Genomic DNA, 72089 nt, shown 5'->3' on the forward strand with positions numbered 1-72089 from the left:
CTAACATCTGTTGACCTGACAGTTGATCTTGTCGCACCTGTGTCTACCAAAAAAGTAACACTCTCCTCATTTATTTTCCCATCCACAAATGGTCCTGCCTGGTCTATTTCTAGAGTTGCACCAAGTATGCACTCTTCTTCCTCTCCTCGGCACCGTCAATAATCACCCTCAGACTCACTCCCTTCACTCTTTAACAAGTACTGCTGTACTTTGTTAGAACGTCTTGGTTTGTTTACCTGCTCATCATTGTAGAATCCTGAATCCTGATTATACTTTTGTAACCCTCTATTCTGCGGCAAGGGCGGTTTTGGCTCTTGTCTCTGCTGTCTCACAACTTTCTGTTGTTGCTGCTGTTGATTATTTCCTTCGTTCTGGTTCTGCACCTGTTGATTTAAAGGTTTACTCTCATTACTCACTAATGGTGGATTAGGACACTCCGATCTCCAATGCCCCAATTGGCCACAGTTGTGACAAGGGAACTTTTTCTTCGCTTCCTCAAGACTTCCTTTTCCTTTTCCTGCATATCTGGGTCTATTTCCTGCATTATTTCCTGGATTATTCGCCTGTTCCACTAACTGTGCTTCCTGTCTCTCCGCAACTTTCACTTGTGCCCACATTGCTTTCTCTTTCAGCTTTCTTTGTTTTGCTTCAATTTCATCACTGAAGTATTTTGCATGTCTCAGGATCTCATCTACTTTCTTACTCTGCCAATCCACTGTGTGCTCACGAATTCTCTCACCAATTTCAGGTCTTAGGCCATATACAAATCTGTATACAAAGTGACTCAAATCTTTGTCACCCAGGTGTTCATCTCCACTGAATTGTTTAAATGCCAGTATCAACCTCTCGTAAAAAGCATGAACTGATTCTTTTGCTTCCTGTTGTGTTCGATCTATCTTTACCCAGTCTGTCTCTTTTGCAGGTACTTTACTCTTCAGGTATACCATCACCTGATCATACTTCCTCATTACTTCTGGATCTGGTGCCCCTGTTCTTGGGTCTCTTGGATATTCCTCAGTAGGCCAACTCACAACTATTTTACACTCAGTCCACAAGTCTGCTGGAACAATTATATCAAACAGACTATTCAGGTCAACCCACAGCACTTTTGACAATTTCACAAACCTATCTACCTGCCTATACCACTCGACGGGCTTTTCTCTCAATCGAGGGAAATCATTCGTAAATGATAAAATATCCTGTCTGGTCCATGGAACATGTACATATCCTCCTCCAGGTATTTCTCTCATGGGATAATTATCCACTGGTTTCTCCCACTGGAAATGCTGAATAAGTTGTTCTATCTTCAGTCTCATCTCTTTTCTTGTACCACCTATCCTTCCACTTTTCAACATCACCCCATCTTCGCAATAATGCTACCATTTCCTTAATCTGTCCTGTTCTACCAGTAGCATTCAAATTTTCAATGTCCTTCTCTGTAAAATCCATCCTGTAAGTTCTCTGTAAAGCTTTCACTTTATCAATGTCAACTCCCTGTTCATTTGCTATTGCTCTTAGCCTGTCATATGTATTCCTTGCTCTCCAGGTAACACTCTTACACATAAACATTAGTTCACCATCATGATGACTTTTCAGAATCTCTGTTGGAACTGTTCCTGTGACAAGCTCTTCTAGTTCTACACGTAACTTAGCTACATCAATTACTTGTGAATCTTTATCCTTTTTCTGTAGAACCTTCATCCAATCATTCAAATCATCAACTGTTATTTCAGCAGTTTTTCTCACTGGAACCACTCTCTTTTGTGGTTCTAAAATCGGCATCCCTGAACAACTAGCTTCACTAGCATCCAATATTTCACTACATGTGTCATGTCTTGATTGTCTCAGGTCATTTCTTTCTGCTCTTTTGCCTGAATCTCCTGAAGGACCAACTGAATTTGTCAGATTATTCCCAACATATGGAATCACCAGTCCATTCTTACCTGCTCTCTGTTTGTCAAACACAGGCATAACTGGACCTATTGTTACAGGTACCGTAACAGCTTCTAGATTTTTCGTTAACTCCCTAATCTTCTCAGTCAACTCTGTTGTAGTTCTGGCTAATTGTCTGGCATTCTTATCAAGGTAATGATCACTTCTCACTTCAGGTGTGTCATTTTCCGTCTCACTAACACAAACTGTATCTCTTATCGGAGAAACAACTGGTGTACTTTTGTCCGGTTCTGGTCTATATGGAGGTGGTCTTTTGTAAATCATGTCATTTAAGACCTCATCCTCATATTCATTAACTCCATATTTTCTTATTTCTGACTCAGGAACCCTTTCTGCTCCTCCTTCAACTGTTCTCATCGGATATAATCCCTCTGACATACTAACATCTCGCCACCTTTTCATTCGATCATGATGAGTCTCACGATCATGTCTCCTCCCAAACATGTACCTATAGTACCCCCCAGTTCTTTGTTTCTCTCTCTCATGTACTTCCTCTTCCCATTCCACTAAAGCCTCGAACTTTGTAGGTCTCGGTTTCGGGTCAAGACATAGCATCTTTTCCCGTAAATTTCTCAACACGGCCAGATTAAATGAACCATGTTCTGGAAATGCTAGAACACCATCTTCTTTAGTATACCTAACCCAATTCTCCAACCATATACAGGTATGAAACCCATGTCTTGCAGCCATGAAGGATGCAGGTGTTTTCGGTGGAGGTAACAACTCGCCCTCTCTTGTTTTAACATCTTTATCCTTGCTAAACCACTTTTTAACTTTACCAAAAAATGTTTTCTTCTTTTTCTCTTCTTGGTAATACATTTTAGCGTTTACAAAGAACTCTCTACTCTTTCCGTATTATAAATATACAATACGAATTTTCAACCAATTACAGCGCGACTCACACTAACGCACCAATCCTGGAACGTCTACGTCACTAAATAGCCCTTCCAATCCTTGCGCGGCTCACACTAACGCACCAATCCTAGCGCGAGCACTATTCTGATCTACCATCCAATCAGAGCGCGGTCTTTCTGACGTCAACAGTCGCTGCAGTTTGTCTCTTGTCTTCTGTCACTCGTCTACCCCTCCTTTACAAAATCTTTTCAGTAGACTTCGTGTCAAAATTTCTACAAAATCTATTAGTTACAACATAAAAACATCTCCATTGTCTGCTTCGCTAACCACAGAATAGTAAAGAGAGTCTATTTCATAAGAAACCTTTCATTGACACAGTAGCACTTCTTCTACTCTGCCCTACTAACAACATTCATTAACTGTTTCCTCTAGGACTTGTCCAAAGAGTCTTACAATCAACTAAATGTACAAACATTCACGCACATTCATACAAAGGAAATATATAGTACATACGCACAGAATCCTGCTTCCCGAGAACAGACAATCTGCTCCACTACAGAATTATAACATACATTAACTAAGCAAGCTTTCTTTGCCCAGTTCTTCAAATAAGCTCAGAGAATATCTATTACTCCTCCCGCGATAAGCTTTAACGGAAATCCTTACGGATCCCTGGGACTTAAGACCAGAGTTTCACAAATAACCTTCACTATCATACACACTCCTTATATACCAGAAATATCTAATAGTAACATACGACGATGTCACTGATTCCGAACCCAGACAATGTGACGCGCAACTTCAATTGTCACACGTTATTCCTTACAATTCCGTCTTTCCCGAGAGCAGCATTTACTTCCCTCTGCCCTACTACGGAACTGCTACAGCTTCCAAGTTCCAGAAGCACTACATATAACTCAACATTACGACTCCAACATATAGTATTAGTACATATACCAACATGAACCAATAATCAATAATCAATAAAAACAATCTTATCTAATCAAGACAATCATCAAAAACCATCAATCTCTGCTACCAGGAAATTGATGGAGATCAGGGTGTGTACAATATTCCCACTACCACGGATAGAGTAATCTCACAGTTACACGCACATGCATACATCATACGCTAGGGCCCATTTCACTAACATACGCTCAAATACTCTACCAGCAATAAACCTGTGGAAGGAAAACACTCCTAAACACCCTGCATCTATACCGAGGTCGATAAGACCTGGTTTTTGTGACTGTCCCTAAGCATAATCTATACAATATGTACAACAATAATCAATAATGCAAACCCAATAATTGACAAGAAAGAATATCCAACACCATGTTTAAAATTATATTGCTTTATCTAAAATTAGTCAAGGAAATCAACCAGAGTAAATCATTTCTCATAATTACCTATTCTAGCTAAATGTCAGAACGGGTCAGGACAAGTCTCTCGGTAAATGTCTCTCAAGACGAAGTCCCTTCAGCATCAATCCTCAGCAACGCAGATTCGGTACGCGGCAAAGGCAAAATGGCAAGTGGCAAAGACCCTCTCTAGGCTAACATCTCTTATAGTCTCTAAACAATAGAAAGATACATTGGGAACATAGAAAAAACTATAATGTCCGCCGGACTTGCTGAGCAGAGCGAGAAGGAAAGGATGTACATCGCTACATTTGAGAATCTCCGCTCAGGAAAAGTACACATAACGAAAACTACGGAACAGGAACCAAGAAAATAAAACATGTATCACAATTATCCTGCTTCTCCTCGGCCAACGAGCCACAGTTCAGAGCTTCTCTCTAAGGCTCCTTTGTTTCCCAAGGCTGCCAAGGACACTTTCACTTCTCTTGGAGACTTCCCAAAAACTGCTGCTGTCCTCATGGAAAGTTTTTCAACAAGGACCATGGTCAGTTAGCTTCAGGACCATTTCCAGCAGGGGTCTCCCTCGTCACAGTTTTCATATTATAATCACAGCCAGGCTCACTATTCGGCCATCTTTTCTTAGGCCAACATAGGCCTTAATAGACCATCTTAATTAAAAGAGACAAAAACAACGTTACTACAGTATAGTGATTAAACAGTGTTAACCCCACTAATACCCGTGGAAAAAAGGGACTGACATTAGCATGCAGGGTTAGCGCTTATGTGTGGCTCCGGCGTCAGTTCGAGGGCGGGACTAACTCGGCGCAGCCACACTCCACCTGCAGGTGTGCAGTAGCAATGCTGAGAAAAATTTCCTGATCCAGATTGGTGCCTGTGGGTATTCACAAGGTGAGGAATATGCTTTTAGAAGTAACAATCAGAAGTCAATGGGAGAGCTACTGATGCCAAAAGCAGACCTGGCACCCAAGAGACTCCCATAAAGATGTCTCTTGACAGTGGACTCATCCACAGAGGCAAGAGCATCCTGTGCTTCCAACAAGACGAAATGCGTTACTTACCTGTAACTGCAGGTATCCAGTATTGGTATCTTTCATAGATTCACGTCGTCGGGATGGGAGTCCCCGGTACATAAATAAAGTAATGTCTCATAAGACATAGAGAGTAATAGGCCTAAGGCCTCACATTAGTAACATATCCAGGTCCTTTTGTAATGAGGACCAAACTCTAGAGAACAAACAATCAGCTGTCACCACCCTCTGGAACTTTCCTGGCAGGAGCTCTAGTCCCTTAGATTTTCGTAAGCACAGTGCTATATAGATGTACAACTAAGAGTACTAGGTGAGCCCTTCCTAGGGAGGCGGGTGGGTTGCATGTGAATCTATGAAAGATACCAATACTGGATAACTGCAGTTACAGCTAAGTAACGCATTTCTTATCCAGTATTAGGGTATCTTTCATAAATTCACATGCCTGAATCAGAATAAAAAGCAATGATAAGCACATTTCCTTTTGTAAAGAATGCAAAAGTTATAGAAATAACAGAGAAATGTGCATATAGAGAGAGATAGAGGTTGGTGGGAAGGAAGGAAGGCGCACCTTTATTTAAATAGATGACGCAGCACCACCTGTCCCACCGCAGCATCCTTCATTAGCTCCGAATCCAAGCAGTAAAGCTTGGTAAATGTATGCGGCGTCTTCCATGTTGCCGCTCTGCAAATGTCAGTTATAGGCACGCCCGCAAACAATGCCATAGAAGTAGAAACTGCCCTAGTGGAATGGGCACGAATTCTTGATTGTAAAGGTTGACCAGCTTGTTGGTGACAGAAGACAATAGACCCAGAAATCCATCTAGAAATACTCTGTTTTGTAAGGGGAAAACCTTTCCTAGGTAGACTGTAAGCCATGAAAAGTTGGTTGGACTTGCGGAAAGCTTGTGTCCTGTCAAGTTAGAATTTAAGGCAGCATTTCAAATCCAGTGAATGTAGAGCTCTTTCCGCTGCTGTTTGGGGATTTGGAAAGAAAGTCTTTAGAACAATAGGTTCGTTAAGGTGGACGTCCAACGGGACTTTGGGTATAAATTTTGGATTAGTCCCTATCGTTCTTGAATTGAAGGAATGGGTCTTGTATTGTGAATGCGTGAAGCTCACTGACTCGTCTTGCGGATGCAAGGGCGGAAGAAGTGCAGTCTTCCAGGAGAGAAACTTGAGGTTAGCTCTGTGTATCGGCTCAAAAGGATGTCTCATAAGTTGAGCAAGGACTGTGTTGAGCTGCCATGTTGGAGGTGGAGACTTTTCAGGAGGGAAAGTCCAAAATAGACCCTTGCGAAATTGTTTGATCAGACTATTTGACCAAAGAGAAGGTCCTATAGAAGACCTCCTGAAACGGCAAATTGCCGCCAGGTGAACTTTGATGGAAGCGCGGGCGAGGCCTGAAGTTGCTAGATGGAGAAGGTATGGTAACATTTCTTCAGGAGAGGATGTGAGGGGATGCACCTTAGCCGATCTACACCAGATACAGCATCTTTTCCATTTGGAAGAATAAGTTCTATTTGTAATATCTGCTTGAGCGCGAGATAGAACTGGCCTGCAGTCTGGAGGAATGTTTAGGGCCTGAAATTCGTGGAACTCAGGAGCCAGGCGGATAATTTGAGAGATGCTGGATCCGGGTGTTGGACTTGTCCTTGGTCCATTGTGAGGAGAGATGGAAACAGTGTCAACGGAGTCGGAGGCTGCAAGGAGAGGAGATGGAGTTCCGTGAACCAATGTTGGTGAGGCCATGCTGGCGCTATTAGAATCAGTGTGCAGGGCTCTGCCTTCATCTTCCTGAGGACCCTTGGAATCAGGGCAATCGGTGGAAAGGCGTAGGCAAATACACCGAACCATGCTATTGAAAATGCATTCCCCAGAGACCCCTGTTGGGGATGCCAGCTTGTGAAGTGTTGGCATTTGGCGTTGCGTTGTGTGGCAAACAGATCCAACAGTGGTTCGCCCCACTGAGATAAGATGCTGTTGAGAGTATCTTGGTTCAACTCCCACTCGTGGCAGGTTGTCTGCAGTCTGCTTAGTGAATCTGCCAATGTATTGTCTTTTCCTAGAACATACTCCGCTTTCAGGGAAATTTTGTGTTGAAGTGACCAGTTCCAAATTTTTTGAGATTCGAGAGAGTGTGAGCGAACGAGTTCCTCCCTCTTTGTTCAGGTAGTGCATCATCGTTGCGTTGTCCGTTCTGACGAGCACCAGTGAAGCTTTTATCCTGGGAAGGAAAGCCAGGAGGGCAAAATATACAGCTCTCAGCTCTAGGAGGTTTATCTGCAATTTTCACTCGGAAGATGACCACTTCCCGCTGATCTGAAGCTCCTGAAGGAAAGCTCCCCAACCTTCTAGAGACGCATCCGTGGTTATCACTTGAGGAGAGGCTTGAGTTAGAAAAGGTATTTTGTGGATGAGACCACCAGTTTAGAGAGGCGACCATCTGAGGAGTCACCTGTATGATGTCGTTGAAGGATCCGCTGATTTGAATCCACTGAGTGGAGAGAACCTCTTGGAGAGGACGCATGCGGAGGCGACAGTAGGGTACCAGGAGAATGCAGGAGGACATCATTTAGAGGAGGGATTTGAATAGGCGCACTGAAAGAGACTTTCTTTTCTTTATGCGCTCTGCTAATTGCTGGAGTTTTTGTTGCTGTTTCTGTGATGGGTAAGCTTTTTTCAGACTGTATCCAGGACAGCGCCCAGAAATGTTATTCTTTGTGAAGGTTGCAGGACCGACTTGTCTTGGTTGAGAGTGAGACCCAATTTTCTGTAAAGCCGTAGACAGGCTCTGGAAGACTTCCTTGCGCCGGCGAGCGAGGGTGCCTTGACGAGCCAGTCGTCGAGATAAGGAAAGACTTGGTGATGCTGCTGCCTGAGGTATGCAGCCACTGGTGAAAGACACTTTGTGAATATGCACGGAGCTGACTTGAGTCCGAAGGGCAGAACTCGAAACTGGTAGTGCCTGCCGGCCAAGGAGAACCTCAGAAACTTTGTGTCTTTTGTGGATAGGAATATGAAAATAGGCATCTTGGAGATCCAAGGATACCATGTAGTCTTTCACATTGAGAAGCTGCAAGACTTCTTGAATGGTGACCATGCAAAACAACTGTTTCTTCAAGAATTTGTTTAGACTTCTCAAATCAGGATTGGCCTCCATTTCTTTCCCTTTTTGCGCACCGAGAAGAATCGGGAGTAAAAACCTTACCCTCTTTGATGAACAGGAACCCTTTCTATGGCTCCCTTCTGGATCATTGATGATATTTCCAGGAGTAAGAGGTGCAAATGTTTGTGAGCCATAGTTTGAGGAGGCGTCGGTGGAGGAGTCTGCACAAATTCTAGAGAATGTCCAAACTGTACCAGTTGGAGAACCAACGATCTGTTGTGATTTGTTTCCAATTTTGAAGATAGTGGGATATCTTTCCTCCTACATTGGAGATGTAACTGGGATCGGCGGTAGAGAGAGGTCATTGGCGTCGGGCGAAATCCTTCTGTCGTCCGGCCCTTCCGCGAAAGGAAGACTTGTTGTATGAAGTCTGTGTCTGTTGCCTTTGCTGAAATTGTGGTCTGTATTGTTGGTTAGAAGAGGAATAGGTAGGATACCTATACTGATGGTAGCCTCCTCTGTAAGAAGATTGTCCTCTACCCCTTGAGCCTCAAAAAGGGGGTGTTTTATATTGAAGGGTACCCAGAGCTCTGGCTGAATCTGTATCCTTCTTGATCCCTTGGAGGGCTTCATCTATATGAGCTCAAAAAAGGAGTTGTCCATCATAGGGCATGTCAAGAATTTTGGTCTGGATTTCAGGCCTGAATATTGTTGCCTAAAGCCATCCTCGGCGCCTTAGGACCGCCGCCTCAGCCAGCTGGCGGAAACCAGTGGATGCGATGTCCATCGCATAGTCTATAATTTCAGAAGCCGATCTTTTGCCCTTTAGCAACACCTTTTTTGCTTCCTCTTTAGACTCCTGCGGCAGGGTCTCAAGGTAGGGTGCAATGTCTGACCACATCTGCCTGTTATAGCGTCCCAATAATGCCAACGAGTTAGACGCCCTTACAGTTCACGCCGACAGGGATGAAAAACGTTTCCCAATATTGTCTAAGCGCCTGCCCTCTTTATCCGGATGTGCTGACAGTGGGGCAGATGGTTTTTTGATCTGCGTTGAGCTGCCTGAGTAATCACCGAATCAGGGTTGCCCATAAGGCAGGCTGGAGCGTTGTCAGGAGCTCTATATAAGCTTTGATCCCAGATATAATCTATGATAGGCATAGATCTAACAGATTTCTTGAAAGGTTCCTTGAAATCGTAAAGGAAACAGTCCTGTTGGTGAGAAGGCATTAGCAGTTGAAAACGTTGTGCCGCCCTTTCCAGGAGGTTTTGGAATCCTCCGACATCTTCTGGAGGCGAGTCTGCCTGAGGAGGTAAAGGCGACTCTGGAAGAGGGATAACATAGCCATCCCATTCGTCATAATGAGACTGGGTATCTCGAATTTCCCCTTCTTCTTGTGGCTCATCCTCCTCGTCGTCCGTAGAGGGAGGCGGCGGCACAGGCAGTTCAATGGCAGGAGGCTGCGGAGGTGGAACTTGCGCCATCTGAGGTGGAGAGAGAACTGGAGCAGGAGACGGAGCAGAGGTAGGGAACCTCTTTTTGTAGTCTGAAATCATGAACTGCAGGTCAGAGACCAGGGCTGAAGGAAGACAAACCATCTGAGGCTGCTGAGGATGGGTTTGTTCTTGATAGTACGCCTGTTCATCTCTGGGCCTTTTCTGAGGTGTTGTAGAAGAGGATTTCGATGAGGTCTCACTCTCCTCAGAGGTCTTCTTTGTCCTTAAGCCTCTGCAGCAAAGTCAAACGCCTTCCCTCATGGTCTTTTATCGTTTTTGTAGAAAAGGTACAACATACCTTGCAGTCTTTAGGTGAGTGGTCCGGATAAAGACAGTAGAGGCAGTCTTTATGTTGGTCATCGACGTGTAACCTCTTCTTTTTGCAGGTACCACAGGGCCTAAAAAGGCCTTTTTTAGGAGTGTCTGACATGAAGAACTTCACATAGCCTCAAAGCTTTTCTGTCCGACCTTAATCTGGCCCAAATATGTGATGGCCCCACCCACGATAAGGGTTCCATCCTCGACCTAGTAATTGCCAAAACAGACTCTACCCAGCTAGATTCGATCCTCCCCTGCGATTGGTCTGACCATCACATAATTACTTTCCACATCAACAAGGAAGTCAAGCCACTCTCTATCCAACCAATGAGAACGAAAATTTGGAAGAGGAACCTAGAAAACATCACCCCTGCCTCTCTCACAACCGCTAGTCACACCCTCACACCCCCACTGGAGGGTCTAAAGGATGTACATGTTCTAACCAACCACTACTTCAACTCGATGAGTCAGGTACTAGATAACCTAGCCCCACTACAACTGAAAAGAACCACCGCAAAAGGATCAAACCCCTGGTATGATGGTAGGCTAAATGAAGACAGAAGATCTCTAAGAACAGTTCAAAGACAATGGAGAGCTGCTCCATCTGCTGCCCACCTCAAATTGCTAAGAAGTAAAAGAAACTCCTACTATAGAAAGATTAGACGATCGAAAGCTGTCTTCATTCGTCAACAATTGGACCAAGCCAAGAATCGTCCCAAAAGACTATTCGAAATAATCAAAGCCCAATCCAAGGGCGTCTCCCACTCCCCCCAAGCTGATCCTGAAACACTGCCCAATTGTGAGGATCTTGCATCATTTTTCTCAACTAAGACTGAAAACTTAAAGACAGTCCTACTTAATGATCTATTATCACATACTGGCCCACAAAGGAGTGGTGCTCCGTCCACACCTAGCATCTCGATAGTATCCCCTCCAAAGCCCGCACTCAAGAACAATGCCTCCTGGACCGACTTCAGCTGCTACAATGAAGAAACTATTTTAAAAATGATCACAGCACTGAATCCTTCCAATCACTTCACAGACCCTCTCCCAGCAACCCATTTAAAAACCTTCACGCCATTGCTATTACCCCTATGGACCAGGATTATAAACACTTCTCTTTCACAAGGAACCATCCCAGACATCCTCAAGGTGGGTCAGATATCCCCCATCCTAAAGAAACCTTCGGCGGACCCAGCTGACCTGAATAACTATCGCCCAATTTCCAACATCTCGACCCTCGCCAAACTGCTAGAAAAATGTGTTCACGTGCAGCTTAGTAATCACATAGACCACTTCAACTTGCTAGATCAATTTCAATTGGGCTTTCGATCTGGGCACAGCACGGAATCAGCCATGACTCACATAATTGATGACGCGCTGCAAATCTTGGATCAAAACAAAGGATGCCTGCTAATCCTGCTTGACTTATCCTCAGCCTTCGACACAGTCAAACATGACAATCTTCTAGACCTGCTGAAACACAGGATGGGACTATCTGGTACTGTGTTAAACTGGTTCACGTCCTTCCTCCAAAACAGAACACAAAGATTCAAGATTAACCAATCGCTCTCCAACCCCTCTCCGGTCACTCTGGGAGTACCCCAGGGTTCATCCCTCTCCCCGACACTCTTCAATATGTTTATGGAACCTCTCACTGAGCTACTCAATTCATCTAACATCCAATATCACATGTATGCCGACGACACTCAACTCTACATTAAGGTCCACTCACTTGATGACATCAAGTCCCTTAATTCAACACTCCTTAAAACACAGATCTGGCTGGCAGAAAATCATCTAAAACTAAACAGTCTAAAAACTGAATTTCTACTAATCGCCCCTCCCAACCAAACGGCCACCATCCTTGAATGGATGAAGCACATTACAGCATTCGATGGTCAACCTATCATCATTGACTCAGCTAAATCACTGGGAATAACCTTGGACAATAAATTAAATATGCAGAAGCACATCAGCGCTGCAACCAAAGGAGCTAATTTCCAGATTAACACCTTGAGAAAACTGAAACCCTTCATACCGGCCAGCGACTTTAAACAGGCAGTTCAATCTCTAGTAATTCCCAAAGTGGATTACGGAAGCATTGCTCTCTGCGGCCTACCCAGATCAACGACTGCTCCTTTAAGAGCCACACTCAATACAGCTGCTAGGCTCATCACAGGCTCCAAAAGAAACAGCCACATCTCCCCTGACCTTCGTGCCCTCAACTGGCTTCCTTTTGAGGCCAGAATTCAAATGAAAATCGGATGTATGACGTTACAACGCACACTTTTACAACGCATGCACTTACAACGCATTTTTTACAACGCATAATCCATTACAACGCATGACATTACAACGCATGACACTACAACGCATTTTTAAAAACTACCTTTACAACGCATTTCCATTACAACGCATACTACCTTTACAACGCATACCATTACAACGCATAATATTAAATTGCATTTAAGGTAAGTATTAGATAGTATAGGGGTAAAAGTTACTTTTCTAACTCCAGGGGGTGCAACAGTAGGGTAAGTGTTGGATAGTATAGGGGTAAAAATTACTATTCTAACTCCAGGGGGTGCAACAGTAGGGTAAGTGTTGGATAGTATAGGGGTAAAAATTACTATTCTAATTCCAGGGGGTGCAACAGTGGGGTAAGTGTTGGATAGTATAGGGGTAAAAATTACTATTCTAACTCCAGGGGGTGCATCAGTAGGGTAAGTGTTGGATAGTATAGGGGTAAAAATTACTATTCTAACTCCAGGGGGTGCAACAGTAGGGTAAGTGTTGGATAGTATAGGGGTAAAAATTACTATTCTAACTCCAGGGGGTGCAACAGTAGGGTAAGTGTTGGATAGTATAGGGGTAAAAATTACTATTCTAACTCCAGGGGGTGCAACAGTAGGGTAAGTGTTGGATAGTATAGGGGTAAAAATTACTATTCTAACTCCAGGGGGTGCAACAGTAGGGTAAGTGTTGGATAGTATAGGGGTAAAAATTACTATTCTAACTCCAGGGGGTGCAACAGTAGGGTAAGTGTTGGATAGAATAGGGGTAAAAATTACTATTCTAACTCCAGGGGGTGCAACAGTAGGGTAAGTGTTGGATAGTATAGGGGTAAAAATTACTATTCTAACTCCAGGGGGTGCAACAGTAGGGTAAGTGTTGGATAGTGTAGTGTAATATTATGCGTTGTAATGGTATGCGTTGTAATGGTAGTATGCGTTGTAATGGAATGCGTTGTAAAGGTAGTTTTTAAAAATGCGTTGTAGTGTCATGCGTTGTAATGTCATGCGTTGTAATGGATTATGCGTTGTAAAAAATGCGTTGTAAAGGTAGTGCGTTGTAAAAGTTGCATTGTAAAGGTTGTTCCCCATGAAAATCGCTTGTATGACGCATAAGGCCTTGCATCACAAAACACCGAGATACCTAGCGGAGAAATTGGTACTTTCGGGTGGTAACAGATCCACTAGGAGCTCCAGCAATCTTCTACTTAAACCACAACGGTTCTCCAAGAAGAAAACTTACTACCGCTCCTTCTCGGGAATGGCTCCCAGGATTTGGAATGCCTTGCCACATGAAACGAGACTTAATCCATCCGCAGCGTTTTTCAAAAAAGAAGTGAAATCGATTCTTCTATCCAAATTCACTTGACTCTCTGATATTCCCATGTTAATACATGCTATTCGCTATGCTCATCTTTATTGTATTAACCTACTATACGTCACCTATATGTTTTTGTTTTTTGTTGTTGATTCTCTGTACTGTAAAGCGCTCTGATACCTGCAAGGTTCTTGTTCGCGCTATACAAAACTGCTAAAATAAATAAATAAATAAACATACACTATCCCTGAATATTACATGGAAGCACATTTAGAATTTGGACCAGTGTGCCTCTGCAGTGTGGGTGACCTGGCCAAAAAGGACATGAAAAAGCTGAAATTGAATCATAAATCCAAAGCTGTTCTAATCAGGGGCCCCGGAAATAAGTTTGGCCCTGGCACTCAAAATCCTTAAGATGTCCCTGTGCATTTGGTAAAGTTTTCATGTTAATCGCAGCACCCATCATGAGCTGCAATTAACACGAAAACCTTAACAAATGCACACAATCCCCCCGCAGCCCAACCGTATTAAGAAAAGAAATACAGCAACATAGCTGCCAAGGTTTGAAATTGCAATGTGGGATGTTTTAATAATTTCACTGTCATTATTAGTGCCATTTGAACAGGGCCGGCTTTAGTGCTTGTGGCGCCTGGTGTGACAATGTTCGTTGGCGCCCCAATGGCCACCTCCGCCACGGATACTCTCATTACCAACCTTTAACAGTGAACCTCAAGTCTCCATAACCCCTCTCTCCTTCATATTTATTTTGTTTAGTAGCGCCACTCATACCAGTGTAAGGTGTTAAGCACTTTACATAGAGTACACATTGCACAGAGACACTGAATCATAGTGTGTAAATCAATGTATAGGAAATGTTACATCAGACAGAGGAATAAAATGTCTCTTAACAGAGCTGGGCTGCTAGGGTTTTAAGCAAACGTTTGTAGTGATATTTGGCTCTGCACACACGTGCGGTGTGGTTTGTGGCGCACATAGCCATGACTGCAGCGCACACAGACCCTACACTGCCGCACACAGAGGAAAATAATTAGAGGGAACATTGGACAAGACCCACTTGTTGTTCCTACAACATAAGGACCAAACGTGAAATAAAGATACCTCCTACCTGTATGACTCATATATGAAGACCCAACCCTCCGACTACAAAATAGATCTTGAATCTCAAGTGAGGGGAGTGGAAACAGGGCTCCTTTAGTTAGTCGTGGAACCCTTTTAGTTAGTAAGAAGCTGCTCATTAGTCTTCCAGAGCACTTCCATTTGGTGGATGGTAGGAGTGAGGGGTGGGACTGCAGACTCTTGTGAAAGGTGAGAAACCCCTTCGGTGATACCTGCCTATTGGTATTTTCCAGATTATGCCTTTGATGAACTGATGTCAGTCAGGTGCAGTAGCCCCACCTATTTGTGGGTTCTCCAGAAAGCAGACCATTCTGCTGTGAGGAGCATCACTCTATGCAACACCTGAATCAACTCAGGGCCTGGAGGCTGGATCTTAGAGTCCACCTTCCACCAGGGTTGTGTGAGATCTGGGCCACCCTTTTCAGTAACCACCATGCCGTCAGAAGATATCAGTCTCACTGGTCAACTGGTGCCTTTCAGAATCAGTGCCCAAGAAGGAAAAAGTCACAAGAACAAAAAAAAACTTCAGTAGTAACTGGAGCTGAATCCAGAGGAATAAGGAATCCCAGGAGAAAGGAATTGGATGATCAACAGGAGAAGCACTGAGCTGATGAACCAGGATTTGGAGCTACGCAGCTGTCTAATCACCCCAGGGCTAGTTAATTCTCATCTACAGTTGTGACGCAGAGGGTTTTGGCGATTACGGCCCATCTTTTCCCCCAGTTTAGCCAGCCTATCCCATGCACAGCAGGTACATCTTACCGTTTGGACTTTCGCCACATGGGTGCATGACCTTCAGCCCCAGACCAGTACTAAGTGAAACCGGGGCTGCAAGTTCTGCTCAATGTCACAGCATGGTGGTTGCTAGTGTTGAGGAAGCAGTAATGGACAAACTGCGCCTGGGCCTTAAGGTAATATACTTCAAAGTTGGGAGTTCAAATCCCCAATGATTGTATGGCAATTGCATCTTGCTCCACACTATTCAGGGATGTCCCCCTCCCCCACAGATTTGTATCAGCTGAGAATACCCAGATCCAGCTTTATTTAGTGGGACCTGGATATTATGAAATAGCTAGAACAGTTAAGGGAGAAGCAACATGTTCATAAGGTAAGTCCCTGTCACTGATATCAGCACTTTGATCCATCTATCCATTTATTAATTTAGTCATGCACTTCCCATAGTTATCACTAATTAATATAAACGGATCCAAATGACACTCATCTCACGGGCATCTTACAGGTTCCAATTGCCACCTTAGTGGTACCTGCAACTCCGAGTTAGTCGTCCACCTGGTTAGGGACATCATTGCAGACTTGGATCTATTGATTTTTAATCTAGACCATTCTCCTAATAGTTATTTCAGTAGTTATGGGATGGAGATTAAAAGCAAGGTCCTTAAGCACCGCAGAATGTAATCTGCATACATCAAGAGAACAACCCTACGCACACCTAATTTTAGGTCTCTGTGGTGAAAAAAGGCTAGCAAATGGCTTTACAGCTAGGGCAAAAAGGATAGAAGAGAGGGCAGCCTTGCCTGGTGTTCCTCTATATCGAAATTTGAGAACACAATAAATCGTTGACCTTTATTCTTGCCTTAAGGTGGTGTATAGTAGAGTGATCCATTTGAGCACAGCATTAACCACTCCCATCGTTTCTATTGGTGAGAGTAAGACGGACCATTCTACGGAATCAAAAGCTTTGGCAGTGTCTAAAAACACCGCGACTGCCTCAATATCTGGATTTATTTGGCAAATAACCACAAAAAGTATGTTCACGTTATCTACGGTTGATCGCCCCGGAATGATATCAGACTGTTCTGGCAGCACCAGACAAGGCAGAAGCGGAAGTAACCTGTTTGCAATAATTTTAGCTAGCATTTTGTCAAATATATTTTGTGACAATGGGCAGGATGATCACACCTATGTGGTGGCTTATATCGTTTTAGTAATGCAATCACAATGGCTTCTCATTGAACACTTCCAGTAAAAATTAGGAAAGTTCTGGTGCATACTTTATTGATTTTTATCACAGACCTAATCTCTTGATCAGTGGCTTCCTTTGAACAGTTTAAGCCATTCCTGGGTCACTCAATCCAGATACGTACATATACCCTGGGCAGGAATGCTCGCCTTGGCAGTGTAAAGTTCTGCATAAAAATCTCTAAATTCCTGTAGCCTCTCAAGGGGGACGGGGGTTAGGGTGCTATACGCGCCATCCCAGGTTTCTATTGCAACTATGTCTGAAGCCAACCATGCTGGTCGAATCACACCAGGGAGTGTACAGCACACGTGCCCCCCACACCACCGGGCAGCAATATGCTAATCTAGGAATTTATCTTCACTGCCCACAGCGCCACAGAAATCCAGCCTTTTTAGGTTTAATATAGCTAGTGTTGGTTGGGCTCAAGTACTCACATATTCTCACTCTATCAATGATCTCGCCTGCTCTGGGCGAAACATTCTGTCAATGATCTTAATATCCTGTGACTTTAGATATGCATGAATTCCTAATAATGGCTTCAAACGTTTCCCAAAGCGACTGAGACCTGATTTACTGTGAGGTGGGATAAAACTGCTTGGTGGGTTTCGGTTTAAAGACTGGCTCTGACAGCTTAGATGGTAGCAGCCATTCTATATATCCACCACATCGCTGACGATGTTCAAAGCCATCAGAACCAGAGAATGATCAGACAAAGTCCTAGGTAAATGTGTTATAGTTTCAACCTAGCCCATCACATCTCTAGATCCTAACCAGTAATCAATCCTGGAAGATATTTCATGTACTATGAAATGGAATGTAAACACTGCAGAATTAGGGCATTCAACATGTTACAAGTCTAGCAGTTTGTACTGGTGCATGATATGTCAGATGTTCCTGCGCTTGGGTGGGCCAGCTGGACACGTGGTCAGTGCTATCCAAATCAATTTGCAGAATTACTGTATTTTTCACATATTACAGACTTTAGTTTAAAAAAACAAAAACTAAAAAACAAAACCTAAAAAACAAATGGGGTTCTCGAAATTTGAGGCCATACTTCTTGAACCCAGCAACTCCTGCACATCCACGCACCAGCCCTCTCCATCACAGAACATGTATAGAGGCCTGAACCACAAACCTCTTTTAACCAATATTGCCACACAACTAACAAAAGAGAAATAGAGGCACGAGCTCCAGCTCTTGGCAAAATGATTAACTCCCACATAAACAGCACGAGTCTCCTGAATTAATGTGACAGCCACCTTCTGTCCATTTGCGGTATGTGATTACCAGTTGAGCCTTGTGGTGGTCGTTTACCCCTCTCACATTCCAGACAAGCAACCAAATCTTACATCTGGGGCTTGCGCCATTCATATGTGTTGTCTCTGCAGTTTTGAATCCCTCTTTCCTCTAAGCGTATCTGTCTGGACAGAAGTATTTCTGACATCAAAACCCTGTGCCACATGCCTGTGTTCTAGTAATAGTCACACAAACACCTCTCACAACAAAGCCCTTCCCGCATTTCACGAGACCATTACATTCTAGCTTCGGGGTGGCTAAACTGGCATCAATCACACTGCTGCCCAGGCTCATGTGATGCTCCGCAGTGTTAGATATAGCACGAGTGTTTGAAGCCTGTTCTTTTTGCATATCGATGAGATGTAACTTGTTTTGAGACTGTGGGTGGTTATTCAAGGATGAGTAGCTGTTGAATTGTCGGTGAGGGGAGACCTTTTCTAAGTCACACACAAAGTACCTCCCTCTTTTACAATCTTTCAAGCACAAGAGCAAGCCCTGCTCACTATGGAATTGACAGTTAGCTTTCCATAAACAAGTGAAAAGAAGCTTCCAGTTTAAAACTCCATCCAAATATCAACGTCTTCAGGACGGTGAAACAATTACTTATTAATTGCCCCCCTTCTGTGTCAATTCAAGGACTGAGGATTTATCTCCGTATTCTCCCCACTGTGGCTCTTCAATCACCCAATGGACCCAGTTCAGCAATATTATGCTTTTCATCCTTGTTAGAAAGCAGGAGCCTAGTCGGGGACCAGGTAGGATGGGAATTTGGTAGAGCTGTTGCATTTGTCATGATAGTTTATCATAGAAGGCTCTGGAACAGGAAAAGGGTTTGGTCAAGCTCCTTGGTGACCATGAGTCAGCTTTGTAAAGAGGACATCACTAGATGTGTTATCCAGTCACCACAACCAGCAGCAACATCGTAGACCACTTCAATCTAAGTACACGGGGGCAAGGAGTTGATAAAATTGATACAATGGCTCTCTCACGTAGTGTTGATGGTTTAAAATCTGTATTGCACTTCTATATGTAACCAACACAATCTGTACCTATGTACAGTGCTCTGATTCTTTTGGGTCATGTTTGCGCTTTAAAAAAAACCCCTCTAATAAAGAATAAACAAATAATTATAGAAAAGATCGGGATTGAATGAATTTTGGCCACATCCACATCATTGCAAGACACCAAGGGGTACTAGATCATTCACCCACAATGGACAAACTAAAGGGATCCATCGACCAGATCGTGAAGAGATGCCAGTTCAAGATGCTCACACTTACCAAGGTCTATTCAACAAAGGGCCGGCGTACCTCAACAAACAAGTGAATTTCCACCAACCTACCACAGCAGTCCGTACCAGATCCCTGTCCCTAGCAGTCACCTAAGGCATTTGCCAGGCAAACAGCAGAGGCCACACCTTCTCCCACCTGGTGACTAAGACCTGGAATAACCTCCCGCTGCACTTTTAAGCCTCCCCATCGCTCCAGCAGTTCAGGAAGGACCTCAAGACCTGAATGGTTAACCAATAGCTACAGACAGCGAGATACTGCAGTGCTTTGAAGACCTTCAAGGGTGACACAGGCATGATATACAAATCCTGATTGATCGACCATGTGCTCAAATTTTATGAGACTAAGGGGTGGGGTACACACTGCTAACATTACATGTCCCTCTCCATAGCCCTTAATTATAAATCCTCCGTTTGAGTCTCCTAATTAACACCCTCCCATTTTTCCCCAATGATGGCCTCAGAGCTTATTCTTTTGGAAGAACTCTCGTTGAGAGAGATAAAAACTTTTCTTTGTCTTTCCCTGTTCAGGCAAACAAGTTAGTTTTTTTCTATTGCGCAGGCATAGCCTGAATGGACATTAGAGCACTTTAGAAAAGTAAATAACTAAATATACTGTGCGGTATAAGAAAATTTAGTGTTCAAACATCTAGGATTGCAGTTGTCACTTTTAGCAGTTTGGCGTGTTAAAAAAATACACTGTACAGAAGTAGAAAGATTCCAATTGTTGCCTACACGTGATATAGGAGACTGTAATCACTGCTCTAAGTAGAAGCCTCTTATTCCCGATTTGTCCAGCCAGCTGTCCTGCAATATCTTACACAATTGCTGGGAGCTCTTGTCCCGCATGAAACCATAAACCAAACACATACTTCGTGGGCTACAAACCTCTAAGGCCAGTGGCATCTGACTTCCAACAGACCCCAAAACTCCACTTGTCCTCTCTCGGGCAGCATTGTTAATGAAAGAAACTAAAGGTCAAAGATAACCAGCATGAACACAAGATAACTAGATAAACTCTGCATTTTATTATCACAAACGTCCCCATAACTGTGGATGAGAGCCCTAGAAGGCCTTGCAGAACAAACCAACATAACTGAGTAAAATAGGCAGAGCCAGGTTTTATCACTTGGTAGCTAAAATAGTCCTTACACCATAGTAGGCTAGGAACAGTGAAAGAAATCTAGCTCTTGCTTTCTGTAACATTTGTATTCTGCCAAACGTTGATGCTCTCTATAGTCTGCATATTTTCACCTTTATGGGAACGGGGTAAGCGGTCTTGGGACCTTTTCTTGACTAATCCTAAGGCACTCCTGATGACTGCTACTATTTCTGTTTCTTTGTTCCACATTTTGTTTAGGTATTTCCTCCCCCAATATCTATGTACTTGTGTGGAATATTTGACGTAACAACCAAAGACTTCACAATAAGTGCATCTGAAACCCAGGTGGCCTTTTGATGCCTTTCACGTTTATAATAATCGAATGGCTTCTCCCCAATGCATAATTTCTGATCAAGCATTAGTAACAAATGTCTTGTCACACTGAAGACGGATATAGTTTCTCCCTGGAATGCATGTGGACACATTAGGTTCCTCCTGCGTTGCAAGAAAAAGTTGTTTCTGCCAATATGGACAATCTGATCAGTACATACTCCTATTTATTGCTTTGGTTACTTCCCAGTGTGTGTTTTCATATGTTGCATGAATAGTCCTTTTGTAATGATTGATTTGTCAAATTCAGTATATTCCTATGCGTAGCGAGTGGGCGAGTAAATTGAGGCCTGCTATGGTGTCGCTCCTGTGTGGAGGACATATCTCCGACTAGTAAAGACTTTCTGATGTAGCATTAGCTTTGCCTTTGTAAAGGATGCATTGCCACATTGAGTGCAGTGATACGCATTCTTCACCGCCGTCATAACTTTCTCCTCTGTGTTGATTTACTGTCATTGTATTAGCTGTGCCCTGCCAATAAATGAATTGTCACATTCAGTACAGTTATATGGTTCCTCCCCATGGTGGACTTGGATGTTATGTTCAGTCCTTTTTTGAAAAATGCCTTGACACATTTATTGTGATATGGTTCTTTGTGCCATGACTTTTTTCCCCTGTGTGGTGCATTAGCTGTGACTTTCTAATAAATGCTTTGTTGCATTCAGTACATTCATATAATCTCACCCATGTGAACTTTCTGATGTCGTGGTGTGTTGCTTTTTTAACAAATGCTTTGTCACAGGAGTGCACCGATAAGGTTTCTCCCCATGTGGACTCTGATAGCACATTTGCTGTGCACGTCTGATAGAAGCCTTGTCACTATCTGTACATTCATACAGTTACTTCATAAAGAACACTGTCACATTCGTATGGATTTTCCCCAGTGGGGATTTTGATGTTTTAAATCTTCATTGCCAATAAATGCCTTGCCACATTCAGTGTAGGCTTCAGTGTGGACCTTTGATGTCGCTTCAGCTCTCCATTTCTTATGAATGCGTGGTCATGAATACATTTATATAGTTTCTCTCCTGCGTGAACATTCTGTCATTAAGTTTTGTAATAAATCCTTCGTCGCATTCTGCACATCAATATGGTTTCGCCATAGTGTGGATCTGTTGATGCTGCATTAGCTCAATCCTCTTGCGGAAGACTTTATTACTTTCTGCACGTGCATAGGAATTCTCTCCATGTGGATTTTCAGAAGTTGCTTCAATTTTCCATTTATTACGAATGCCACGCGACATTCAATACAGTGATGTGGTTTCTCCCCATGTGGACTTTCTGGTGCAGAGTTAATCTTTGCAAAGTAATAAACGCCATGTTGCATTCTGTACATTCATAGTGTTTCTCACCAGAGTGGACTTTTTTTTATGCCGCTTTAGATTCTTCTTCCTTCCGAACACTTTACTACATTCTGAACATTCATATTGTTTTTCACTCATGTGGATTTGTTGATGCAGTTTTAGGTTCTGCTTCCTTCGGAACACTTGATTACATTCTGTACATTTATGGGGTTTCTCCTCTAGGTGGACACTCTGATGTTGTGTTAGGTGTCCATTGGTAATAAAGGCCATGTCACATTTAGAACATGCATACGGTTTCTCCCCAGTGTGGACTTTCTGATGTAGTATTAACCTTTGCCTTGTAATAAATGCCTTGTTGCAGTCTGTACATTCATAGGGTTTCTCTCCGGTGTGGAGTTTCTGATGTTGCAGTAGACGTGACTTTCTAATAAATGCCCTGTCACATTCAGTGCAGATGAATGGTCTTTCTCCAGTGTGGACTTTCTGATGTTGCTTCAGCTCTCCATTTGCTATAAATGCTCCGTCACAATCTGTACATCGATATGGTCTCTCCCCAGTGTGGATTTTCTGATGTCGCTTAAGGTTTCCATTTGTTGTAAATACTTTGTCACATTCAGAACATTTATGCAGTTTCTCCAAGATGTGGATTTTTTTATGCTGCTTTAGATTCTTCTCCCTCCGGAACACTTTGTCACATTCAGTGCATATATATGGTTTCTCCTCTACGATGATGATCTGATGCTGCTCTATGTCTTCCATTGCAAACATCACTTTTCCAGTCAGTCCATCAATATGGTGTTTCCCCAGTATGAAGCTTCTGATGCCAAACTTGCTCTTTCTGCCTAATAAATGTTTTGTCACATTCTAGATATTCATACCGATTCTCTCCAGTTTGTTCTATTACCAGGTTAGCTCTTCTTTCGTAATGAGCACCTCGTCAGACTTGCTTCAGGATGTCAGTGTTTAAGTCTTCTATGTATATCATTAGATGCCTAAGAGCCAAGTACAGACCTCATTGGGCAGTCTGGGTTTTATGCTGTAGAAGACTACTTCGGCATGCCACTAGTCTTCCATTATTTTAAGGTATTCATTTATTACTGCATTTTCACCTGTTAGATTAAGAAAAACAAAACACAGAATAAGCTGAAATGCAGAGTCCATCACAAAAGTATATCGACATGTAATGAAACATGTGTTTGTCCATATAGACAAGTGCGCTGAAGAAATTTCAGAGTACACTTTCAATGTGAAGATGCAATAGGTAAAGTAAGGGTTCACACTCCTTGATAGAAGGAGATCACTGAAGGATCGTATGCTCCTTCCGTGGTCCCCTTCTAGCGAGGAGTGTGGACTCAAGAAGTAACCAAAGCACCATAGAAGGTTCCTTTTATTAGTGGGTCAGATCCTCTCCCCATAACAATACAATTTTAAATACATGGTGACAAGATGCCTCACTTCATAGCCAGTGAATGCTTCCTATTATCACACGGCATTAAAAAATTATATAAGACTGAGCTTTTTGCAAAGTCAACACGTCTCACCTTTTTGATATATAAGCTTTCCCAATGCCAATCAGAAAACAAGCATTGGCATAGCCAATAGGTCTCGCTTTTGGGACCTTATAAGTATTTAGTTATGCAGCACAATATCCTTGGTGCAACAACATCATCTGTTGCATGGGCAACCATTTATAAGGTCCCAAAAGCGAGACCTATTGGCTATGCCAATGCTTGTTTTGAGTGTGCTTCAGTCACAGCTCTATGTTGCTTTTTCTCACCTGATTCAAGTTTCCCGTTTTTATTCCAACAACAAGGATAGAAACCGTTGTAAGGTTTGAGGAGAGTTGGATGAGTGCAGAAAAAAAATGCTGTTTAGTGCAACCTTTGAGAACGGGTCAACACCGTGAATTATCAGACTCCTTCAATAATTGCAAATATTGCTTTTGTGCAAACCACACTGTCAGATGGCTAAGTTCATGAAATGATAAAGACCTGCACAAAGCATGAAATTGTAGCCACCAAATATTAATTCCATGAAAATTAAAATTAATAATTAACAATTGTAACTATCTGGAGGCACTTGATCTGAAAACTACCAATACATGTGTAGTATCTTCATATAAGGTTTACTGTTCTCCTGGATGTTGTAACTAGCTGCTCAGCCAGTGTGAGTGTTCCATGTGGAATGATGACGTGACTGGGATGTTGGTGTGGTGAGAGACGGTTGAGAGGATGGGCTGAGCAGCTAGCAGGCTGCTCCTGGTGGGGCTATACTATGGACTTTACTATCTTAATAAATAACTTAAAGATATATACTGGCTACGTCTGCTGTGTCACATCATCCTATGGAACCAGGTCACTTCAACATGATATGTCTTCATGGTCACAAAAAGAGCTAGTCGATGAGTTCTGGAAAGAACTCGTACTCTTCTGCCAAGGCTCTAAGAATTACCAAGACATTAGTGCAGGCATTAGTGCAGGAACAGCAATTAAATAAATATTAAACAAAGTAACAATCAGAAAATTGGTATTGTGTAGGCCAGACTAAAAATAAGACACTTCCTCCCTAAAGGCACTACTTATAAAGTGCAAAACAAACGATCCATTTGTGGGAGAGTACATGAAAAGTTGCAGCACCTTTAACAGAATAGAGACAGAAATCAGCAGCTTTGCCACAGAAAAGATAATCTCCATGCAGCACCCCTTTGAAAGGTATGGAAGACTTACAGACATACATGCACGTGGAAATGTGAACATCCAAATAGCTGAATCGATTTCAAGGAAATCCACCCACTTTACTACAGCTAAACTTTGACCAAAATGAAGAATCTGAACTTATCTTTTGAGGAATATTTAACTTTCCATACCTAGCCTTCTTAACAGGTCTAAAAAGATTAATAAACCAAATTAGTTCATGTGGTAACAAAATGACACTGCAGTATGCATTACTCGACCATAGTTGAAAGAAACCTCCTTTGTAGGGAGAGGCATAGAATCAATACAAGGTACAGTACTGGCATGGCAAGTCGGGCAAGAATCAGCAAAACCAATATGGCAGCATGAACAGTTAGAGCAGAAAAAGGTGGTGGGGTATTCACGAGCATTGGAGTCTAGCATACAAACTTATTGGATGGGGCGACTCATCAATAGGTGAAAACCAGATGTATCACAAGGAGATACAGCAATATGAAGAGCAGGACGATGTGCAATTTAAAAGTGATAAAAACAGAGCACGTGGGATTCAGCTCTGGGCTCACTGAACGAGAGGAGACTGCCTCCATAGACTGCTGACTCCAAGGAGTGGTGAGGGAGGGGGAGGGAGTTGAAGCGCAGCCGGGCTGAAAGTGCAAATACACGGGATCTTGCGGTGAGGGATGGGGATGGAGATGAAGTGTGGCCGGGCTGAAAGTGAAAAGACGCGCTCTGTGATGAGGGAGGGGGAGGGAGTTTGCGCGAGCAACAAAACAGAGAGGCAGATAGATGGCGGCTGCGCGTGTGCACGCTCGCGTGCACGCAAGCTTTAGGCCACCAAAAGCCTGTGGCAGCACTTTGTAAACCCACACACTAAATGTCTCACAGCGCAGCGCATGCACTGACTCAGCGAGACCTAAAAAGGGTGTTATGATGTGCCTTCTTTGGCCTTATTCTGAAGGCATGCTAATTTTTCTCCACAAATGTGCACACCTATAAAAGGACAAGAACCATTTTCAGTTAATGGTCCGTTGTAATTCTTGACCTTTTAATTTGCAAAAATTACATATACATATATATATATATATATATAGATATTTAACCTACTGGCAGTCGCCAGTAGGTAGTTATAGTTAGGACCTATTTTCCATAGGAAATCTGCAAAATTCTATTCCCGATAACTTTGGCGCCGATTGACGAATCTTCGCAAAATTTTCAAAACTTTGGGCCAGCTGTGGTCCGCTCCTATCCTGAAAGTCTCGGGATGATTCGTGTAGCAGGGGCCGAGTAAAAAAGGGGGATCCCAAAACGTGTTTTCCCCATGCAATTTCTCATAGGACTTTTAGCCGCAGCTACAGCCCGAACTGCTGAACGGAATTACACCAAATTTGGCAAAGAGGTAGTCCTCAGTTCAGACTTGTGCCTTTTGCTTAAATGGTGTCAATCTGTTGAGTAGTTCCTGAGAAAATCAAAATCAAAATAACATACATCTGGGCGGAGCATAACCACACATCTCATCGTGAGATCTGATTGGCTGTCAGCACTTCATCCAAGAAGTGTTGGCAGCCATCTTGGAACCAATATACATGATAGAACCTCATTAAAAAGCATTGCAGTTAATAGAAGGTTTTAAGACTTTAGTTACATTATAAATCATTTGTTGATGGTACCATACCCATTTTAGGAATTCTAGTGTGTTCTAAGGTGATTTTACCATGTGAAAAAGCCTTCTGCTGGGATATCATGAATCATGTTTGAGAAAAAAATATTTTCTCACTTTTCCCACAGAGGGTTGGAAGGTGATCTATAAGCTAACCTGAGAGCATATTTTCTGTAAATTCACATTATCTTTCTCAGTCATGTGAGAATGAAGTCTGACATTTTCAGTAAAACAAAACTGTCAGTTGATTCCTTTGTTTTCTACTGCAGCTTCCCAAAGTGTTCTAAAGAACAACTAGAGCGCTAACAGTCCTACTTATGACCAACGTATGGCACACCTGAAGACATTTTGATTGGAATAAAGTGGTAACTCTTAAAACATTTAATTTAAAAAGGAACAAAATGAGGGGGTTCATTTTGCCATAGAAATTATGATTAATGCTGCAAAAAGAAAAATTAGGGCACATTTTGACTTCTTAAATCCTCTTCTATTTCATTAAAAAATTCTGACATGCAGACTGAAACATGCACTTTGAATACCAGCAGCAGACTTCCCTGGTGAGCAGTAGCTTTACTACAGTGATCTAATGAGCAACTAGAGTGCTACCATTCAAGTTCAAGTTCAAAAGACCTTTATTCGGGTTTCATAAAATCCATAAAAGGACAACAAAAACAATTCATTTACACAGTAATACAATCCATAAAAACACCATAATCAAGACAATTCATTTTCAATGCAACTCTCATAAGATAATTTTCAGGGATTTTCCATCGTTTTGCGTGCGCGTACTATTAGTCTCAGAAAAGTGCTAGTGCGGAAGATTAATTCATCTGTATCCAGGGAGAATAATAATGAACAGGATTCCCCCAAAGAAAGGGGTCTTAATTTTCTAAAATAGGGAGTTAAAAACCAATTAATATATTTTAGATAAAATTTGCAGAAGAATAGGAAGTGGATATCGTTCTGTTTACTAGTGCCATCACATGAACAGGGGTTATATTCTAACGTATGATGATACCCCAGAGGGAAAGCCAACAAGAATTTTACAGAACCTGCCCTTAAACGAAAGAGCAAGGATCGTTCCCAGTTAGACATGGGGAGAGTTAAATAGGATGGTAATGGGTACCTACACAAATCATTCCCCATGTATGTGATAACAGAAGATTTGAGTGACTCCCTCCCCATTCTTTCTAAGTTAAAAAGTGCATAAAGTGCTTGTTTAACCACATCCTTATCTTTAGTCTCAATTCTAGTTGGTTCAGAGAAAAGATTACCTTTATCCACGGCGGTTAATGTGTTAGAGACTTCGGCTAACCAAGGTATTAGCATGCCGTGATCACATTTTAGGCAATCCTTTATAATGCTTTTTGTTAAGGTCGCTGAATCGTTTATCCAGATCCTAATCCAGAATAGGGCTGGTCTGGCTCTAATAAAGTCACAAACATAGGGGAGGTTTAATTCTTTATGACAAATGAATTCAGAAGCGGAGAAAGGTGCACCCAATATTTTTCTGCAAAAACGGTTTTCCTCATGCTGAATCCCTGGGTTTCTCCCAGAACCCCATACCTCAGCCCCATACGTGGCTACAGGGATGCACTGTAGTTTAAAACATTTTTAAATAGCTCTAGTGGCACCTATTTTCTTCGGGCGTGGGAGGCTCAATATAGAATTGGTGGCTTTCGAGAACTTGCCCATGGCGTGGGCAGAATGCCCACTCCATGAGCCGTTCGCAGCGAAAACCAACCCTAAGTACGGAAAAGAGGTTACGGATTCTAGTTTATCCGAGCCTACATTTATAATATTGAGCTTCCTTTTCCCGGGTCCACAAGACATGATAAAAGATTGTTTGAAATTTACACGCAGATCCAATGTCTCCATATGTTGGGCGAATGCTCCAACAAGCAAACGAAGAGCATTAGGGGTGCGGCCCATGAGGACCGCATCGTCTGCGTATAATAAGACTGGTAATGGGTTCCCCTGAATAACTGGAACATCTCTCGTCATTTGGCAAGACCGTTAATATAAATGATAAATAGCAGAGGTGCTAAAACGCACCCCTGCCTGACCCCCCTGCCTATTATTATGGGTCCGGACACATCGCCACCGGACCCGATCCTGACTTGTGCTTTGAGGTCAGTATGAAGATAAGCCAGAAAATTTACAAGAGCTTCATCCAGACCATAGTTAGAAAGCATAAGCCATAATTTGGATCTATTAACTAGGTCAAAAGCGGATGAAAGGTCCATGAATGCGAGATAAATTGGACTTGATGGAGCAACATTATACTTATCAACTATCAATTTTAAGTTTAAACATTGCTCCACCGTGCCCACACCGCTCCTAAATCCCATCTGGCACGAGTCCAATAATTCAGTGTCTTCAGTCCACTCTATCATCCTATTATAAATAACTCGTCCAAGGATTTTTAAAGTATTATCCAAGAGCGAGATCGGACGATAGTTAGCTGGGTCTGACCTATCGCCCTTCTTAAAAATGGGAACTATGGTACTAGTGGCCCAAGTTTCAGGCATAGGCACCATGGGTAAGCTGTTAAAAACGTTAAAAAGAATTGGTGCCCATAAATCCGTGTTATGCTTAATAATATCTATGGGAAGTCCATCGGGACCGGGGGCCTTATTACCAAGGCTCTCTTTGATGGCTATAACTACCTCAGAGAGATCAATCTTGAGGCTGCATAACTCCTCCGAAGTAGAGATGGTTACTTCATTGAGAGGAGTCGCATATATTTTAGCAAAGTGAGCCTCCCAACTACTGCTAGTTATGTTACAGCTGATTGGGGATAAATGTTTCCCCATGTCTCGCGTCTTCCTAACAGCTGACCAGAAGGGGCCACTGCTCTTCAAGTTAGCACTTTCAACCAGTGTTTCCCACTGTTCTGTCAGCAGGGCGGCCTTCCTTTCAGTTGTTTAGAATGCTACCATTCATAATTTATGGCAAATGTTTGATACATCTGAATGCCTCCTTGATGGAACCAAGTAAACAAGCATTGAAAATGCAATAGGTCTCGCCCTTGTTTAAGTTAAAGCAATTCGTTTGTAAGTAGGTGGCTTTTTAGCTTTGCTTGTATTCGTGTTTTTCAAACTTTCATGTACATAACATGCATATGTATGCATATATGTATATGTATGCATGCATTTATATTTGTATTTATATAGATTGTATATGTATATATATATATATATATATATATATACACACATATATATACATATATATATATACACACACATACATATATATAAATGCATATGCATATATGTGCATATATATATATATGTGCATATGTGTGCGTGTAGAGAGGTAGAGAGAGGTAGAGGTGTAGAGGGAGATGTGTAGAGGGAGAGAGGTAGAGGGAGAGAGGTAGATGGGTAGAGAGAGGTAGAGTGAGGTAGAGAGGTAGAGAGTGGAGAGTGAGTAATAGAGTAGAGAGTGAGTAGTAGAGAGTAGTAGAGAGTGTAGCAGAGTTAGTAGAGAGTGTAGCAGAGTTAGTAGAGAGTAGAAGTAGAGTGAGTAGTAGAGAGTAGTGAGTAGTAGAGAGTAGTAGAGAGTGAGTAGTAGAGTGAGTAGTAGAGAGGGAGTAGTAGAGAGGGAGTAGTAGAGAGGGAGTAGTAGAGAGGGAGTAGTAGAGGGAGTATTAGAGAGCGAGTAGAGAGTGAGTAGTAGAGAGTAGTAGGGTGAGTAGTAGAGTAGTAGAGAGCAAGTAGTAGAGAGTGTGTAGTAGAGAGTCAGTAGTGGAGAGAGTAGTAGAATAGTAGAGAGTGAGTAATAGAGTGAGTAGTGGAGAGTGAGAAGTACAGAGTGAGTAGTAGAGAGTGAGTAGTAGAGAGTGAGTAGTAGTGAGTAGTAGAGACTGTAGCAGAGAGTAGTAGAGAGTGAGTAGTAGAGATTGAGGAGTAGTAGAGAGTAGGGAGTAGTAGAGAGTGAGTAGTAGAGTGAGTAGTAGAGAGTGAGTAGTAGAGAGTGTGTAGTAGAGTGAGTAGTAGAGAGCGAGTAGTAGAGAGCGAGTAGTAGAGAGTGAGTAGTAGAGAGTGAGTAGTAGAGAGTGAGTAGTAGAGTAGTAGCGAGTGAGTAGTAGAGAGTGTAGTAGAGAGTGAGTAGTAGAATATTAGAGAGTGAGTAATAGAGTGAGTAGTGGCGAGTGAGAAGTACAGAGTAGTAGAGAGTGAGTAGTAGAGAGTGAGTAGTAGAGTGAGTAGTAGAGTGAGTAGTAGAGAGTGAGTAGTAAAGAGTAGTAGGGTGAGTAGTAGAGTAGTAGAGAGCAAGTAGTAGAGAGTGTGTAGTAGAGAGTCAGTAGTGGAGAGTCAGTAGTGGAGAGAGTAGTAGAATAGTAGAGAGTGAGTAATAGAGTGAGTAGTGGAGAGTGAGAAGTACAGAGTGAGTAGTAGAGAGTGAGTAGTAGTGAGTAGTAGAGAGTGTAGCAGAGAGTAGTAGAGAGCGAGTAGTAGAGAGCGAGGAGTAGTAGAGAGTAGGGAGTAGTAGAGAGTGAGTAGTAGAGAGCGAGGAGTAGTAGAGAGTAGGGAGTAGTAGAGAGTGAGTAGTAGAGTGAGTAGTAGAGAGTGAGTAGTAGAGAGTGAGTAGTAGAGAGTGAGTAGTAGAGTGAGTAGTAGAGTGAGTAGTAGAGAGTAGTAGAGTGAGTAGTAGAGAGTAGTAGAGAGTGAGTAGTAGAGAGTAGTAGGGTGAGTAGTAGAGTAGTAGCGAGTGAGTAGTAGAGAGTGTAGTAGAGAGTGAGTAGTAGAGAGAGTAGTAGAATATTAGAGAGTGAGTAATAGAGTGAGTAGTGGAGAGTGAGAAGTACAGAGTAGTAGAGAGTGAGTAGTAGAGAGTGAGTAGTAGAGTGAGTAGTAGAGAGTGAGTAGTAGAGAGTAGTAGAGTGAATAGTAGAGTAGTAGAGAGTAGTACAGAGTGAGTAGTAGAGAGTGGGTAGTAGAGTGAGTAGTAGAGAGTGGGTAGTAGAGTAGTAGAGAGTAGTCAGTCAGTCAGTGTCAGTCAGTCAGTCAGTCAGTCAGTCAGTGTCAGCTCTGCTGACTTTGTTCTCTCCCACTAAAGCAGCTCTGCTGACGTGGTTTCTCTGGCTCTACAGCAGGTCTGCTGACCTGGTCATCTGGCTCTAGAGCAGCTCTGCTGACCTAGTTCTTAAGCTACAGAGCAGCTCTGCTGATCTGGTTCTATGGCTCTAAAGCAGCTCTGCTGACCTGGTTCTCTGGCTCTAAAGCAGCTCTGCTTCCTGGTTCTCTGGCTCTAGAGCAGCTCTGCTGACCTGGTTCTCTCCCTCTGGAGCAGCTCTACTGACCTGGTTTCTCTGGCTCTACAGAGGCTCTGCTGACCTGGTTCTCTGGCTCTAGAGCAGCTCTGCTGACCTGGTTCTATGGCTCTAAAGCAGCTCTGCTGACCTGGTTCTATGGCTCTAAAGCAGCTCTGCTGACCTGGTTCTATGGCTCTAAAGCAGCTCTGCTGACCTGGTTCTATGGCTCTAAAGCAGCTCTGCTGACCTGGTTCTATGGCTCTAAAGCAGCTCTGCTGACCTGGTTCTCTGGCTCTAAAGCAGCTCTGCTGACCTAGTTCTCTGGCTCGAAAGCAGCTCTGCTGGCCTAGTTCTCTGGCTCTAAAGCAGCTCTGCTGACCGTATTCTCTCCCTCTAAAGCAGCTCTGTTGCCCTGGTTTCTCTGGCTCTAAAGCAGCTCTGCTGACCTGGTTCTCTGGCTCTAGAGCAGCTCTGCTGACCTGGTTCTCTGGCTCTAGAGCAGCTCTGCTGACCTGGTTCTCCGGCTCTAAAGCAGCTCTGCTGACCTGGTTCTCTCCCTCTAAAGAGCTCTGCCGACCTGGTTCTTTGGCTCTAAAGCAGTTCTGCTGACCTGGTTCTCTGCCTATAGAGCAGCTCTGCTGACCTGGTTTCTCTGGCTCTAAAGCAGCTCTGCTGACCTGGCTCTCTGGCTCTAAAGCAGCTCTGCTGACCTGGTTCTCTGGCTCTAAAGCAGCTCTGCTGACCTGGTTCTCTCGCTCTAAAGCAGCTCTGCTGACCTGGTTTCTCTGGCTCTACAGCAGCTCTGCTGACCTGGTTTCTCTGGCTCTACAGCAGCTCTGCTGACCTGGTTCTCGGCCTCTAGAGCAGCTCTGCTGACCTGGTTCTCTGGCTCTAAAGCAGCTCTGCTGACCTGTTTCTATGGCTCTAAAGCAGCTCTGCTGACCTGGTTCTCTCCCTCTAAAGAGCTCTGCTGACCTGGTTCTCTCCCTCTAAAGCAGCTCTGCTGACCTGGTTCTCTCCCTCTAAAGCAGCTCTGCTGACCTGGTTCTCTCCCTCTAAAGAGCTCTGCTGACCTGGTTCTTTGGCTCTAAAGCAGTTCTGCTGACCTGGTTCTTTGGCTCTAAAGCAGTTCTGCTGACCTGGTTCTCTCGCTCTAAAGCAGCTCTACTGACCTGGTTCTCTCGCTCTAAAGCAGCTCTGCTGACCTGGTTTCTCTGGCTCTAGAGCAGCTCTGCTGACCTGCTTTCTCTGGCTCTACAGCAGGTCTGCTGACCTGGTCATCTGGCTCTAGAGCAGCTCTGCTGACCTAGTTCTTAAGCTACAGAGCAGCTCTGCTGATCTGGTTCTATGGCTCTAAAGCAGCTCTGCCGACCTGGTTCTCTGGCTCTAAAGCAGCTCTGCTGACCTGGTTCTCTGGCTCTAAAGCAGCTCTGTTTCCTGGTTCTCTGGCTCTGCTGACCTGGTTCTCTCCCTCTAAAGCAGCTCTGCTGACCTGGTTCTCTGGCTCTAAAGCAGCTCTGCTGACCTGGTTCTCTGGCTCTAAAGCAGCTCTGCTGACCTGGTTCTCTGGCTCTAAAGCAGCTCTGCTGACCTGGTTCTCTTGCTCTAAAGCAGCTCTGCTGTCCTGGTTCTCTCGCTCTAAAGCAGCTCTGCTGACCTGGTTTCTCTGGCTCTACAGCAGCTCTGCTGACCTGGTTTCTCTGGCTCTACAGCAGCTCTGCTGACCTGGTTCTCGGCCTCTAGAGCATCTCTGCTGACCTGGTTCTCTGGCTCTAAAGCAGCTCTGCTGACCTGGTTCTCTGGCTCTAGAGCAGCTCTGCTGACCTGGTCCCTTGGCTCTAAAGCAGCTCTGCTGACCTGGTTCTCTGGCTCTAAGGCAGCTCTGCTGACCTAGTTCTCTGGCTCTAAGGCAGCTCTGCTGACCTAGTTCTCTGGCTCTAAAGCAGCTCTGCTGGCCTAGTTCTCTGGCTCTAAAGCAGCTCTGCTGACCTTGTTCTCTCCCTCTAAAGCAGCTCTGTTGCCCTGGTTCTCTGGCTCTACAGCAGCTCTGCTGACCTGGTTCTCTGGCTCTACAGCAGCTCTGCTGACCTGGTTCTCTGGCTCTAGAGCAGCTCTGCTGACCTGGTCCCTTGGCTCTAAAGCAGACCTGCTGACCTGGTTCTCTCCCTCTAAAGCAGCTCTGCTGACCTGGTTCTCTCCCTCTAAAGCAGCTATGCTGACCTGGTTCTCTTGCTCTAAAGCAGCTCTACTGACCTGGTTTCTCTGGCTCTACAGCAGCTCTGCTGACTTGGTTCTCTGGCTCTAAAGCAGCTCTGCTGACCTGGTTCTCTGGCTCTAAAGCAGCTCTGCTGACCTGGTTCTCTCCCTCTAAAGAGCTCTGCTGACCTGGTTCTCTCCCTCTAAAGCAGCTCTGCTGACCTGGTTCTCTCCCTCTAAAGCAGCTCTGCTGACCTGGTTCTCTCCCTCTAAAGAGCTCTGCTGACCTGGTTCTTTGGCTCTAAAGCAGCTCTACTGACCTGGTTCTCTCGCTCTAAAGCAGCTCTGCTGACCTGGTTTCTCTGGCTCTAGAGCAGCTCTGCTGACCTGGTTTCTCTGGCTCTACAGCAGGTCTGCTGACCTAGTCATCTGGCTCTAGAGCAGCTCTGCTGACCTAGTTCTTAAGCTACAGAGCAGCTCTGCTGATCTGGTTCTATGGCTCTAAAGCAGCTCTGCCGACCTGGTTCTCTGGCTCTAAAGCAGCTCTGCTGACCTGGTTCTCTGGCTCTAAAGCAGCTCTGCTGACCTGGTTCTCTGGCTCTAAAGCAGCTCTGCTTCCTGGTTCTCTGGCTCTGCTGACCTGGTTCTCTCCCTCTAAAGCAGCTCTGCTGACCTGGTTCTCTGGCTCTAAAGCAGCTCTGCTGACCTGGTTCTCTGGCTCTAAAGCAGCTCTGCTGACCTGGTTCTCTGGCTCTAAAGCAGCTCTGCTGTCCTGGTTCTCTCGCTCTAAAGCAGCTCTGCTGACCTGGTTTCGCTGGCTCTAGAGCAGCTCTGCTGACCTGGTTTCTCTGGCTCTACAGCAGCTCTGCTGACCTGGTTCTCGGCCTCTAGAGCAGCTCTGCTGACCTGGTTCTCGGCCTCTAGAGCAGCTCTGCTGACCTGGTTCTCTGGCTCTAAAGCAGCTCTGCTGACCTGGTTGTATGGCTCTAAAGTAGCTCTGCTGACCTGGTTCTATGGCTCTAAAGCAGCTCTGCTGACCTGGTTCTATGGCTCCAAAGCAGCTCTGCTGACCTGGTTCTCTGGCTCTAAAGCAGCTCTGCTGACTTAGTTCTCTGGCTCTAAAGCAGCTCTGCTGGCCTAGTTCTCTGGCTGTAAAGCAGCTCTGCTGACCTTGTTCTCTCCCTCTAAAGCAGCTCTGTTGCCCTGGTTCTCTGGCTCTACAGCAGCTCTGCTGACCTGGTTCTCTGGCTCTAGAGCAGCTCTGCTGACCTGGGTCTCTGGCTCTAGAGCAGCTCTGCTGACCTGGTCCCTTGGCTCTAAAGCAGCTCTGCTGACCTGGTCCCTTGGCTCTAAAGCAGACCTGCTGACCTGGTTCTCTCCCTCTAAAGCAGCTCTGCTGACCTGGTTCTCTCCCTCTAAAGCAGCTATGCTGACCTGGTTCTCTTGCTCTAAAGCAGCTCTACTGACCTGGTTTCTCTGGCTCTACAGCAGCTCTGCTGACCTGGTTCTCTGGCTCTAGAGCAGCTCTGCTGACCTGGTTCTCTGGCTCTAGAGCAGCTCTGCTGACCTGGTTCTCTTGCGCTAAAGCAGCTCTACTGACCTGGTTTCTCTGGCTCTACAGCAGCTCTGCTGACTTGGTTCTCTGGCTCTAAAGCAGCTCTGCTGACCTGGTTCTCTGGCTCTAAAGCAGCTCTGCTGACCTGGTTCTCTCCCTCTAAAGCAGCTCTGCTGACCTGGTTCTCTCCCTCTAAAGAGCTCTGCTGACCTGGTTCTTTGGCTCTAAAGCAGTTCTGCTGACCTGGTTCTTTGGCTCTAAAGCAGTTCTACTGACCTGGTTCTCTCGCTCTAAAGCAGCTCTGCTGACCTGGTTTCTCTGGCTCTAGAGCAGCTCTGCTGACCTGGTTTCTCTGGCTCTACAGCAGGTCTGCTGACCTGGTCATCTGGCTCTAGAGCAGCTCTGCTGACCTAGTTCTTAAGCTACAGAGCAGCTCTGCTGATCTGGTTCTATAGCTCTAAAGCAGCTCTGCCGACCTGGTTCTCTGGCTCTAAAGCAGCTCTGCTGACCTGGTTCTCTGGCTCTAAAGCAGCTCTGCTTCCTGGTTCTCTGGCTCTGCTGACCTGGTTCTCTCCCTCTAAAGCAGCTCTGCTGACCTGGTTCTCTGGCTCTAAAACAGCTCTGCTGACCTGGTTTCTCTGGCTCTAGAGCAGCTCTGCTGACCTGGTTTCTCTGGCTCTACAGCAGGTCTGCTGACCTGGTCATCTGGCTCTAGAGCAGCTCTGCTGACCTAGTTCTTAAGCTACAGAGCAGCTCTGCTTATCTGGTTCTATGGCTCTAAAGCAGCTCTGCCGACCTGGTTCTCTGGCTCTAAAGCAGCTCTGCTGACCTGGTTCTCTGGCTCTAAAGCAGCTCTGTTTCCTGGTTCTCTGGCTCTGCTGACCTGGTTCTCTCCCTCTAAAGCAGCTCTGCTGACCTGGTTCTCTGGCTCTAAAGCAGCTCTGCTGACCTGGTTCTCTGGCTCTAAAGCAGCTCTGCTGACCTGGTTCTCTGGCTCTAAAGCAGCTCTGCTGACCTGGTTCTCTTGCTCTAAAGCAGCTCTGCTGTCCTGGTTCTCTCGCTCTAAAGCAGCTCTGCTGACCTGGTTTCTCTGGCTCTACAGCAGCTCTGCTGACCTGGTTTCTCTGGCTCTACAGCAGCTCTGCTGACCTGGTTCTCGGCCTCTAGAGCAGCTCTGCTGACCTGGTTCTCTGGCTCTAAAGCAGCTCTGCTGACCTGGTTCTATGGCTCTAAAGCAGCTCTGCTGACCTGGTTCTCTGGCTCTAAGGCAGCTCTGCTGACCTAGTTCTCTGGCTCTAAGGCAGCTCTGCTGACCTAGTTCTCTGGCTCTAAAGCAGCTCTACTGGCCTAGTTCTCTGGCTCTAAAGCAGCTCTGCTGACCTTGTTCTCTCCCTCTAAAGCAGCTCTGTTGCCCTGGTTCTCTGGCTCTACAGCAGCTCTGCTGACCTGGTTCTCTGGCTCTACAGCAGCTCTGCTGACCTGGTTCTCTGGCTCTAGAGCAGCTCTGCTGACCTGGTCCCTTGGCTCTAAAGCAGACCTGCTGACCTGGTTCTCTCCCTCTAAAGCAGCTCTGCTGACCTGGTTCTCTCCCTCTAAAGCAGCTATGCTGACCTGGTTCTCTTGCTCTAAAGCAGCTCTACCGACCTGGTTTCTCTGGCTCTACAGCAGCTCTGCTGACTTGGTTCTCTGGCTCTAAAGCAGCTCTGCTGACCTGGTTCTCTGGCTCTAAAGCAGCTCTGCTGACCTGGTTCTCTCCCTCTAAAGAGCTCTGCTGACCTGGTTCTCTCCCTCTAAAGCAGCTCTGCTGACCTGGTTCTCTCCCTCTAAAGCAGCTCTGCTGACCTGGTTCTCTCCCTCTAAAGAGCTCTGCTGACCTGGTTCTTTGGCTCTAAAGCAGCACTACTGACCTGGTTCTCTCGCTCTAAAGCAGCTCTGCTGACCTGGTTTCTCTGGCTCTAGAGCAGCTCTGCTGACCTGGTTTCTCTGGCTCTACAGCAGGTCTGCTGACCTAGTCATCTGGCTCTAGAGCAGCTCTGCTGACCTAGTTCTTAAGCTACAGAGCAGCTCTGCTGATCTGGTTCTATGGCTCTAAAGCAGCTCTGCCGACCTGGTTCTCTGGCTCTAAAGCAGCTCTGCTGACCTGGTTCTCTGGCTCTAAAGCAGCTCTGCTGACCTGGTTCTCTGGCTCTAAAGCAGCTCTGCTTCCTGGTTCTCTGGCTCTGCTGACCTGGTTCTCTCCCTCTAAAGCAGCTCTGCTGACCTGGTTCTCTGGCTCTAAAGCAGCTCTGCTGACCTGGTTCTCTGGCTCTAAAGCAGCTCTGCTGACCTGGTTCTCTGGCTCTAAAGCAGCTCTGCTGTCCTGGTTCTCTCGCTCTAAAGCAGCTCTGCTGACCTGGTTTCTCTGGCTCTAGAGCAGCTCTGCTGACCTGGTTTCTCTGGCTCTACAGCAGCTCTGCTGACCTGGTTCTCGGCCTCTAGAGCAGCTCTGCTGACCTGGTTCTCGGCCTCTAGAGCAGCTCTGCTGACCTGGTTCTCTGGCTCTAAAGCAGCTCTGCTGACCTGATTGTATGGCTCTAAAGTAGCTCTGCTGACCTGGTTCTATGGCTCTAAAGCAGCTCTGCTGACCTGGTTCTATGGCTCTAAAGCAGCTCTGCTGACCTGGTTCTCTGGCTCTAAAGCAGCTCTGCTGACTTAGTTCTCTGGCTCTATAGCAGCTCTGCTGGCCTAGTTCTCTGGCTCTAAAGCAGCTCTGCTGACCTTGTTCTCTCCCTCTAAAGCAGCTCTGTTGCCCTGGTTCTCTGGCTCTACAGCAGCTCTGCTGACCTGGTTCTCTGGCTCTAGAGCAGCTCTGCTGACCTGGTTCTCTGGCTCTAGAGCAGCTCTGCTGACCTGGTCCCTTGGCTCTAAAGCAGCTCTGCTGACCTGGTCCCTTGGCTCTAAAGCAGACCTGCTGACCTGGTTCTCTCCCTCTAAAGCAGCTCTGCTGACCTGGTTCTCTCCCTCTAAAGCAGCTATGCTGACCTGTTTCTCTTGCTCTAAAGCAGCTCTACTGACCTGGTTTGTCTGGCTCTACAGCAGCTCTGCTGACCTGGTTCTCTGGCTCTAAAGGAGCTCTGCTGACCTGGTTCTCTGGCTCTAGAGCAGCTCTGCTGACCTGGTTCTCTGGCTCTAGAGCAGCTCTGCTGACCTGGTTCTCTTGCTCTAAAGCAGCTCTACTGACCTGGTTTCTCTGGCTCTACAGCAGCTCTGCTGACTTGGTTCTCTGGCTCTAAAGCAGCTCTGCTGACCTGGTTCTCTGGCTCTAAAGCAGCTCTGCTGACCTGGTTCTCTCCCTCTAAAGAGCTCTGCTGACCTGGTTCTCTCCCTCTAAAGCAGCTCTGCTGACCTGGTTCTCTCCCTCTAAAGCAGCTCTGCTGACCTGGTTCTCTCCCTCTAAAGAGCTCTGCTGACCTGGTTCTTTGGCTCTAAAGCAGTTCTGCTGACCTGGTTCTTTGGCTCTAAAGCAGTTCTACTGACCTGGTTCTCTCGCTCTAAAGCAGCTCTGCTGACCTGGTTTCTCTGGCTCTAGAGCAGCTCTGCTGACCTGGTTTCTCTGGCTCTACAGCAGGTCTGCTGACCTGGTCATCTGGCTCTAGAGCAGCTCTGCTGACCTAGTTCTTAAGCTACAGAGCAGCTCTGCTGATCTGGTTCTATGGCTCTAAAGCAGCTCTGCCGACCTGGTTCTCTGGCTCTAAAGCAGCTCTGCTGACCTGGTTCTCTGGCTCTAAAGCAGCTCTGCTTCCTGGTTCTCTGGCTCTGCTGACCTGGTTCTCTCCCTCTAAAGCAGCTCTGCTGACCTGGTTCTCTGGCTCTAAAGCAGCTCTGCTGACCTGGTTCTCTGGCTCTAAAGCAGCTCTGCTGACCTAGTTCTCTCGCTCTAAAGCAGCTCTGCTGTCCTGGTTTCTCTGGCTCTAGAGCAGCTCTGCTGACCTGGTTTCTCTGGCTCTACAGCAGCTCTGCTGACCTGGTTCTCGGCCTCTAGAGCAGCTCTGCTGACCTGGTTCTCTGGCTCTAAAGCAGCTCTGCTGACCTGGTTGTATGGCTCTAAAGTAGCTCTGCTGACCTGTTCTATGGCTCTAAAGCAGCTCTGCTGACCTGGTTCTATGGCTCTAAAGCAGCTCTGCTGACCTAGTTCTCTGGCTCTAAAGCAGCTCTGCTGGCCTAGTTCTCTGGCTCTAAAGCAGCTCTGCTGGCCTAGTTCTCTGGCTCTAAAGCAGCTCTGTTGCCCTGGTTCTCTGGCTCTACAGCAGCTCTGCTGACCTGGTTCTCTGGCTCTAGAGCAGCTCTGCGGACCTGGTTCTCTGGCTCTAGAGCAGCTCTGCTGACCTGGTCCCTTGGCTCTAAAGCAGCTCTGCTGACCTGGTCCCTTGGCTCTAAAGCAGACCTGCTGACCTGGTTCTCTCCCTCTAAAGCAGCTCTGCTGACCTGGTTCTCTCCCTCTAAAGCAGCTATGCTGACCTGGTTCTCTTGCTCTAAAGCAGCTCTACTGACCTGGTTTCTCTGGCTCTACAGCAGCTCTGCTGACCTGGTTCTCTGGCTCTAAAGCAGCTCTGCTGACCTGGTTCTCTGGCTCTAGAGCAGCTCTGCTGACCTGGTTCTCTGGCTCTAGAGCAGCTCTGCTGACCTGGTTCTCTGGCTCTAAAGCAGCTCTGCTGACCTGGTTCTCTGCCTCTAGAGCAGCTCTGCTGACCTGGTTTCTCTGGCTCTAAAGCAGCTCTGCTGACCTGGTTCTCTCGCTCTAAAGCAGCTCTGCGGACCTGGTTCTCTCGCTCTAAAGCAGCTCTGCTGACCTGGTTCTCTCGCTCTAAAGCAGCTCTGCTGACCTGGTTTCTCTGGCTCTAGAGCAGCTCTGCTGACCTGGTTTCTCTGGCTCTACAGCAGCTCTGCTGACCTGGTTCTCGGCCTCTAGAGCAGCTCTGCTGACCTGGTTCTCTGGCTCTAAAGCAGCTCTGCTGACCTGGTTCTCTCCCTCTAAAGAGCTCTGCTGACCTGGTTCTCTCCCTCTAAAGCAGCTCTGCTGACCTGGTTCTCTCCCTCTAAAGCAGCTCTGCTGACCTGGTTCTCTACCTCTAAAGAGCTCTGCTGATCTGGTTCTTTGGCTCTAAAGCAGTTCTGCTGACCTGGTTCTCTCGCTCTAAAGCAGCTCTACTGACCTGGTTCTCTCGCTCTAAAGCAGCTCTGCTGACCTGGTTCTCTCGCTCTAAAGCAGCTCTGCTGACCTGGTTTCTCTGGCTCTACAGCAGCTCTGCTGACCTGGTTCTCGGCCTCTAGAGCAGCTTTGCTGACCCGGTTCTCTGGCTCTAAAGCAGCTCTGCTGACCTGGTTCTATGGCTCTAGAGCAACTCTGCTGACCTGGTTCTATGGCTCTAAAGCAGCTCTGCTGACCTGGTTCTATGGCTCTAGAGCAGTTCTGCTGACCTGGTTTTCTCCCTCTAAAGCAGCTCTGCTCACCTGGTTTCTCTGGCTCTACAGCATCTCTGCTGACCTGGTTCTCGGCCTCTAGAGCAGCTCTGCTGATCTGGGTCTCTGGCTCTAGAGCAGCTTTGCTGACCTGGGTCTCTGGCTCTTGAGCAGCTCTGCTGACCTGCTTCTTAGGCTCTAGAGCAGCTCTGCTGACCTGCTTCTCAGGCTCTACAACGGCTCTGCTGACCTGGTTTCTCTGGCTCTACTTATTTTTTATTATTTCCAACAAACAAGAGCAACCCATATGTCCCTGTGAACTGGGTATTACTTTAAGTAAGAACAGTGTCCACAAGGAACTTATTCACACGAATTAATTAGCAATTTTGGAGTCAAAATTATTATACTCCCAACTGATTTAATCACCAAGCCAAGACAACCAACTTAGTTAGTCTGGAGTCCTTATTTACTTCGAAAGAAAAAACCAATTTATTGTACAAATCACTGTTATATCATAAACATTTTAGTTTTCAGGCACAAGGAGAATTAGAGGTGGTGAAAAAAGTGAAAATAAAGCCCAGTGAGAATAATCATAGCCTATAAAGTGAAATAAGTGTATGAAAGGTCTTTTTTTTAAAAAACAATGAGGAGCATATAAGAGTGTAACGAGTCTTTTTTGCTCTCCCTTTGTTGGAGTCGACGACGTTTCAACCCTCTCTGGGTACGGGGTCTCTTCAGGACAGTATCTGGGGACTAGTTGTATTCAAAATGGAATTGCAGGATAGAAGATGGTATATGTCTGATGAATTTTGGAGCAATTAATGTCTCCGCTTTCTCCTCGGGTAATGGCAATGTTTGACAATATCGGGTCTATTTGGTCAGTCCATATAGTGATAGAACTGATGTGGGAATTTCGTGATCCTATTCCGACTGTGTTTATATCCCAGTAATGAATACTGTGTAGATACGAACGAATTAAGCACTCGAATCCGGAACGAATAAAGTATCCAAATCTGCCGCGCAAGTCTGGCTCTACAGCACCTCTGCTGACCTGGTTCTCTGCACTCACGATGCACGCACCCTACTTCGCGAAAATATATTTTAAAATAATATAAGTGTATTATAAGTACAATTATGTTATTTTTAGGACTATCTTAGATTATCTCTTGCCCTTATATGTGTATTAAAGACACATATAATTTTGGAACAGAATTTGTTTTTGCGGGAGTTGCGCACTCTGCACGCCCCAGCACGTATATGACATCATGCGGGACCCGCCACCGCGCAAGCATCTCGTACCGTAATGCGCATGTGTTGCGAATGCGTGGGAGCAGGAGTCACGGACTGGTCGCATACCAATCGCGCACATCACGTAATATTAAATGTATATGATGTAACTGAAGAACATGCAGCCGTCGCACACCGTACGCGGATCCTTCACGACTTTTCTAAAATAGCGGCTAGAATCCGCACACCCACCGTGATGTGTACGCTTTTAGTGCGCGACTCTGAAAAATATTTGGAAAAAACATTTTTTTAAAGAAAATAATATAAATATATTAAAATGAAAACTGAAAACAAAAAAATGTAGCAATATTTCAGTTTGAATTTTTTTGAATGTTTTTTTGCAATTTTCAGTAAAATATGTAATGTTATTTAATGAATAAAATATTTACAAATGAACAGTTACAAACCTGTAGGAAATCAGTACAAAAAAATAGGTATAACTACTATCACACTTAAAAATTAGCATTTAAAAACCTTTGAAATTCACAGAAAAAAAAATAGGTTTCTGGGATGTTAGTTAGCTGGCCATTCCACTCGTACAAAACCATAGAAATTGCTCCGTTATAGTTAGTTCTGCTAACTATAACTCGCGCGCCCGCAATGCACTGCTGATGATGTCACATATTGCATCATTCGTGACATGGTCTAAATATTAGTATATTTAAACTGCCACTCGTTTTGAGGGTACCCCAGACTGTGAATGCTGAAAGTCGCACAGTTTAAACACTGTACTTTACGGTCCACTTCTTAAATAAGAGGTACCACAGACATCTCATGAGACTTCATCCTCAAGAACAATTCCTCCCTTCGAACCTTAGTGAACAAGCGTGCCAAGAACCTTAGATAGGATTCTCCCACCCCAGTTTCTTGTGGATGACTTGTTCCACTCATCGCCAACAGACTTAACACCCCTTACAATACCTGCTTGCCCATTCCTGATGCGAGCTGGATGATGTATCCCCAGATCTAGAGACACATTTAGGATCCTTTTGGTGCCTCTGTTGCTGGAGTTCGAAATCCCTCAAATAAAGGACGACAACAGGCAATTGCAAAACAGGAACAGTTCATTTAATTAAACATTGCAGCCGGGAGAACAGTTACATGATCTGAGGACTGTCTCAATCTACAAACCGTAAGAGTCGTTCTTATATACAAAACATGATGAGTTGTAAAAGCTTCTGTCGTACCATATATGATGAGTAATATTGGTTGCTTCCTTGGGGGTCAAATTAATAGTCTCTTTCTAAATCTGGTTACTACAGGTGGGTCTTGACCTTGCGTGGACACAACGCGGCCAGTGAATAGTGTCTTGAGTGGTCAGGCATGGGGAGCATGTGATCACTATGTGTGCTAGGCCCCGATTGGCCAGGTGTTCCTAAATCATGAGGCATCTGACTTTTTATGGTGTTTTAGGAACGCATGTACCCACTCTGGCCATGTGTGCTTTACTGGGGCATTACCCCATGACCTTTGTGATGTCGATGCGCCCACCTGTGGGATTGCTCAAGAGTTTCCTGCCTGAGCATTTGCCTGCCAGCTACACGCCCTTTCGCCTGTAGCTGATCAATCAGCAAACCCTGGGCCTTGGTCTCAGGGCCTGCTTGACTACATATTTGCGAGTCGAGGGTGATGTGGAGTTTTCAACGGACGATTCAGTTAATAAAGACGGGATTTCATTTTCATCGATTAATGCATTCATATTAACATTCCCCCACTCTATTTGATTCTTCAACTACGCTACCTAACTTATGTATTTGAAAAATAGCTTTAATTGTTGCCGGTTGTTTCCTATGCTCGACTGTGACAACTGCCACCCTCCTATTTATCTATCTGTTTTTATTCTACCAGTGCGAGAACTGCGTTTTTAGAACAGGTCATCCCCAATTGCATACCCCCACATTAATAGCAACACAATGATAAAGGGCAACAGTGATTTTTACATAAACTGGATATCTATTGTGGCAGCCAGGCGAACCAATTAGAAAACAACTCCTGCTCAGGGGCACCTCCCTTGCGCATGTCTGTTTGTAGATTGTGCAGTGCTTGGATGGCAAGTGTCAGTGTTCCATTGACTATGCCATTCCATGGGATGAACGCGCAGCAAGCTGCTTCGTCCCTCCCTCCATTGCAGTCATTCAATCCAGAACATACTGCATCAACATGAGGCAGATTGATCACATTTGTTTTTTTAATAGAGTGTAGGCCGAGCTCAGTGCTGTTCATTTTGAGCATCCCCCACCGGGTTACTTGTAGTCAGAAGGCATTTGCTTTTGTCTGCTGGCTGAAAAAGGGCAGCAGCTGTGCTTCCGTGAACAGTCTAAATTCTTCTGGAATGTCTTAATTGACCCCAGCCAAAATAGTCCACAGCTCCCTTTACCGAGCTTGATGCAGTAAGTTTGCCTTTTCCGTTAGTGAGTGCTGGTACAAGTCTGATAGCTCTTCTCCAGGAATGACCAGCGTTGGGTGTGCAAGGTGACCAGGGAACACAGTTCCCTCTACTTGGGAGTAAGCAGAGTGTAGTCACTCGCCGCACTGCCAGTAGAAATCCACAAGCATGGAGGTGCCCCCTCACATATCCAGAATATATAATATCACTCCAATTAGCATTTGTGTCCATCGGATTGGTTTTTTCCTCTGAAACAGAAGGAATACAGTGTTGGTTTCCGTACAATCAGTGGTTGCCCTTTCCCTTCTAATAAAGTGAATCCTCTCACCTCGGCGTTTCATATTTTCTTAAATGGGGTGGTCATACTTTCATTTGACACTCCCCCCTGCGACCTATTACCCTTTCTATCCTGGAGCTGGATAGCCCTGGATAGGAATTCCATGCAGGGAGACCATTTGTTCTTTAGGAAGACCATCCCGCTTACACTAAGAGCCACTCTTGGTCCACAGATGTGCGCTGGAGCAGATGGGTTTGTTGACAGAGTTGGGGTTTTTTGTCACTCCCCAAAAAACTTTTCTCCAGGAAATCTCACGGCCAGGTGGTATCGTCCTTTAGTTGGCCCTTTCTACGCCCCCAGTCTAGCACAGTTTGGGTATCAATGGGTTCAGTTAGGGTGTATAGCGGTGTTGGGTTGGGATTATATTGGGTTATGTTTACCACTACACTGTGTGGTTCTACTTTGTTGGGTTGGACCTTGTCCCTTATCCTACATAGGTAGAGGTGTACAATGCATTTTGCTCTATCAGGGCGACTTCGTGGGACAGGTAAAGTGTCTGCGCCTACTGCATGTGGGATTAACAGACATAACATGATCTGGCTGATGCCTAGGAGCAGACTGTGGTCATGTGCTGGTACCATGTATTATGGAAAGGGGCTCTGGGTGATGCTGGAGTTGGTCGGTGTAATTATAAGTAACATGTGAGATCCCCGCACAGATGCTGTAGTTCCTCTTTAGTAAACTCCTTTGACTCGCCAGTTCCTCAGTAGTACTGAACTGGGGGACTACCTATAGAAAGCAGATTGTACACAACCAAAGATAGATAGCTTTTGCTGCAACACTGCAGTTCTAGGGGTGGGTCCCCTGGGAGCCATCTGTGGTACTCAGATGGCGGGGGACGCGCAGCGTTTGGCACACGGACTTGCCACTGGATCCGGGAACTACAGAGACCAGAGGGACCTGAGGCAGTGAGGGGCAGCGTCACCACCAGCAGCCCCTCCCCTTCCACCGGCAGGACTAGAAATTGACCTCGCGCCTCCCGCTTCGCGGGACGCGCAGCGTTTGGCACACGGACTTGCCACTGGATCCGGGAACTACAGAGACCAGAGGGACCTGAGGCAGTGAGGGGCAGCGTCACCACCAGCAGCCCCTCCCTTTCCACCGGCAGGACTAGAAATTGACCTCGCGCCTCCCGCTTCGCGGGACGCGCAGCGTCTGGCACACGGACTTGCCACTGGATCCGGGAACTACAGAGACCAGAGGGACCTGAGGCAGTGAGGGGCAGCGTCACCACCAGCAGTCCCTCCCCTTCCACCGGCAGGACTAGAAATTGACCTCGCGCCTCCCGCTTCGCGGGACGCGCAGCGTTTGGCACACGGACTTGCCACTGGATCCGGGAACTACAGAGACCAGAGGGACCTGAGGCAGTGAGGGGCAGCGTCACCACCAGCAGCCCCTCCCCTTCCACCGGCAGGACTAGAAATTGACCTCGCGCCTCCCGCTTCGCGGGACGCGCAGCGTTTGGCACACGGACTTGCCACTGGATCCGGGAACTACAGAGACCAGAGGGACCTGAGGCAGTGATGGGCAGCGTCACCACCAGCAGCCCCTCCCCTTCCACCGGCAGGACTAGAAATTGACCTCGCGCCTCCCGCTTCGCGGGACGCGCAGCGTTTGGCACACGGACTTGCCACTGGATCCGGGAACTACAGAGACCAGAGGGACCTGAGGCAGTGAGGGGCAGCGTCACCACCAGCAGCCCCTCCCCTTCCACCGGCAGGACTAGAAATTGACCTCGCGCCTCCCGCTTCGCGGGACACGCCGGGCTAAGCCCGGGCAAAGGGCGGGCCGTCTACGGCCGTCCAAGGCCGACCGAGGCTTGGCTGGGCCTCCCCCTTGTTCCTGCATACTCTAACGCCGTCAACCTTCCCTGACCCAGGTGACTGATTCGTGCTTTGTCCCTCCCTTGGTATACTCGGGCCGCTTACTACAGATCTCTGCCTGGTCTATGTCTCCCAATAATTTTTATACTGTATGACTGTATTAGTTATCACTTTACCTGCGTTTTGATTTCACCAAGTTACCCAACATGGCCAATCACATGACTAAACCAAGGTTTTCTCTGGCTGGGGGCTCAGTGAGGGGGACACTTGATCATTTCATTACTAGGGCCGCTTCCGTGCTGGAAAAAGAGATCGCCATCACGGAACGTCGATTATCATTGGACCCTGCCCTCCTGAAACGCTCCTCATTGGGCCATATCCAACAGGCCGTCTCACCGCCATCTAGGGCCTCTGACCTTGGCTTAATCTCCGACTCTGGCCTACCGGCGCTTCACTCCGACACAATAGACATAGAGTCTATTTTAATCGAGCCTGACATCCGCCCTTCTAATTCTCATTCCACTGCAGGCACTACCATTGTGGACCTATCAGCCACTCACATTGCAAAGACTCCTAAGCGAAAACTGGTAAATAATAGACCCAGCTGCTCGAAGGCAACAGCAAAAACTACTCGGACTGCTCCAACTAAAAAAAGGAGAAAGGATGGCCCCCCGGACGTGCCTAAAACCAAGCCCCAACTAATACGGTCTCCTATACGAACCAGGCCCCTAGTATCCCCAACGCAGCCTCCTATTTCCCCTTATTCCAACTTACTTACCGACATAGAGCATCTGGTAAGATCTTTACTCTCACCTTTAACAGAGAGCCAAGAACATCGCATCACAGCTATCATGCCTGGAAGCATCGTACGCTTCTCTCTTCGCATTAAACACTGAATTGAACTCCTATTTATGTAAAAATCCCACGGTCACCCATTCTTTTCCTCCCACCCAAGCGATTATTCAGTCTAATACATTAAATCACATCCAGAATACACAAGCTTCCCTGCCTACCCCAGAGGTACAACCCACTGCCAAAGGAGCAACCAGAGTAGATCAAATTCCCATTATCACAGCCCTCCCGGGTATTAACATCAGTAGGCAGCCTTCTCCAGTCCACAAGTCAGATAAAAGCTTACATATCGATCTGCCCCCTGAAGCGGCACCTTACGTAGTCACCCTTATTAGTGTCCCAGTTCTTCCTCAGGGTAAAACGGAGAGCTACCAGGAACTCAAAAATAAAGTAGTACACTGGCTGACTCAGAATAGACTGCTCCCCCCTGAAATTAACGGCGAAATCCTACACGTCAGGAGACTGAACTGGCTGGGCCCTCGACCCAAGGACAAACAGGGTGATGTCATCACTATTAACTTCCGAGATCGTAGAGTGCTACCTCACATAGTGGACTGGTTCACCTCAGGTAGCGGCTCTGGAATTTTAACGACTGATCTAAGTTATTTTTACCCCCGTTCCCTTCTGACAAACCCCACATCCCAACACCTATTACCGAGGGTCACTTCAGAGCCATCCCACTTTACTATTCCCACTTCTAATAGTTATGCCACCCTTTCGGGACTCAATGACCAGGATTGACTCTCCCACCCCGGACTTACGGCTGACAATCCACCTGCCACGAGCATTTTGTCACCTACTTTAGCATTAGATAACTCTAACATCACGACTCATACTATGCCCAATAGTACCGAGGGTTGGAAACCATTTCCTGTCATCGTTCCCCATTCTTCATCTTCAGAGTTTCCGTCTTCGCCGGCGGGCCTGACTACCAATTTTTCTTTTCCCTACCCGGCCCTCAGTGACTTTTCTTCTTCGATAAATTCCCCGCACCCTCTAGAAACTGCTAAGGCCGTAACAGACCCGCCGACTGGTTTAATCGGCACTACTGAGCCCCTGCGGGGTGACAGCCTCTTGTCTTGGAACGTGGCAGGTCTCCTCGACAAGTTGTCTAACCCCGCATGGACCGAAATCGTTCGCCGATATAGCATTATCTGTCTCCAGGAAACCTGGACCCCTATAGAGCTCCACCTCCTAGGATATCAGAATTTCCACACCCCAGCCTCTCCCAGCCCTCACGGCAGATACAAGGGAGGACTCACAACCTACATTTCTGTAGATTCCCGACTAAAACCTACCTACATTACAGGTTCCCCTTATTACCAGTTAATTGGCTTGACCGGCGGTTCCATTTACAACATCGTCCTGGTCAATTTTTATAACATCCCTAATGCTCATTTGGACTCGGTGATTAATGGTTTAAAATCCGACCTAATGAACAAAGAGTCCCAAAACAACTCTGATACCTTAATCATTTTGGTAGGTGATTTCAACTGCCTGCTTTGTTTTCAGAATATCAGTGGCTCCTGTGGTCGGATGACTGAAATGGATGATTCTCCCAACCATTTCTGCCACACTAAATTGGGTGATTTGTTAAACGGATTATTATTTCATTTTAACTTATCCTTTGTTAATGATTTATGCCTTCCCTCTAAGTCCTTTAAACCTACTTATAATGGGAGAGGTTGTCACTCTACGATTGACTACTCACTTATATCCACAAGGTATTCAGGTTTGATAACTAATTGGGAGACCCTTGATATTCCCATCAGTGACCATTATCCCATCGAGGTCACTTTAAAGCTAACCCTGAGCACCACTGGCACGGCCAGGCAGAACACCTGTTATTCCCCTCCCCTGCAGTTGGGCACCACCATGGGCCTTTTTCTTAAATGGGACAAAGTAGTCCCCTCTATTTTTCTTAACAGGTTAGTCACTAATACCTACGATCATTTTCAAATATGCCTGTCATCTACGGAAAACCCACAGATAATATCTAGTTCTTTCTCCGTAATTATGACAGAAATTAAATCTCTCCTTGCGTGTGCGCCAAAGAAATCTGCCCCTTCCCCCCATGGTTGGTTTGACAGGGACTGCTCCAAAGCCCTGCGTTTGCTGAAAGCAGCTCTGAAATCCAACCCCAGAAACCGTCAAGAGATCCAGCACGCTAGACACAATTATCGCTCCAAGCGCCAGGCGAGGTAAAAACAACTGAAGCTGCTGGCGTGGGCAGCTCTGGTGGAAGCTTCGGAAACGAGAGATAATACTGCTTTCTGGAGGGCAGTCAATGCCCCCTTCTTCCGATCCTCTCAGCTTTCGACCCTGGACTCAGCCATCGCCCCTGATACCTGGGTTACTCATTTTAGCACCTTATATAATCCTATTAACTTGGATAATCCCCCAACTGGGTTTGATTCTGTATCCAATCCCTTTCCCGACCCAACTACCTCTACTTCTTTCCCCCTAAATATTAATTTTGATCTCGTTGAAGTGCAAATGGCTCTGAAAGACAGCCCCTCCGGGAAAGCCCCAGGCCCAGATTGCGTCCCTATAGACGTTTTTAAGTCACAGCCTGATTTATGGGCCCCCCTGCTCGCTAACGCACTGAACTCTCTGAACACCATTGGCTTCATCCCCACCTGGCCAGAGGCAATTGTCGTCCCGATTTTTAAAAAAGGCGCGAGGGATAATCCCGCCAACTATCGCCCCATTTCACTTTTAGACTCCCTTATGAAGGTAGCTGGGCGAATTATTTTAAACAGACTTCACGACTGGTTAAGTACCCAAGACATTATTTCTGACATGCAATACGGTTTTAGACAAGGCAAAGGAACCATCGAACAGGGCCTAAATTTGTCCCTTATAATAGCCAAGTATACCCAGGCGAAAAAAGGAAACCTTTTTATAACTTTTGTTGACCTTAGCTCAGCATTTGACTGTGTTGACCATGGGCAGTTATGGGATTCCCTCACAGAGATTGGCTTAGACCCTACTATTATTTTATTTATCAAAGAGCTGTATAGGGATGCATCGGCCCGCGTGAGATATGGCAACAACGGAGAAAGTTCTGACAGATTTTCTATTAGACGAGGTGTAAGACAGGGTTGTATACTAGCTCCCTTACTTTTCACCCTTTATATCAACTCTGTCAGTCACCACCTGTCTAGAACTTTCCACGATTACCCAACAATCAATGGCAAACCGATCCCCATTTTGCTCTACGCAGACGATGCGGCCATTATGTCCCAGACCCCCATGGGGCTCCAGAGGGCAGTTACCGAATTCACTGACTTTATGTCAAAGAGAGGCCTAAATGTCAACACCTCCAAAACTCACACTATGTCCTGTGGCCTAGGGATTGGTAAAAAACCATGTACCATCTTCTTGAATGGCAATAAACTAACCAACGTTGATAGTTTCCCTTATTTGGGCATCACCTTCAACAAGAGGGGTACTTGGAGAGCTGCGGCCCAAGCCAGAGGTCTAGCAATGTCTAAAGCAATAGGTGCACTGACAAATTTCTCAAAGAAGCTAGGGGGTCGCCCAATACGCCCTTTGCTCCAGATCTATCGGGCGAAGTGCACTTCAACTGGCACTTATGGGTCAGGGATTTGGGGGATCGAACTTGTCGAACAAATCCAACGCCTCGAGAATGCTTTTCTACGCTACCTCTTGGCTGTTCCCCCAGGCACTTCTACCCATATGGTGCACACAGAATTAGGCCTCACACACATTGCAGACACAATTAATTCCTCCCCCCTTATCCTATGGCACAAAGTATGGATCAACGAAGAAACCCCATTCAATAGGGAAATTATCACAGATTGTCTAAAATTGACAGAGGTCAGGAACATTAAGTGGTTGAATTATGTAAAACGGTTGTCCACTGACATCGGGCACCCGGAATTTTTTGCTGACCCACCAACTTTAACTCACATATCTAAAGCCGAGCTAAAGCGACTTGTCTTAAATCATCTGTCGTAAACGCTGGCTCCTAGAAATACAGAAGACCACTATTGTTGACTACCAAAACCTGATCACTGTGACTGGTATTCAGCAATATTTACTACGAGAACCATCTCCATTTACCCGCATGCTCCTGACCCGTTTCCGCACCAACACGTTTTTTAGACTCCTAACTTTTCCTAACGCAAATTGCTGGTCAACCGACCTTCAAAAATGCCCTTGTGACGGCCTCTCGTCTCAATCTAATATCCACTGCATTCTCTTCTGCAGATTCTATCAGCTGCCAAGGACTACTTTTTTAAAACCACTGCTGAAATCCTGGGGCATTCGCTCATGTAAATTGGCATACTTCAAATTAAAAACCCTGGAATCCCCCTTAGTCTTGGCAGGTATGTCATCCTACCTGAAAATGACGATGAGGCTGAGGTCATCAATGCAACCCTAAATGGCCTAACACCTTGTTGCCTGTTCGTACTTATCTTTTTAACTCCTGTGATTTTAATCATGTTATCTATTGCATGTAATTTTACCCGTTTTTAAAGGATTTTCATATGTATGTACTTTTTTGATATTGTTTTTACATATCGAATAAAGTTCTTTCTATCTATCTATCAGATGGCGGAGTTCCTTCTGACCAGTTCGTAGTTTGTCAATTCTAGGGTGATAATTACATGGAAGGACTCGACAGCACGCTGGAACGGCTCACTTGTTCCCTCCTCCTCCAGGGCCGTGGGTGTTGAACAGACCCTCGCTGAGGGCCTGTGTATTCTTCCATTTACACAAGTTCAACATTGTTCTTTTCTCCTTGGGTCCTGGAGGTTGATGAAAAGTCGGCATTGGTGCACTGCGATGTCTCTTACCAACTACCGGTTGTGAATAAGAACTTTGTTGTCTGTTAATTCAATTCAGTTATACACTCCGTAAAAGTTCTGGGGAACCTGTATTTTACCACAGGGGGCATCAATATACTATCTAGTAAGGTATCAGAAGGTGACTCCTATTGGATAGGTCTTTTAGGTGTTAGGGGAGTTAGGGTGGTTTATATAACATTAATTGGACAGATCTTAGTTTTATAAGCGATGAGCCCACCTTCCAATCCATTAGGGTGTTTTCAGACCTTTTTCTGACATTTTGGCTCTGGGTGGTCAAGTCAGTGTTCCGTATGCTGTGAAGTGGTACCAAGAGCTCAGCGAGGGACGGGACTGTGGCTTTAGCAGGTTTTTATGGCGTCACAATTTTTTTCCCTTCCAAAAACACGTTGTGCAGGTACAAGATCACAGTTGTCGTGCTGCCCCCCTCCTGACACCACCCTCTTGCTTGCTACATGTGCACAAACATGTGGGAAGCGGGGTGTGTTGTTGTTTGGTGTTGCTGCTGCTTGAAACATGCCACAGAAACATGTTTTTATGTTTGTGCATCTGTCGTGGTGCAATACGCGGCCTTTCCTTGTGGCGTCAGTGACCTGGCTTTAGCTGCTCTCGGCCATTCCTTTTTTTCTGGAATCTTCCTTTTGGGCAATTTTGTTTTGGGTGTTCCCTTGGGGCGCATAGTTCATGGTTTCCCTTGCCTCGTGGGGAGAGGGCCAGCAGCTGTGAACCCCTTTCCTCCGTACCGCTCGTCTTTGGCTTGACTAGGCCAATCCTACCCCATATTTCAGGCTAGGCAGACTCCTCTAAACATGGACCATGCTGTCAGATGGCCGACCCTCAGTGGCGTATCTTATCCCCTATACTGCACCCAGGATCAGAAGTCAGGGCCTGCTGTTTCGCCTTGATCGTGCCTACAATGTTGGAACAACGCGAATAGCATATGCTTTGAATAGAGGTGAGCCTGGAGGGAGTGCACCTGGTGCCCTGTTTTCCATCTGGAGCAGGGATAGACTTTGGAAGCCCACTTTCCTTGCACACCCTTCTCCCTCAGACCACACTCCACCTTCTAATAGTGCCTCCGGAGTGCCCGATGACCCTAGCTTTTGGCTGGGGCCTCTTGAACTTCTCAGATTAGATAGTTGTCACTACCTAATGAAGTTGGTACCCATCTTGTCGATCACCGGAAGGATGAACGGTCGAGCGGACCCCAACTGGAGTCTCAAACTAGTCATCACGCGGAGGCCTCTTATCTGATTGACTTGTGTGTGGTTGTGGGTCTCAACATCCCAGGCTTAAGGATGGTTTCACCTATAGCTGAAAGCTCCATTTCTTTGGAGACCTATAAAGCGTTTGGGTGCTATCGGGACTGCATGCCATGAAGAAAACATCTAGCGCAGACATGATCCAAAAAAGAAGAAAAAAAAAGGGGGGAATACTTCTGGCTTGGTAACAAGAATACGCCCCATTTGACTTTAGCTGCGGGACCTGGGTGTCTATTTTTTTTAAGCAGTTTCCTAGATGCTGTGGTCAGTGAACCCCGCCTTGGGGAGGGGCATTAAACCAAATCCTGTCACGTAGGGTTTTGAGGTGGCTAGCCATAATTTTCTAACATCTGCTGCTCTTGGTATGCCATTAGCCAGTATGCCCCCAACCAGATGGTCTAACATACAGTAATAATAGCACTTTGGGGAGAACCCCGAGACCTGCGTACCACCCTTAGCTTTAAAAGTATAATTGAGGACTTTTTTTTCCCACTTGCTCCCCCACCCTGGGTGTAGAATTTTTTGTTTTTTTCATTTTATATGTGACCCACCGGCCCCAGCTGCCCTTATTTAAAGAAAGTGCGGACGCACTTCTCAACATTTGGCGTTTGTGTAAATACAGCTGGGCGCTCTTATTTTTAACTGTACAAATTCACCTCACTTGTGCCAGCCATGCTGTTTCAGGGCAGCCATGCGTGCGCTTCATATTACACTGAAAACATTGTGAAACAAGGGAATATGTGCTGGTATATTTTAATAGGGATCAAACCCCAAGTCCACAGAACCAACAGTTGTTAGGGGGACCCGCACTCCCTATCAATTATTCCAGTCACTTCTGACACTGTAGCTTGAGGACTGTTTTATGAAGACATACACAATGTGTCTCACTGGTGTCCAGGGAGCATCCAAACTGACATTTTGACTTTTCCTAAACCTTTTTTTGCTTTCCTCTCGGCCTACAGAAACATATCAAACCCGTACCTGATAGACAAAGAGCATTACTGCTCAAAATATACATCTCCTCCTCAAACGATCACAAATTCAAAATACCTTCCGTTTTAAAATACACACTTTCATATCAGAAGTTAAAATGCCTTATTTTTCATTTGAATAAGAAATCATACAACCCAATTTCATACTATATATATCCACAACTTAAAACCACCATAATTACATTCAATAAGGATCAAAAAAATTAGCGGACTTATCTGTAACTGAGCAGCAACAAAAGAGGAAAATGGCTGACTGTTCTGGCAATATTTGCATGTTCTGCGTTCTAGAGCTTTGTATGTTCTAAATTCTTATGTTTGTTGCTGCTGTGTTTGAGGAGCAATAAAGGCGATATGCATAATATTAGCCTCCGTGCCTTAAATAAAATCATGATTTTCTACCCATTAAAACTGTGGAAAATCTGCATTTTGACAGCAGTAAGACAAACTGCGTGTCAGCAGGTCACATGCACAGGCATTGGCTACTGTCCTCCGTGGGGAGTGGGGGGGCTGGTTTACTCCATGCGTAAGGAGGTGGGGGGCTGGTTTACTCCGTGCGTAGGGGGGTGGGGAGCTGGTTTCTTCCACACGTGGGGGAGGGGACTGTGTTGTGTCTCCATGGGGGAACCCCTGGGCCTCATGGACTCCAGGGAGCGCGCGCACACAGGTGGCCGCTTGGCATCCGAGGGGCGGGCATGTTGTATATTACGCATGAGCGCCAGCATGTTTTGGCCGGCTCGTGTACATTACGCAGTGAAAACCCACACGCATCTTGTCTCGCCCTGGATGTAAAGGAAGAGAAGACCCATCGTCACAAAAAGTATGACATGTGCAGGCAGCTGGGGATTAGCCAATAAGGAGCTCTGTCCTCCATGATGTCAAATACTGTGCAGTGGAGAAGGGGCTTGTAAGATTCCTCTTAAATAAATCCAGGACCAGGTTGAACATGAGAAGGTTATTTATTCCATAAGAGAAGATCCCATCCAACAGCCAGTGAGGCATTACTAGAACTCTCATTTACAGAACTTCCCCACATACAACAATCCATGACATAGATGAGATTCTAGCATGACATAAACCCTACACATAGCACCTAGCAACTTACTCCAATGTGAAATACCACACATCTCCCTCCCTTGAAAGAAAACATTATTTATTTATTTTTTATACACATAAGATTAAACAATAACTTTAACAAAATCATTAAGATAACTTGGTCTTTTCACCACTCTGGAAGATGTCCTAGGGCAATTTGTAACCTTTCCCTCTTCCCCCTTAGTTTGGTGAGAAGAAGAACTTTCCTTAGCTGACACCACCCCCTTACTATGTTCCGACATACCACTACACACAAATACTCTATTTAAATTCCAAATTCGATGGTCCTGCATTTGAATTGCATTATTGAATATTTTGATTACCTTAATTGGTTTCATGAATTTAAATGAAGAGCTCCCCAACAAGCCAGGACATTTAATTCTGACCCAATCACCTACATTTACTTTAGTTTTCTTTACAGCATGTTTGACATCAAAATATGCCTCTCAATTTTGCTTTTTCTTCTACTCTTAACATATGTTCCCCATCACACACTCTCTCCTTTCCTTTTGATAATTCATACTTGTTAACCCAATACGGTTCAACACACGTAATGGGCACCCTGCCACGAAACAAGAACGGAGTCTTTCCAGTTGTTGCATGTGGAGTCAATCTGTATTCCTCAACCTTACCAATGACCTCTTTTCTCCAATCAATTCCCACTCCTTTAGCCAATGCAATGGTCTCTTCAATTACTTTATTAAATCTTTCCACCATCCCATTGGCCTCTGGGTGATAAAGAGCAGGAGTCTGAAGAAATTTTCAAACAACCCTTAACAGTCAACTAATGTTTGATAGAGTTTATTTCCCGATAGTTGAGGGTGTCTTTGGCACTCTGGCCAATTTCCCATATAGATTTCTCAGTGGCTCCAAATACAAGTTCAAAAGCGTAGGAGCAAATCTTATACCCCTATGCACACCACAAGTGACTGGGGTTGGGTTGGAAGGTTTGTGCCCATCCTGACCAGATGTTTGCAGTTGGTGAGGAAAGAGGTCAACTAACTGACAACCGCTCCACCGTAGCATATGTGGGTCTCCAGACACTGGCAAAGCAAACATTGGTCAGTGGAATCCATGGGGAAAATACATTGAGATGAAAAAGGTGACAGACACTGTCCAATATTCTGAGTTATGGCATCGTGGATTGTAAAGGTTGAAGCTTCTGTGCTGCATCCCTTGCAAAAACAGATTGTAGGTGATAGTTGGTATTATGTGATGTTAGTTGATCTTCCACATCTTTTTAGGTCTTGCCTACGCAGCATGCATGCGCCGCATAGGAGGGCCTTTAGCCGTCGCTCTGCTCATTTTCAAGCACACACTGGTGCTTGTGGCGGCATCCACCTTGCGGGAGGGAGCAAGCATGGGCGCGCCACAAGCAGGAGTGCAGTGCTTGAAAATGAGCAGACTGCACGCACGCACCACTCCCGGGCTCACCTCCTGCTCCCCCTCTCTCTCACGCGCATTCCTTGTTTTGTCATCTTGCAGATAACTCATCTCCCACCACCACCACCACCATGTCCATGTCCGCCACCCCCATGTCCATGTCCACCACCACCACATCCATGTCCACCACCATGTTCACCACCACCACCACGTCCACCACTACCACGTCCATGTCCACCACCACCACCATGTTCACCACCACCACCACGTCCACCACCACCACCACCATGTTCACCACCACCACCATGTTCACCACCACCACCATGTCCACCACCACCATGTCCACCACCACCACATCCACCACCACCACCACGTCCACCACCACCACCACGTCTACCACCACGTCCACCACCACCACATCCTCCACCACCACAACCACTTCCACTTCCACTTCCACCGCCACATCCACCACTACCCCTACCATGTCCACCACCACCACATCCTCCACCACCATGTCCACAACCACCACCACCATGTCCACCATCACATCCACCACGTCCACCACCAAGTCCACCATCATCACATTCACCACATCCACCACCACCAAGTCCACCACCACCACGTCCTCCACCACCATGTCCTCCACCACCATGTCCACCACAACCACATCCACCACCACCATGTCCCCCACCACCACCACGTCCACCACCACCACCACGTCCACCACCACCACCACATCCACCACCACGTCCACAACCATGTCCACCACCACGTCCACCACCACCACGTCCTCCACCATCACCACGTCCACCACCACCACATCCACAACCACCATCACGTCCACCACAATGTCTACCGTGTCCACCACCACCAAGTCCACCACCACCACGTCCACAACCATGTCCACCACCATCATGTCCACCACCACAACCACAACCACGTCCACCACCATGTCCACAGCCGCCACCACCACCACCACATCCACCACCACGTCCACAGCCACCACCACCACGTCCACACCCACATCCACCATGTCCAAAACCACATCCACCACCACCAAGTCCACCAACACCACCACATCCACCACCACCACGTAAACCACCATGCCCACCACCACATCCACCACCACCACCATTTCCTCCACCACCACCATGTCCTCCACTACCACATCCACCACCACCATGTACACCACCACCACCAGCACGTCCTCCACCACCACCACCACGTCCTCCACCACCACCACATCCACCACCACGTCGTCCACCACATCCACCACCATGTCCACCACCACCATGTCCACCATGTCCACCATCACCACATCCACCACCACCACCACATCCACCACCACCACCATTTCCACAGCCACATCCACCACCACATCCACCACCACCACATCCACCACCATGTCCACCACATCCACGACCATGTCCACCACCAACACATCAACCACCACCACATCCACCACCAGCACATCCACCACCACCACCACCACATCCACCACCACATCCTCCACTACGTCCACCACCAACACCACATCCTCCACCACCAACACCACATCCACCATAACCACCACTTCCACCACCACCATGTCCACCGTACCAGGTCCACCACCACCAGGTCCACCACCACCAGGTCCACCACCACCAGGTCCGCCACTACCACATCTGCCACTACCACGTCCAACACCACCATGTCCACCACGTCCACTAACACATCCACCATGTCCACAACCACATCCACCACCACCATGTCCACCACCATGTCCTCCACCACCACCAGCTTGTCCACCACATCCACCACCACGTCCACCACCACAGCCACCACCACCACATCCACCACCAACACGTCTCCCACCACCACATCCACCACCACCACCATGTCGACCACCACCACATCCATGATCACCACGTCCACCATGTCCACCACTAAGTCCACCACCATCATGTCCACCACCACCACATCCACAACCACCACCATGTCCACGACCATGTCCACCGCCACGTCCACCACCACCACATCCACCACCATCACATCCACCATCAGCACATCCACCATCAGCACCACCATGTCCACCAGCATGTCCATGTCCACAACCACCACCACATCCACCACCACCATGTCCACCACCATGTCCACCACCACCACATCCACCACCATGTCCACAACCACCACCACACATCCACAACCACCACCACATCCACCACAACCACCACCACATCCACAACCACCACCACGTCCACCACCACCACCATGTCCACCACCATCATCACCACCACCATGTCCACAACCACATCCACCACCACCAGGTCCACCACCACCAGGTCCACCACCACGCCCACCACCATGTCCACCACGCCCACCATGTCCTCCACCACCACATCCATCACCACCACCACCACGTCCACCACCACCAGCATGTCCAACCACCACCATGTCCACCACCACCATGTCCACAGCCACATCCACCACCACCATGTCCACCACCACGCCCACCACCATGTCCACCACGCCCACCATGTTCTCCACCACCACATCTATCACCACCACATCCTCCACCACCACCATGTCCTCCAACACATCCACAGCCACCACGTCCACCACGAACACCATGTCCACCACCACCACCACGTCCACCACATCCACCATCACATCCCCCACCATGTCCACCACCACCACATCCACCACCACCACGTCCACCACCACCACGTCCACCACATCCACCACCACCACGTCCACCACCACCACGTCCACCACCTCCACATCCACCACCACCACTACCACATCCATCACCACGTCCACCACCACCATGCCCACCACCACCATGTCCACCACCACTGCCACATCCACCACCACCACGTCCACAACCACCACCACGTCCACCACCACCACGTCCACCACCACCACGTCCTCCACCACCACGTCCTCCACCACCACGTCCTCCACCACCACCATGTCCACCACCACGTCCACCACCACCATTTCCACAGCCACATCCACCACCACATCCACATCCACCAGTACCATGTCTGTCACTACCATGTCCACCACCACCATGTCCGCCACTACCAAATCCACCACCACCACATCCACCACCACATTCACCACCACCACATCCACCACCAGCACATCCACCACCACCATATCCGACACCACATCGTCCACCAACACCACAACCATGTCCACCACCACATTCACAACCACCACCATGTCCACCACCACCACGTCCACAGCCACATCCACCACCACGTCCACAACCACATCCACCACCACGTCCTCCACCACCACCAGCACGCCCTCCACCACATCCACCACCAAGTCCACCACCACATCCATTACCACATCCACCACCAACACGTCTCCCACCACCACATCCACCACCACCACGTCCTCCACCACCACCACATCCTCCACCACCACCACGACGTCCACCACGTCGTCCACCACCACATCCATCACCATGTTTACCACCATGTCCACCACCACCATGTCCACCACCACCAGGTCCACCACCACCAGGTCCACCACCACCAGGTCCACCACCACCAGGTCCACCACCACCAGGTCGGCCACTACCATGTCCACCACCACCACGTCCACCACCACCTCCACTACCATGTTCAACACTAGCACGTCCACCACCACCACGTCCACCACCACCACGTCCTCCACCACCACATCCACCACCACCACAATGTACAGCAGATCCACCACCACCACGTCCACCACCATCTGGGAAAAATGCTCTAACTAAGCTTCACTGGCTTCCGATCAGGGAACGCATCAAATTCAAAGCCCTATGCTTCGCACACCGCATCGCCCATGGCAAAGGTCCTAGATACTTGCAAAAGCTCCTCACTATTCACCGCCCCATCCAGAATTTAAGGTCATCCGGAGCGATGTTGTTTAAACTTCCTCGTACTCGCAGAGCCAGAATGGGAGGATGCTCTTTTAGGTACCTGGCCCCAAGGCACTGGAATGAACTTCCGCTTGACCTCCGTATGGAACCTTCAGAATCCAGATTCCGTGCCAAACTCAAAACCCACCTGTTTCTACCCAACTAACTTCTTTCTCTCCTTCTCCTTTCCTCGCTCTCTCTAACTCGATGCCTCTTGTGACACAGCAACATTTCAGCGCGGGGACACACTATTTTTAGTGCAGCCAGGCGCTTTAGAAATGGCTTTATTATTATTATTATTGTATGAACATGACCTTGGATTTCGAGTCGGAGCACCGAACTGATCATTCGAAGTGAATTCTTGAAAGAGGTGGAAATCTATGTAACGAAAGATGTAAAGTAATGGGGACAAACGCATGAGAAGTCCTATGTAACGAAGAGAGAATGGTAACCTACAATAAAAGAACACTTCTGGAAGCAGAACTCTCTGAATGTAGTGTAATGCGGGAACTGCATGCAGGAGAGAGGTAAAAATGTTTCTTGGGAGAAACATCAGCTACGAAATGGGAGAAGCACCTCCACCCTCAACTGCCCTCCTCACCCAGTCTTGCAGCTACGGCCGCCGCCATTACGATGTGAAAATCCGCACAGTTCTAGCCCGTCCCAAAGTTGAAATAGAAACACGACAAAGAAGGGACATTACTACAAATGTATGACCAAGGCAAAATGGCCGCCGGACATTGTGGTAACGAACGCCGTACAGGAGGGTGGAGTTAATGTGAATACAGAGATGAATGCGCAGTGAAGAATAAAAAACAAGCATTTGCAATGCAATAGGTCTCGCATTTACGCGAGGTTAACTATTGGCATTGTAAATGACAATGCCTTTTATTTATGTTTACAAAAAAAGGCATTTTCATTTATAATGCCAATAGCTTAAACTTGCGTAAATGCGAGGCCGATTGCATTGCAAATGCTTGTTTTCCAACTAATGGGTTTTGTAGAGTCGTTCACGCCACTTAAAATTCCTCATTGCTTACGAATTAAAATACTTGAATCATCGATAAACATAAGATTGCAACTAACAATGTAGTCCCGTGGTGTTAAATGTTTTTCGATTTCGGGATTTATATATGGCGCTGTTTTTTTACAGAGATTTGTGAGCTGAAATGTATTTTTTACATTTGTTGAGCATCTGTCTGTCATGAAGTGGGTGCGCATTTCTTACAGACATTGTATGGTATGGAGCAATCTGGAGCTTAACTAAACATACTAATTTGGAAATGGTTTTTTTAAAAGCATCTTCCAAATCATTTTCATGGTCAAATTTTAGCATATAGGGCAATTCAGTTAGTTATATGAGAACACATATTTCTTATTGATTAAATATGTCTTGCATTTGGAGTGTCTCCCTTTCCTTTGAGTTCTTACATCAGTAATGCTGTCTCGAAGGCAGACCAATTGGTGAAAACGTGACGCTCAATTTCCATTACATGTACACACACTTTATTACCGAAGGAAGGTCAAGCTTGGCTTATCCCAATAGCATACATTCAACTGGAGGGCGGCACTGTAAAATAATTTGATGGATGTATATGTTACTGTATTATTAGCAATGAGCAAAATGAAATTTCACACGTGACCTCACATATACAGACTGATTTGAATATGAATGTCTTTGAATCAAGTTTTTTATGATGTGTAGAGGTGCGTTTTCTAATGTATATTAATCAGGCCACATTTCTGTGCAAAATGCCATTCTGACTAAGATGGAAGTCACTCTGTCCCTCACCTTGTGTTTCACCCTTCTCCCCACTCCCCCCGCCCCCCACGAGCATTCTCTCCCGGCAAGCTCCATGGCACACAGTCAAGCTGTGGTGTATTGGGATATTTTAATTGTTATTCTTGTTCTGGTCACAGTGATTTTCCCCAGTTCGGATGTAATTTGCAACATGTTGCCTACTTTACCATTTTTCACTGAGAGCTATTCCTTCACATAACGTGCCATTGTCAATGTAACTTGTCCAGCTCGAACATCTCTCAATGATATTAGCATAGATGGTGTTGAATAATTCTTCATGTGGTGGGTTCATGTTTAGGTGTTAAGGTAATATGATGTTTATTTTCTTGTCCTCACACCAGCATGATTCTGAAAAAAAGTTCTCATTTTCTATGCAAAGATTGTGTATAAAAAATCCTCAGTTTTGGTGGTGAACCAAAGACATTACTAATCTAGTAGGGAGCCTGCCCAATTCTTTCCTGATTTTGCTGCCCATTGAGACTTATAACATTTTCTGATTTTTGCATACTCTTTATAACTCTACATTTGCGGCCTAGTTATACTAATTAAAAACATGTACGTAAGCACTATTTTCTAATTAATAAAAACACTTTATTAGGTACATTCTAATGTTGTGCATGATAGATATATATATACACACACACACACACGTCTGTAGTCTTTTCTGTTAAATTTGTTCTAGTAGTTCATTTCCAGATCAACCTCCTTTTAGTTAGGCCTTATTAAGTCTCTTCTCTGGATGTCTTTTCTATCATATAGAACCTCATCCCATGCCCAGGCTATTCCTAGCTTGCTCACTCCTTTTTAGGTCGAGCTAGGCAGCACATGCGCTGTCTCTTCGAGACGTGCTGTAATGACTCAGTGGGCTTCAAGTATTGTATTGTATTGTATTGTATAAGTTTTGTATAGCGCGGCTGCCACCCTACGGGTATCCTGGCGCTGAGAGAACGTAGTAACATGAAGCATATAGAACAAACAGCCGCTAGTCAAGAATGGTGCTACCTATTCCTGGGAAAAGAGCCAGGTCTTAAGATCTTTCCTGAAGCCCAACAGCGATTTAGCCTGTCGCAGATCTTGGGGAATCTTATTCCAGAGGCGGGCTGCCGCCGTGCTAAAAGCCCTGCCTCCCATCCTAGCAAGTTTTACTCGGATGCCAGGCTTTGGCTGGTGGACCGGAGAAGTCTTTTTGGTTCATACCAGGAGAATCGTTCGCATAAAGGTAATGGGCCTATGTTATATAGGGCTTTGTAGACCGTGACCAGCGACTTAAAACTGATTCTGTCTTTAACAGGCAGCCAGTGAAGGTCCCTCAGTGCCAGTGTTGCTGATGAGTCACGCTGTCTCCTGAGTGCCAATTTGGCTGCCATGGACTGTATTATTTGTAATCCCTGTACAATGGGAATTACAATAATCCAGTATGCTCAGGATCACAGTCTGGACCACCAGGGACCTGGCCTCATTAGGGAGTAACGGGAGAATTTGGCGAAGAGCTCTCATCAGGGCAATGCAGGTGCTGATTGTTTTGTTAGCCTGAGATTGCAGTTGAAGGTCTTCGTCCATCAAGACTGCCAGGTTACGAACTGTTTTTGCTGCAGCTATAGGGGCGTCCTCCGGCCTAAGCCGGAACTCGCCCAAAAGATGTCTAGACATTTTAGCTGCGCAGTAGTGCAGTACCTCCGTTTTCCCAGCGTTCAGCTGTAATGAATTGGCCTTCAGCCAATCAGAGACCTGCCTCATACAGGCCTGAAAAGAGCTCAAGGAAACTGCATGCTCTCCTTCCATGGAGAACATCAGCTGAATGTCGTCCACATAATTAACCACTTCAATCCCATGAGATTTTATTAAGGGGATCAGGGGCCCTAAATAGACATTGAAGAGGATTGGACTAATTGCCGAGCCCTGAGGCACTCCCTGGCATACCGAGGACCAAGAGGAGACAAATGGCGTCAGGGTGACTGCCTGTTGGCGGTCAGCCAAATAGGACTGTAACCACTTCAAGTCACGAGCCGTTACCCCCAGACCTTCCAGTCTTGCCAGCAAGACCGCGTGACTAACCGTGTCGAATGCGGCCGACATGTCCAACAGCACCAGCACTGAGGAACTGCCACTGTCGGCTCGCATTCGAAGTTTGTTCAGAACGGTTGTCAATGCGGTTTACGTCCCATGCCCTGGTCGAAATCCAAACTGGTCCCTATCCAGGAGCAAATTTTCTTCCAGGAAATTAGACAAGGACTTGCTGACCATTTTTTCCAAGATTTTAACTGGAAAAGGTAAGAGGGATATGGGACGGAAGTTGGCTGGCAGTGATGGATCTAGGGATGTTTTTTTCAGTAGAGGGGTGACTATCGCCTGCTTCCAACAGCTTGATACAACTCCTTCACTCAAGGATTGGCATCAAATTTGCCACAGATCTGGAAATAAGTCGGAACCGAATTCCTTCCAAACCTAGTGAGGGAGGGGGTCAAGGGGTGACCCAGATGATATCTCCCGAGCTATGCTGGTGAAGGAGTTCTCCGTGGGGGGTTGAAAATAGTTCAAAGAGATGTCTCTCCTGATATCTGCGATAGTCGGAGGGGTCTCGGCGACGTTCTGATCAAACCCACCGACAATGTTAGTGACTTTATCAATGAAGAAAGTGGCAATTTCATTGCACAGATTTTGTGATGGCTGAACTGTGCTGGCCAAACACCTAGGGTTACTAAGATCTCTTACAATGTTAAAGAGGGCCTTAGTTCCATTAGATGCCTGCAGAATGGAGCTGGCGTAGAATTGCGACTTAGCCTCCCTAATAGCCATCTTGTATTGAACTTGTATTAGTTTTAGAGCTTTTTTGTCTGTTTCTAGGTACAACCTGCGCCAGCTTCTTTCGGCCTGTCGGTGAGCTGAACGCAGCACTTTAAGCTCCTCACTGAACCAGGGGGCCGAGGGAGTTCTTCTCATTCTGAGCTTTTTATTTGGTATACATCCCTCCAACACTTGGTTAATGGAGTTGCTATATCTATTATAGTTTTCCTCAGGCACCTCCTCTGGATTAAACAGGTTCCGTCTTGAAAAGAGAGGTGCTGTGCCCTTTTTGGAGAGCTTGGCCCAATTCCTCCACCACCTAAAGTTAGTTTGATTATTCCCTGCCGGCTGGTATAGTCAGCATGAACTGTATTAAGAAATGATCAGTCCAGCTTAATGGAAGACAGTTTGGCAAACACTAGGTTGAGCGTATGGCCTCCCTTATGAGTTGGTTTTTGAATAAGCTGGTGAAGGCCGCAGTTCTCACAGGTGTGACTAAGGGCTTGCAAATGGTTCCCTAAGCTCCCTGTTTCCCCGAGATTAAAGTGAGGTTATTTTCTTACAATTGGCTGCTTGCATTGTCACTCGTAAATTCAGCAGTATGATTTGTTAAAGGCATCCATTGTCAATTTACTGTTGCTCCTCCCAGAGAACAGTGAGTAATTACAATCTCGCTACACAAGTGAGGTTTATAGCTCTGGTTTTAGACCTTTTTTTGTTCTTTCGTTCAACAACGTATTGAAACGATACTTTGTGTTGGCTGACATTGAAACTGTAGTTTTTTGGTTCAACATTCATTTATTTTTTATTGTAATGTTCTGTTTCCGCCCGTAAAACTACTTTAACGTTCTTCTTCTGTTTTCCTGTAACGTTTTGTTTTCGGTCCGCATTTGCAGTAATGTTTTGTTGCTAGTATTTTTTTTCTAATGTTTTGATTCCGTTCATGCCATTTACAGGAGATTTCGACAGAGAGGATGTGGCATAATGGAAACATCTATGTACTTTGGTGCTGGGGAGCAAGGTTCGAGTGTTAACGTAACATCCAGTAATTGTGGTACGAGACGAGACATGAAACTGTTTGTTGCATTTATTGTAAGGACATGATTTATAGCCTTCAACATTTAAAATGTCACTGTTGCAGTTGCAAAATTGACTTCATGCTATTACTATTAGCTGTGGGCAATATAGCTTTACAGCAGCATCTACAAATTTTTCAGCTATATAGCAGGGTTCGAGTCATTATTTCACTTAACATCACATAATACTAAGTAAATTATTAAAGCTTCACTTTTTTCCGTCACCTAATTAGACTGCCAATGTGGCAAAATCGCATACTTCTCTTCTGCTTAACAGTAAAAAAAAAAAAAGTATAACTGCTGCTTCAATTAAACGCACCAATATTATGTGCTGCATTTTCTTACACTGGATTGTATTAATTATTTATCATTTATTAACTCTAAGCGTCTCAACCAATGTGCGCTTAATAACAAAAAAGCCTCTCTCACACAATCGATTGCACCATTCACTACGGGGCCATGCTGCTATTTTAAACAAGCATTTACAATGCAATAGGTCTCGCATTTACGCAAGTTTGAGCTATTGACATTGCAAATGACGATGCCTTTTATTTTTACTTTCGTTTTTTAAACATAAATAAAAGGCATTGTCATTTACAATGCCAATAGCTTAAACTCGCATAAATGCGAGACCTATTGCATTGCAAATGCTTGCATTACGATACTTCAGTTGTATATAATGTTTTCTAGGTCATATATAAAGTGACAAACGGTTCTAACACTTTTTTAATTATTACTTATAACTTTTAGAAATGCTGCGCAACATTCACAATGCTCTGCAACACATATTAAAAACGTTAACAAAGCCAATAGCTCTCTCTAAACACGAGACCTATTGGCTGTGCCAGTGCTTGTTTATTATTATTTCCAGTGCACGGAGTGTCTTTTGTTTTATTAACTGGTTCTTTTTGATTTATATGCCGCTACTCCAGCTGGTGGTGTCTAATGTCACAAGTAAATATACAGTGAGAGCTCCCACACAGCCTGCCCTGTGTGTGTATATTTAGTCGCCCAAGATGGCATGTGTTTGATCAGACACTGCACCAGTGGCTAGTGTGAGGCGGCTTGTGGTCTACTTTCCCGCGTAGATTTGACACATATTATTTATCCCTGAAAGGCCCCGTTTTGTGTGCCGCTGTGGGAGAGGAAGGCCCGTTTGACAGCACAAAGGAAATCCGCCTTGGGTGAGGGTTTTGTGCGCGTGTGTGAGTTTGTGTCAAACTGTGCATGCGTGTTTGCATCTGTGCGTGTTTGTGCGCGTGGCTGTGCGTGTGCCTCTGTGATTGCGCTAAGGGTATATACATGTTTTTGGGTGTATGCGTGCATGTGTGTTTGTGTGCTGAGCGTATGTGTGTATGCCTGGCTGTGCTTGTGCCTGTGTCTTCATGTGCTTGGTTGTCATCAGTTCCTTCTTATGCACTTTTTCCTGTAACCTCTCTACGTTATTGATGTTCGAGACAGCGGGTCAGCTAATAACCTCATGCAAAGACATAGAACTACAAAGATAACCCGGGGGTGTGGCTGTGACGTCATGGGATTCTAACCACCGAGTTGAAAACGGGATCTTGACCACCCGCAGCGCCACTCTTTGATGCAGTGCAAGTTCAGCTGCTTGCAGAATCCGTGCATTTTAAGAGGCTGCTGGGCGGTGCTGTACGAGGGCCACCATTCTTTCCCGAGGACCAAGCAGAGAGGGGATTCCGGCTCTGGAACAAAGGCTTGGTGCATTGAAGCCGCCTCCTCAGGGATAGGAAGCGCTAGATACAAATACAATTTCTTGCAAGCGCCTACTTAGATAAGATGTCTTCTAGCAGCTCTCTGGAGCAATATTCAAATGGGAAGGGGTGTTGGCATTATTAACTAAGCATATTTACTTGGGGGGAGTGTGGCGTAACAGTCAAAGCTGCTGACTTCGGCACGGCGTCTGCTCAACATCCTGCTCAATATCCAGTGTCACACACACTCACTACAGACACTTGAATATTCACTGTGAGCAGGCACTCACAACGGGCTCTTTGATGGTCTTTGTGTGATTTCACATTCATTAAATATTTGCAGATGCTCGACTTGTCAATAGACACTCACTGCATGCCCTTGTATGTTGAGTGTGAACAAACACTCGTATGTGCTCTTAGACGATCTGCGTGAACACAGTCACTACAGACTCGTGGGTGTGCAGGGTGTGAGTTCATGTTCTGGCTCAGGAGGCTCTCAGGTGATAGTGTGATCTCATGCTAGTGGAAACACAGATTTTTAATGTATGAGCGCACACTCTGAGGACAATGGGATGTTAATGCGTGTGAACACACTCTTTACAACAGTAAATATATTAGTGTTTGTGCACTCAGCAATGACTCCGGGGGGATGTATGTATGCAGTGCTCACCCACAGAGGATTTGGGGATGTTTTGTCTAAGAGCACGCACACATGACCGCCAAAGAGAAGTTCAGGTGTGAAAGCCATGATTCAGGGCAATGGGAGGACGCACACATGAAGGGCATTGGGCCGCTGACTGTGTTAGTACACACTCTCCGTGGTAGTTGTGAAATCATCGACTCCTAAATTACACCAGTGGTGGCAGGCGGGGAGGCTTCCGGTACCAGAAAGCACGGAGACTCCCCAGTCGGGCTGCAGGGGCTGGAATTGGAGTCCAAGCTGTAGCCGTCGCTACACCCGCAGTCCGCTTACCCGAGCGGGGGGCGTGGCCCTCCGCAGCACACGCTCAGCTGCAGCATGGCGCTCCTCTTCACTCCTCCAAGAAGGCAGCTGCTGTTCAACATGGCGGCGTCGGTTTGTGGCGGTTTGGTGGCGGGTGTCGACCGCGGGCACGGAGCAGATCGCCATGACGCATGATGTATTTGCTCGTGCTTTTCTCTGCCGAGCCACTTGGACGGCCTCGCCTGTTAGTGGGTTGCTTGTCTTTATGGGGCCATGTGTTTGGCCCCATAAAGATAAGAAACCTTTTGCGACGAACGCAAAGCAGGCCAGGCCGTCCAAATGGGACGGCTCAGAAAGCCAAGCAAATACCTCACCAACACCTCTTTTCCAATGGCTGGCCACCGTTTAGCATAAATGGTGACGCCAGCCAATGGCAAAGAGGGGCGTGGCTTAATGCCCCTTACAGAAATACCCACATCTCATTAAATCTCGCCAGCGAGACTGCGCATGCGCACAGCCTACGCAGGTGAGACCTAAAAAGATAACCGTTTGCTCACCTATGTAATGCTTTGAAACCACCCTCCTTTTACTCACACAGCGAGACACCCAAACGCCTGAGGCACCATAACGTACGCATCATGCCAATTCTGCTCTATTTCATTACAATAACCCTGCACACAAATACAATAGGTCTCACCTTGTGTACAGTTACAGCAATTGGGGTTGCTAATCTACTTGGAAAATTTCCAAATTTCCAATGGAAATAGACCCTGTCCTTTTACAACCATTGCTTGTGCTTGGTTAGCTAAACCTAGAATTAATCTGCCCTCTCTTTACTGTGTTGTATCTGCTTCCTGCCAGGTCAGACTTTTACTTTGGTATAGGACTGCAATCAGCGAGCCTTCTTCTTCCTGAAGAAGATAAAATGAGTACCACTTAGTTGGAAACAATAAGTACCTGTTAATAAAAAGTAAACAATTCTTCAAGGCACTTTACCTTTAAACATGTTAACCTGAAGCACATGTGCCACGATTGCTAAAAAGTAAAGAAATAGATTTAGTTGCAATTTCTTTACTTTTGCAGCAATCACGGCTACCACGTTTTAGCTTAACATGTTCAAAGGTAAAGTGTGGGTGCCGCGATAAATACTTCCAAAACGCAGTTGAACATTTGTTCCTAGTCTCCAATTTAAACACGTTCACAAACTATTCAAAGTTTTCACACGTTTACAGACTTCTTAGCGCACCATTATCTTTTCTTCTGAAAAGAAGGTGCCAACGCATTTCAAACATATTCTAGTGAAGAGGTACCACATGCTACGTCCACACTGAAAAAGATCTTCACTACAAGGGCCTGTTTCCGTTTAGTACAGTATTGCTGTTTCCTTTCACAGTACATTGTGAAACCATTGACAACTGCTATGCCACTCCAGACTTACTGGCACTGGGCTTTCAATACAAGGTGCTTGCTTTAGGCCGACATCGCAGATTTTTAAAACAAAATCAGCACTGTGCGTGAACGCGAAACGTGAAAATTAAAGATACACTAACTCTAAAACTATTTATTCGTGTTACACCTTTAGACAAATATCACCTGCACGATAACATTTTTACTATATACAGTAATACTATCTGCCATATCTACTTAAAGGCCATGGTTTCTTATTTCCACCATTCAAACCCTTACAAGCATAGCCACGGCCTCACGTTCACACAGACATTCATATAATGGTAACTACATACAGGAGATGTCTACCAATACACACTCGAGAAGATGTGGCATAACAGAAACATCTATGTACTTTGGTGCTGGGGAGCAAGGTTTGAGTCTTGACGTTAATGTAACATCCAGTAATTGTGGTACGAGACGAGACACTGTTTGTCGCATTTATTGTAACGGCATGATTTATAGCCTTCAACATTTAAAATGTCACTGTTGCGGTTGCAAAATTGACTTAATGCTATCACTAGTAGCTGTAGGCAATATAGCCTTACGGCAGCATCGACACACTTTTCAGCTACATGGCAGTTTTGAGATTTTAAATAAAAAGTACACTTTCTTTTTTCATTAACTGTTTTTTACACATATACATTAACATTTACAACACCGAGGCTCTAAACCTAACAATTGCGAGACCTAATGCATTTCCAATGCTTGTTTTGTTAGGTGCTTTGTAAACAATGCCTTTTAAGTTCAGATTGTCAGCATAAACCTTTTTTCAATATGGTTCTTTGCACATACTGCATTTTTAATATATGTTCTGCATACTCTGCCTTTTCAGTCAGGTTTCTGCACACACTGTCGTAGTGCCTTTACAGCCAGTTATATTCCTATTTTGCCTTTTGTTTCAAGTGCGTCACACATAACCATTTATTTCATGTATCGGTCAGTGGGATTTAACCAGTTAGGACTGTAGAAGAGATTCTGCCATGCTATGCACAACAGGCAAGGCAGGAGCCAGGACAAAGTGAAGTACTGACCTGGACTTACAAGAGGGAAGTCTATGCAATACTGAGTTTTACGTCAGGTTTTTTGCATATTGCCGTTCAAGTCTGAGTTTTAGTGCACATCACG

The sequence above is a fragment of the Triturus cristatus genome, chromosome 1_1 (genome assembly GCF_964204655.1).
Source record: "Triturus cristatus chromosome 1_1, aTriCri1.1, whole genome shotgun sequence".
NCBI classification, from domain to species: Eukaryota; Metazoa; Chordata; class Amphibia; order Caudata; family Salamandridae; genus Triturus; species Triturus cristatus.